Source organism: Zingiber officinale, chromosome 1B (assembly GCF_018446385.1).
Source record: "Zingiber officinale cultivar Zhangliang chromosome 1B, Zo_v1.1, whole genome shotgun sequence".
Taxonomy (NCBI): domain Eukaryota; kingdom Viridiplantae; phylum Streptophyta; class Magnoliopsida; order Zingiberales; family Zingiberaceae; genus Zingiber; species Zingiber officinale.
The window spans coordinates 155,564,026-155,636,114 of NC_055986.1; the positions used below are offsets into that span (position 1 = coordinate 155,564,026).

Here is a 72,089-nt window from a genome sequence, read left to right on the forward strand (position 1 = left end):
ATAAATTTTGAATCATACTTAAGAAGCTAAAAACCATTGAAATTGAATTTTTTACATTTTTAGAATCTTCTTATGTTACGTGAACAATCATGTCAAAGTCAGGTTATCATAATTACAATGGAGGATTTTTATGCTATTAAAGGAGCAAAAGATTTTGGTATAAAAAAAAATACAGCAAAGTTTGTTGATGAAAATCAACTTTTGCTACGTATTAATTTTTGCATTTTTTTTGTCAAATAAAAAAATAGTTTCCTTTTTACTATCATGAGTCTCATGTTGTAATCATATACGGGAAGAACAAATATATTTCTCTTAATTCTACTTTTCACAGTATATCGTCAAAAGTAGTGCTCCATATATATCAATTTTTATCAAATAAAAAATAATAATTTTTTTTGATATAATAATAATTCATATATAATAATTTTATTCTATATTATAGTAGGTAACTTTGTAGTGATTACAATAGCATTGAAATAATAATATTTTCAGAATAAGAAATATATTAAAACACCTAAGTTAAGAAACAAAACGATGCTCCGAAAATGAAGCATTTGTAAATTTGTAACTAGGGTTTGCTAGTTAATTCATCTAATGGAATGTTGATGATCATCAAGCAATCATATAGTTTGTTTTGTCTAAACATTCTATTTCGTCCTCACATCATTAGCATTGTCGATCCATCCAATGGAATAATGATATGATAAATATATCAACATGACCACATTACTTTTTCCTCAAATAAGGGTCTAGAGTCATTTTACAGGTTTTGAGATCCGGAGAGGAATTTTTGAAAACTGAGAATAAATTCTGAACAATGGAAAAGAAATTTTCCAAGGGATCTCATGACATTTCACAAATTCTGAATTTTGGAGAAAGTGCAATTCAGATACAACAGTTTCTACTCTAAACAGGTATTTTCACAGAGAAGGAAAGTGAATTCCAGTATCATATATCCTTATTTTGTTGTAAAAAAATTGATCAGCTAGCAAACTGCGAGACTGAGTCAAAGATCAAAAAACTTAATGCAGACATTTTGTTCAAGTTTGGTTTGGTTTGGTGGATAGAAACACAGACAGTACACTCAGCAAATGAAGGCTCCAACAAGAAAGTTTCACATCGTTAGTTTATTGTGTAAGCAAAAGAGGGAAACTGGCATAGATCGGAACACTCTGCTTGAATGAAAAAAAAAAAAAAAACAGAGAACTCAAACACAACCATGGCATAGATCCGAACACTATGAGTAACTGCTGATTCACTAGACAGATGGCAGCTGGAAGCCTAGAGCATCCTCACATTGATTAAGCAGCAGCAGAAGTCACACCCCCTATAGTTTTCAAGTCAAAAATTTCAATCCAGTAGCCATCAGGATCTTTAATGAAGGCAATGCCTTTCATTTTTCCTGCACTCGGAGGACAGAAAAGAACAAGTTCATGCATAAACAATATAAATATGCACAAATAAATAAAACTATTTATCAAACTATAATTTTTATGTGAAAATTGAGTTTCCAACTTACCATCATCAGGTCTTTTCACAAACTCTACCCCTAGACGTTCAAATCGCTCGCATGCTTTGTATGTGTCATCAACAGTGATTCCAATATGGCCTGCAAGTTTCGAGCAAACATTTAAGTTCAACGGATCAAGCATCTGCTGTAGACATATTTGTGGTCTGCAAAAAAGAAGCTTATTCATCTTGCATAGTAATATTGCAGACAGCCAAAGGCATATATCATTTACAAAACCTTGATCAAACAATAATAGTACGCACCAAAGCCACGTGGTTCTGAATTTCCATTATGGTAGCCTTTAAATTCCGGATCGCTTTCTGTTCCCCAGTTGCTATTGGTAGTGAGCAAGGGAAACTTAGAAACATAATAAGCGTGCAATAAAGAGTATGCAAGTCAAACCATAGTTCTAAGGTATAATCATAGCAGAGAACTATTGGAAGGTATTAAGAGCATGCAAGTCAAACCATAGTTGTAAGGTATAATCATTGCAAAGAACCATTGAAAGGTATTTTCTTACTGTGTAAGCTCAAGTGTAGCTTTCTGACCAAAAGTCCACACGGTTCTTTCAGTTGGATCAGATGGTGCTGATGCAGTATTCTGTGCAATGAAGATGAGCATATAGTATTGTTGCAGTGATGGAAGAAAACATGTGTGTTTCTGAAACTACAAGAAAAATACTCTACCTCATAACCAAGGAAGTACAAACTGAACTTCATGTCAGGAAAATCCAACCTCTTCAGCAAGCTGATTAGATCTCACAAATCATCAAGGAAAGTAAGAGTGGATGTGGTAAATAGAGCAAGGATGATCAATTACAAGAACAGAATAGAACGTATTAATTTTATGAAGGAGACAAGATGTTTCTCTCTATTAATACTGTTGTTTTCAATAGTCTTCCATTTCAAATGAGATACTAAATTAGCGTGTTAAAGCCCTCGACTGAAGGCTTATCATATCTGTCAAGACTTTTACACCAACTCATTGCCAAGATAAGTTCACAGTCGAAAGCAACTAAGAATGGATTGGCTTAAGAAGCTCAAGGTCAATTTTAATACAAGCACAACCTTGACTTGATAACCCATTTAATTATAACCTTCTAAGCATGTAAAAGCATCATTTGCCCCTTCCTACTAACCTAAGCTTCTGAATTAAGTGCAAGCTAATCAAAATTTGCATGCTATTAGAGGCCGAAACCTAGCCTTATGATTAGAGATTACCAAGTCGAGATGTGGACATGAATTCAAAATTCCTAGGCCAATGTCAATGATGATTGAAGACTTAACTAGCCTTAAATTTGAATTGTGAAGCCAAGTAGTCGCTCATTTCCAATGTTTTTTTTTATGAAAAGGTAAATATATATCATCAAAAAGCGTGAAGCAAGTAGTCACTCATTTCCAATGTGATACTAAGACAAGATGTCATATGTCGACACGGATGTTTGTACTACAAATAACCATATTAAAGAAGGCAATGCCCACAACATCATCTTGGTTCTTCCAAAAACAACTCTATCTATAATCTTACAAAATTCCTAATATTTCTTATTTTATTCTTGACGATACATGTTGGTAAAAAATGAAATTGAAAATCAATTCAAGAACCAAGAAAATAATCTAAGTTGCATAAGATCAATTGGTTGGGGCATGAATTTAATATACACTCCATTACCTAGAAATAGGTTAGCCAGTCATGTATACCAGTTATCCCAAAGAACCATGCCGTTATTGTCGAAAAGGAAATATGCTAATGTTAATTTAGCCATTAGAAAGACAATTCTTGTAGTTTTTTATTTTCAAGTTTGTAAGCATGCAGGAATTATGCACAAGGTTTCATATTGGTTTGGTCTTGATACTTTTAAAGGAACTATTAATGATAACATCATCATTAATTTTATTTAGTACAAGTTATAGTTTTTAATTAACTACTTGATTGTAATTGATTACTTAATAATTATTTTGATTGCTAAATGTATGTCTATTCTTGTGTTTATAAATGTCTCAGTTCATAAAGTTAAAAATGTTTACAACTAATTAAGTTTTTTTTTTATCTTTAGACACTTGTAAATTGTATCATTTGAATGATTTCCATCTAAAATTTAATATAGAACTTTTTCTTAAATAAATCTTTAATATGATCTAGTCAATGCACACCTATCGCAATTATTATATATCTTTTGATATTCCAACAAAATATAGTTAAAATAGTGAATGGAAAAAAATGATGAATTATTTTCTCAACTTAATTAAATAAATTTTTATTTAGTCAAAATATCATGTCAAACCTTAGCAGCTCCTCGATTCTCAAATCAAAGTCAAGAGAAGATGCAAAGGAGAAGTCTAACAATGATCTCACTAGTTTTCCATCACTAACTCACATTATCTCATTAGGTCTCCCCCAATGTCATTGAAGTTAGAATACAAAAAAATAACCTTATCCTACTTAATTTTTGCATTTTAATTTTTTTTTTATTTTAGATGATTAATCAAGTTAAATTGATATTTGGATTTTGGGTGCTGAGTGAAAATCATTTTAACATTGGGTGGAGCCCATTAAGTAGATATGATGATTAGATCCAATTGAGTTAAAAGTAGATTAGCTTTGGACTTATTTTGATCAATTTAACACTAAACCAGTTAAATCTTATTTAATTAGGTTAGTGTAATTTATAGGAGATTAGGAATTAAATTAATTTCCATGTCTCTCTTTCTCAATTCCTCCCCCTCCTCCTTTCTTGGGTTACCATTCTGCCAGTCGTAGCTCGCCACCACCAAACCCTGACTTTCTTCTTCCCTCTCCTCCATAGCCCTTCTCTCCCCTAGTATCTCTCTTCCTCTTGTCTCTATTTCCACAGCACACGAATTATCTCATATGTCGATCATCAATCTGCAGACAGAAGGGTAAATTCTGCCAATTTTGACCTGCATGGTTCAGCACTTCAATCCTTGGTTATGCATGTAGGATGATGATTCATTCTATAATGTCAACAATTATCTATTAAGGTCAATTTCACAGCTTAATCTAAATAAACAGAGGTGACTACAGACTCAAAATAGTGAATACGAGATCAGCAAAATAAGCTAAAATTTTGGAAATTAGTGCGAACTTACGACATTCCCAACACGCGAGAGTAAAAGTCAAGACTAACTTTGGGATCTTTAACTCTGAACATCTGCGATCAAAATCTCAATTTTTCACGCGTGCATAAAGAGGAACTTAAAAATGATTGAGAAAAATTGACTGAACATCCAGAGTTAGACGAAGGGAAACTAAGCAGAACGACGAGGTGGACGGCGAACTTACAGTCTGCTGCAAGAAGTATCCCTTGGTGGCATCGTCGAGCTCCGTGTGGAGGCCGGGGTTGTTGGAGGGGGATTCCTTGGGATCGGACGAGGACGCAGCCATCGATGATGAACAAAATGGGCGGAATCGATGAAATTGCTGTCAACACGGTAAAAAAAAAAAAAAACGCATCAGACGACGAAATCGGCTACAAGTTACCAAAAGGGTTGGCGAGGTAGACCTGAATCGCGATAGAAAAGGATTTGGGAGTTGATGGCGATCTCCAGGAAGAACGGAGCAAGGAGGAGAAGCGGTGGGAGATGAGGGGAACGGCGGCCATAGTTATAGGGGGATGAGGCGAGATGACCCAGTGATGTAATATTGTAAATTTTCTTCTTTTTTTTCTAGAAAATAACATGAAAAATAATGAGGGTGCCCGAGACATGTCCAGGCACTCGGATAAGGTTATAAAAAGAGGGTTCAACACCTCGTGCACATCTTCCGTACTTGTGCATTGCTCCGAAAAGTTCTCCATGATGTTGAAACGTTTTTCTGACACGGTGCTGAATGTTCTACTCTAAAGTTGTTGGTATATTTATTTGTATTACTTGCATTTTAAAATTTTGAATTCTCTTGTAATATTTGAGCTATTAATGGGTTGTCGATCGAAAGTACTTAACAAGTACGGACCTTAGAGTAGGAGTCATTACAAACTTCGAACCAAGTAAAAAAACGTATTAACGATTATTTTTTTCTTTACTTTATTTTCCGTTGCATATTCTTTATTTTCTAAAATAATAAAAAATTGACTCGCGCTATTCATCTCACCCCTTTACGTATTTTTACAATCCTACATTGATAACCGAAAGGGTATATCAAAAATATAAAAAAATAACATCTACATTGTCATACTAAACTCCATCAGTTTGAACCGTCGACTCATTATCGAGTTGATTGATTAGACCTATCTGTTGGATCAACATCAAAGATCTCCAACAGCGTAGCATGTTGAAGCTTAGACATTTGGAAAATCAACAAAGATTGATTTTATTTCCCAACAGAAACAAATGTAGAGCCAACTTTCTCTTGAAAACTAATTAGCTGCCTTAGTTATTTGCAATGTGCACCAAGGCCATTAGAAGGTTTGGTGTCTGAATTTTGATTTTTTTTTTTATTTTTTTATTTTTGTAGTTAGCACTGAGTATTCTCGATTAATTCTGAGAGTGTCTAGTTTGAACCTACAGAAACTTTTGTCACCAAGATAAATTAGAAAACTCTAGCTCAATCCATCATTCTCAAGTCAACCACTCATTAAAAAAATTTATCTATTAAATTATCAAAAATGAAACTCAAGCTTTAGATATCTGAGAAATTAAAAAGAATTACCATTAATCTGGGAGATGAATTTTGAATCATACTTAAGAAGCTAAAAACCATTGAAATTGAATTTTTTACATTTTTAGAATCTTCTTATGTTACGTGAACAATGATGTCAAAGTCAGGTTATCATTGTACGAGGATTTTTATGCTATTAAAGGAGCAAAAGATTTTGGTATAAAAAAAAATACATGATGAAAATCAACTTTTGCTACGTATTGATTTTTGCATTTTTTTTTTTTGTCAAATAAAAAAATAGTTTCCTTTTTACTATCATGAGTCTCATGTTGTAATCATATACGGGAAGAACAAATATATTTCTCTTAATTCTACTTTTCACAGTATATCGTCAAAAGTAGTGCTCCGTATATATCAATTTTTATCAAATAAAAAATAATAATTGCTTTTGATATAATAATAATTCATATATAATAATTTTATTCTATATTATAGTAGGTAACTTTGTAGTGATTACAATAGCATTGAAATAATAATATTTTCAGAATAAGAAATATATTAAAACACCTTTATAAGTTAAGAAACAAAAGGATGCTCCGAAAATGAAGCATTTGTAAATTTGTAACTAGGGTTTGCTAGTTAATTCATCTAATGGAATGTTGATGATCATCAAGCAATCATATAGTTTGTTTTGTCTAAACATTCTACTTCATCCTCTTATCATTAGCATTGTCGATCCATCCAATGGAATAATGATATGATAAATATATCAACATGACCACATTCCTTTTTCCTCAAATAAGGGTCTAGAGTCATTTTACAGGTTTTGAGATCCGGAGAGGAATTTTTGAAAACTGAGAATAAATTCTGAACAATGGAAAAGAAATTTCCCAAGGGGTCTCATGACATTTCACAAATTCTGAATTTTGGAGAAAGTGCAATTCAGATACAACAGTTTTTACTCTAAACAGGTATTTTCACAGAGAAGGAAAGTGAATTGCAGTATCATATATCCTTATTGTGTTGTAAAAAAATTGATCAGCTAGCAAACTGCGAGACTGAGTGAAAGATCAAAAAACATAATGCAGACATTTTGTTCAAGTTTGATTGGTTTGGTGGATAGAAACACAGACAGTACACTCAGCCAATAAAGGCTCCAACAAGAAAGTTTCACATCGTTAGTTTATTGTGTAAGCAAAAGAGCGAAACTGGCATAGATCGGAACACTCTGCTGAATGAAAAAAAGAAAACAGAGAACTCAAACAGAAACATGGCATAGATCCGACCACTATGAGTAACTGCTGATTCACTAGACAGATGGCAGCTGGAAGCATGGAGCATCCTCACATTGATTAAGCAGCAGCAGAAGCCACACCCCCTATAGTTTTCAAGTCAAAAATTTCAATCCAGTAGCCATCAGGATCTTTAATGAAGGCAATGGCTGTCATTTTTCCTGCACTCGAACAGAAACATGGCATAGATCCGAACACTATGAGTAACTGCTGATTCACTAGACAGATGGCAGCTGGAAGCATGGAGCATCCTCACATTGATTAAGCAGCAGCAGAAGCCACACCCCCTATAGTTTTCAAGTCAAAAATTTCAATCCAGTAGCCATCAGGATCTTTAATGAAGGCAATGCCTGTCATTTTTCCTGCACTCGGAGGACAGAAAAGAACAAGTTCATGCATAAACAATATAAATATGCACAAATAAATCAAACTATTTATCAAACTATAATTTTTATGTGAAAATTGAGTTTCCAACTTACCATCATCAGGTCTTTGCACAAACTCTACCCCTAGACGTTCAAATCGCTCGCATGCTTTGTATGTGTCATCAACAGTGATTCCAATATGGCCTGCAAGTTTCGAGCAAACATTTAAGTTCAACAGATCAAGCATATGTCGTAGACATATTTGTGGTCTGCAAAAAAGAAGCTTATTCATCTTGCATAGTAATATTGCAGACAGCCAAAGGCATATATCATTTACAAAACCTTGATCAAACAATAATAGTACGCACCAAAGCCACGTGGTTCTGAATTTCCATTATGGTAGCCCTTAAATTCCGGATCACTTTCTGTTCCCCAGTTGCTATTGGTAGTGAACAAGGGAAACTTAGAAACATAATAAGCGTGCAATAAAGAGTATGCAAGTCAAACCATAGTTCTAAGGTATAATCATAGCAGAGAACTATTGGAAGGTATTAAGAATATGCAAGTCAAACCATAGTTGTAAGTAATCATTGCAAAGAACTATTGAAAGGTATTTTCTTACTGTGTAAGCTCAAGTGTAGCTTTCTGACCAAAAGTCCACACGGTTCTTTCAGTTGGATCAGATGGTGCTGATGCAGTATTCTGTGCAAAGAAGATGAGCATGTAGTATTGTTGCAGTGATGGAAGAAAACATGTGTGTTTCTGAAACTACAAGAAAAATACTCTACCTCATAACCAAGGAAGTACAAGCTGAACTTCATGTCAGGAAAATCCAATCTCTTCAGCAAGCTGATTAGATCTCACAAATGATCAAGGAAAGTAAGAGTGGATGTGGTAAATAGAGCAAGGATGATCAATTACAAGAACAGAATAGAACGTATTAATTTTATGAAGGACACAAGATGTTTCTCTCTATTAATACTGTTGTTTTCAATATTCTTCCATTTCAAATGATATACTAAATTAGGGTGTTAAAGCCCTCGACTGAAGGCTCATCATATCTGTCAAGACTTTTACACCAACTCATTGCCAAGATAAGCTCACAGTCGAAAGCAACTAAGAATGGATTGGCTTAAGAAGCTCAAGGTCAATTTTAATACAAGCACAACCTTGACTTGATAACCCATTTAATTATAACCTTCTAAGCATGTAAAAACATCATTTGCCCCTTCATACTAACCTAAGCTTCTGAATTAAGTGCAAGCTAATCAAAATTTGCATGCTATTAGAGGCCGAAACCTACCCTTATGATTAGAGATTACCAAGTCGAGATGTAGACACGAATTCAAAATTCCTAGGCCAATGTCAATGATGATTGAAGACTTAACTAGCCTTAAATTTGAATTGCGGAGCCAAGTAGTCACTCATTTCCAATGTTTTTTTTTATGAAAAGGTAAATATATATCATCAAAAAGCGTGAAGCAAGTAGTCACTCATTTCCAATGTGATACTAAGACAAGATGTCATATGTCGACACGGATGTTTGTACTACAAATAACCATATTAAAGAAGGCAATGCCCACAACATCATCTTGGTTCTTCCAAAAACAACTCTATCTATAATCTTACAAAATTCCTAATATTTCTTATTTTATTCTTGACGATACATGTTGGTAAAAAATGAAATTGAAAATCAATTCAAGAACCAAGAAAATAATCTAAGTTGCATAAGATCAATTGGTTGGGGCATGAATTTAATATACACTCCATTACCTAGAAATAGGTTAGCCAGTCATGTATACCAGTTATCCCAAAGAACCATGCCGTTATTGTCGAAAAGGAAATATGCTAATGTTAATTTAGCCATTAGAAAGACAATTCTTGTAGTTTTTTATTTTCAAGTTTGTAAGCATGCAGGAATTATGCACAAGGTTTCATATTGGTTTGGTCTTGATACTTTTAAAGGAACTATTAATGATAACATCATCATTAATTTTATTTAGTACAAGTTATAGTTTTTAATTAACTACTTGATTGTAATTGATTACTTAATAATTATTTTGATTGCTAAATGTATGTCTATTCTTGTGTTTATAAATGTCTCAGTTCATAAAGTTAAAAATGTTTACAACTAATTAAGTTTTTTTTTTATCTTTAGACACTTGTAAATTGTATCATTTGAATGATTTCCATCTAAAATTTAATATAGAACTTTTTCTTAAATAAATCTTTAATATGATCTAGTCAATGCACACCTATCGCAATTATTATATATCTTTTGATATTCCAACAAAATATAGTTAAAATAGTGAATGGAAAAAAATGATGAATTATTTTCTCAACTTAATTAAATAAATTTTTATTTAGTCAAAATATCATGTCAAACCTTAGCAGCTCCTCGATTCTCAAATCAAAGTCAAGAGAAGATGCAAAGGAGAAGTCTAACAATGATCTCACTAGTTTTCCATCACTAACTCACATTATCTCATTAGGTCTCCCCCAATGTCATTGAAGTTAGAATACAAAAAAATAACCTTATCCTACTTAATTTTTGCATTTTAATTTTTTTTTTTATTTTAGATGATTAATCAAGTTAAATTGATATTTGGATTTTGGGTGCTGAGTGAAAATCATTTTAACATTGGGTGGAGCCCATTAAGTAGATATGATGATTAGATCCAATTGAGTTAAAAGTAGATTAGCTTTGGACTTATTTTGATCAATTTAACACTAAACCAGTTAAATCTTATTTAATTAGGTTAGTGTAATTTATAGGAGATTAGGAATTAAATTAATTTCCATGTCTCTCTTTCTCAATTCCTCCCCCTCCTCCTTTCTTGGGTTACCATTCTGCCAGTCGTAGCTCGCCACCACCAAACCCTGACTTTCTTCTTCCCTCTCCTCCATAGCCCTTCTCTCCCCTAGTATCTCTCTTCCTCTTGTCTCTATGTCCACAGCACACGAATTATCTCATATGTCGATCATCAATCTGCAGACAGAAGGGTAAATTCTGCCAATTTTGACCTGCATGGTTCAGCACTTCAATCCTTGGTTATGCATGTAGGATGATGATTCATTCTATAATGTCAACAATTATCTATTAAGGTCAATTTCACAGCTTAATCTAAATAAACAGAGGTGACTACAGACTCAAAATAGTGAATACGAGATCAGCAAAATAAGCTAAAATTTTGGAAATTAGTGCGAACTTACGACATTCCCAACACGCGAGAGTAAAAGTCAAGACTAACTTTGGGATCTTTAACTCTGAACATCTGCGATCAAAATCTCAATTTTTCACGCGTGCATAAAGAGGAACTTAAAAATGATTGAGAAAAATTGACTGAACATCCAGAGTTAGACGAAGGGAAACTAAGCAGAACGACGAGGTGGACGGCGAACTTACAGTCTGCTGCAAGAAGTATCCCTTGGTGGCATCGTCGAGCTCCGTGTGGAGGCCGGGGTTGTTGGAGGGGGATTCCTTGGGATCGGACGAGGACGCAGCCATCGATGATGAACAAAATGGGCGGAATCGATGAAATTGCTGTCAACACGGTAAAAAAAAAAAAAAAAAAAAATCGCATCAGACGACGAAATCGGCTACAAGTTACCAAAAGGGTTGGCGAGGTAGACCTGAATCGCGAGAGAAAAGGATTTGGGAGTTGATGGCGATCTCCAGGAAGAACGGAGCAAGGAGGAGAAGCGGTGGGAGTGAGGGGAACGGCGGCCATAGTTATAGGGGGATGAGGCGAGATGACCCAGTGATGTAATATTGTAAATTTTCTGTTTTTTTTTCTAGAAAATAACATGAAAAATAATTGCCAGAAAAAATAATGAAAACGCTGCCGCTATGCTGTTGCTGTCGATAGATTTATAACTCTAATCTGTTCTCCTAATTTAGGTTTAAGTCAATGGTTGCAATGGAAGCGACAAGCAAAAATTCACTCAAAGCAATGAGACCTATCAGCTAGCCAACTGCACGATGATAAAAAAACAAGGCCGGCCTTGACTTTTGGGGTCTTTGCCAAAAGCAAAAAGTGACTTCTTAATAAAAAAATATTATTAAAGTACAATTTGAATATATTTTAATAGAAAATTTTAAAAATCAATATATTTCAAATTATTAATATACAATTTGAATATAGTTTAATAAAAAAAATTTAAAAATCAATATATTTCATTTAAAATATGATAAACTTCATATAAAATTTATTTCTCAAAATTTTTCAAAAAAATATAACACTATACAAAATATGTTTCCTAAGTTTCTCCAAAAAAGTGTAATACCTACAAATAAAAAAACATAAGTATAAAATAATCATTGAAAAAATCTATATCTTCTAATATTTTGAAAAGTAAAATCATCAATAAGGTTTTCAAAATCAAATTTTTCTAACACCTTATTTTCAATACATAAAATTATCAAGTCATTTACATTCCAATCATTATCATCATTTTCTCTCAATTCTTCATGTTCATTCGTTACATGATTATGATCATCATTTTTTCTCAATTCTTCCTGCTCATTGATTGCATGATTACTGCTCATTTATTACATAATCATTTAATTCTTCTTGACTTTCTTCTTTCAATTCATTAACTGAATTTTCATTAAAGAACTAGTTTTAAAAAACTTACGAAGAACACCTTTGTGAGTTTTAATAATCTGTTCCACTCTTTTTCTTTTATTTCTTTTCTAACTCCAAGATTGATATGTTTTAGAAACATGTTTGTATTACAAATATCAAATGTAAAAATAAAACACACAAAACCAGCAACAAAGCTAACAATGAAACAAACACAAGCAGTGAAAATAATAGTCAAAGAACAATAAAACCTTATTTGTACTTGAAGCAATCAATATAACTTATTCTATGATGATTAAAATTGGGATTATTTATTTAAACTCTTTTAAATCTGTAAGAAAAATCATAAAATATTGACTCCCAATACAATGTTAAAAATCAATATTGAATATTGATAATAAAAAAAATATAGATAAGTAGGTAACTTACGTTGTAAGTTTATATATTGATGAATGATAATGTTGATGAAATTAAAATTAATAAACTTTTCTAATTTAATTAGAAGAGATTCAAAGGAGAAGAAAGGAGGAAATTAGTGTTCAAGATTCATACTTTACTCTTTAGAGTCTTATGACTTCTGTAAATAAATTAATGAAGAAAGAATTGTACAAGAAATAAAATCTTGGAAAGAGAAAAAAGAATCATTTATCATCCTTCTTTTTTTCTTTCTTTTCTTTTTTAGATTTTTTCTTAAATTTTAATAGAAAATATTTTTTTACCTTTATTAAAACAATTCAACAATATATATATTTTTGGACCTTTATTAAAATAATCCAATCAAATATATTTTTTATATTTTTATTAAAACAATCTAAGTATATATAATATATATTATATATGTATGTCAAATTTGGGGGCCCCTAAAAATCGGGGGCCCTTGGCCATCGTCCTCGGTGACATGCCTCAGGGCCGACCCTGATAAAAAAAAGGATAAACTCCCATACAACGAGAATCTCTAGTAGGATATATCATAGGTATACATTCACGATGTTCAAGCTATTTATGATGATCATCCGTTAAAACTTCACTTGTCTTTTTTAGATTTATCTTAGTGATCTATAGAAAATTTTTATGGAGTTAGATCAATCGTCTCTAAAATTAATAGATTCAAAATTTTAAATATCTAAATTAATAAAAAACTAATAACAAAAAATTAGAGAGAACGAGGTTGAGAGAGATAAAATATGTATCACGTGTTTTATAGATATGTAGAGAGGAGAGAACCTTGAAAAAGTTATGTTTATTGTGGCAATCTTTACCCTGAGACCCCTTCAAGACCATCCTAAATATGTTGAAAGAGAGTAAATCATATAGGTCATTCAGCCAGCCAAACGGGCTCCCAAGTGAGGGGGCCTAGCACGGGATAAATCCTGCGATTCGAACCCAAGATCTATTTTGGTAACTCTTCATCCGAATACCAACTCGACTATCCTGTGGGGGTAGAAAAAAATAAAAGAAAATGTTCTGTCCATGTTGTGGAGAATAGAGATCATTTAGTCATATGTTTGTCTATGGCACATAACTATGTATGTATTACTATGTATTAGTGGTCTTGTAGCCTACTTAAAGAGAACAAAGTTCCAAATGACAACTAGTTGATCACCCTTAATTGACTTAGTCAATTAGAACTTGATTATCATCATCCTAATGATTGAATCTCATCTAAGTTAAAGACAACTCGTCTTTCAACTATCACAACTCAAGTTTATCTTTCTCCATGTATCATGCTTCATATTTCGTCTATACAGTGCACCTCCATCAATTGTTAGCAGCACTGCCCTCAATGCTCCTCGTTTTATAGCATCTTAGATATTTCATTCTATTTTTCTTTGATTTCTACGGACCTCAAGCCACTCAGCTGCCAATTTGGTTTGCCAAATCATGCCTCATGAGTACTTTGACATCACCTCAATGTTTCTCATCCTATAATTTGATCGCTTCATAGAACTTTCTTTGATTTCCACAAACCTCCAACTCATTGAGTGTGTGGCCTTGCCATCAACACTTTAACCTTGTCGAGTCATAAGATGCCCAAGCTCCGTGTATATCTTGTCAAGTTTTGTACAACTTAAACACACATATCAAATATAGCATACAAAGCTTAAATCTTTTGCACACCATCAAAAATAAATGAGACTTGACTATTTAAGGCATGATTATGTCAACAACAATTTAAGCTAAAAGTATCTCACGGCTATCAGTTGAATCTAGTTAATTAGAATCACTTTTAGTCAACTAATACAGTCAACACTTTTAGTCAAAAGTATTTGATGACTCTATTAGACTCAAAACTTGAAAAAGTGAACATGCGTAAATTAGAGGATTTCTAGAAGTGCAACAATATACAATTAGCATGAATTTGAAGCCTTGAAGGTTGTCGAACAATTTTAGTCAAAAGTATTTAACAATTGATTGGAGTCTAACAACTTTTAACTAAAAGTATTTGATGCTTGTAGAGACCTCGGATTCATATCAAATTGGCACCTTTGAAACCCAGAGTTCTTTGAATTGGCACCTTAAACTCAAAAGAAACCTTCGAATGTAAATTTATATGATTGAAAAATATTTTAACAACCAATCAACTAAAATTACATCCAATGCACCAGAGTCTCTCGACCGCGCTCAAGTAAGTTGAATGGAGGGTTTTTCAAAAACAGATGTGTCTTTTACGTGGTCGTGAGACCATCATCATTCTATTCTATTAATAGTACTAATGGTTAGACGACAAAATGATTACAACAATAATTAAATCTTATCCCACAAGATAAGATTGGTTATATGAATCATTTCTCTATCTCCTAATATATCATCATATATACTTAAATAAATATTATTTTATTTTATTTTATTATTACTAATCAAGTCTTTTTTAATCTTTCTCTTCCTCATTTAATGTGCATGTTTGTCATAATTTACTGGCCCTGAGACAGATTGGCGGGGACGCTAAGGACAAGCATATTCACCTTTTACCATAATGTTTGTCATAATTTACGTCCGTGATTTACCTCCTCCGTGATGGTCTTGGAACGGGTTGGCGGGGGCGCTGGGATGAGCGTATTCGCCTTTTGTCACAATATTTGTCATAATTTAATGTCTGGGGTTCGAATCTTGACAAAACTGAGGTAAATACCTCCCTTATGTGCTAGTCACTATTCCAAAGGCTAATAGCCGCCCGTAATATACCTTCTCCGTGTTGGCCCTAGGACGGGTTGGCGGGGCGCTGGGGGCGAGCGTATTCGCCTTTTGCCATCATGTTTGTCATAATTTAAGTCCTCTCAAGACAATGTGGTAATTAAAGCATAAAGTGTTGTCACATGAAATCTTAAGGTCGAAACTCGACGTATTTGAACATGTTCGTCCTCCCTCATGCCTTAGCCACTTGCACTAATAACTAATAGTCACCCATGATTTACCTCATCTGTGTTGGCCTAGGAATGAATTGACAAGGACACTGAAAGCGAGCGAATTATCTTTTGTCATATATTTGTCATAATTTAACATTACCTAACTAAAATATTTATTTATCATTTTCCTAAAATACTCTATACCATCTTAAACGAATCTCTCAAAAATTTTCCTTAATAAATATAACTCTAATTTTCTCTCTAATGCTTTCATTTTTATTCTGTCCATCCTCATTTTTTATTCTATCCATTCTCATATGTCTATATATTCACCTTAATATTCTCATCTCTACAACTCTCATCTTCTTTTTTACAACTCTCATTTTCTGTTCATGTGCTTAAGTAATAACCTAACAATCTTAAAATTCTATTGGATATTTTAACAATCTTAAAATTCTGAAACTTTGAAGAGTAAATAACCTAAGGATAAAGTAAAATTTTCCCTTGATTAAATTGTAAAAAAAATAACCATTAAGGCTTATGTACATGCACTTACACTTGTGCGTGTATTCGCGGATACACAGATATTTAGATTGCAACACCAATTTTTCTTTTTCATCAGCAAAGCGAAAAAAAAAAGAGTTGCCACGGCAAATTTGCCAAATAGTCCAACAAACAAGATCCATCAATGGCATCTCCTCAAGTATCATCAGGATATGTACGTCACATATCAGAGTTATCCGACAGCAGCTCTAGCGTCGTCAGTCGCTTGCAAAATTGTCGAATCAATACATTTCCCACTAGGAATAATAGTTATAGCTCCAGATCGAATAGCCTGCATCGGAGAAGAATTGCAAGTGTGATATTATACTGAATGGACCGAACACAACTAGTAACAAGAGAGAATGCCATGTTTTCTCCGATTTAATCACGACGGGCACATACATCAGTGGCCAATAGAAGGCTTTAAATAAATAAAATTGAATAGAAATAGCTACTTAAAATCTCCTTTTGGTGCCTCACATGGTTCAAGGCATGATATCACTTCTTCAGAGAGGGAAATGTCGTTCTCATGAAGGATGATGTCAAAATATTCTTGGTATTAAGTGGATAAGATGACAAGGCAACATAAAATCAATAATGTGTATATTATTCAATAACTGATCAAATGAACCTGTATGGTCATAGAGAAGTTCCTGTGGGATATAAAGCTAGCTTCGAAAGCAAAGGATACAATAATTTTGTATTTAAAAATTTTTCAGCATCATGACTAATGACAGAAAACAGCATATCAACTTACGTAGAAGCTATCTTTTCTTCACCAATCATTTGCAGAACATTACAACAGGTCGGTCAAATCCAACAGCCGCACCAGATAAGCTATCGGTAATTATATCTGCTGACTTGAATCCAATCTACAAAAGGAAATCACATCGGTCTTAAAAATTAAACAAAAAAATCTTTGAACAAAGGACATACAAAATATGGACTGACTTCACTACAGCATCAGAGACATACCTTGTCCAAAAGTATTTCCCGAAATCCTTCAGGCCTTAAACATATACTATTGAAGTTTGACTTTGCAGTCTGCAAATATGTTCAAACTGCCAAATAAGAATCAAACTGCCAGAAATAATCAATGAAATATGTTCATGCAAGAGGCAAGTACAAGACATAATCAACACTGACCAACCTAAAGAACATGTTAACTTATGACAATTACCTCCCTATGCAAAGGATCGCTGCACTAGGGCAAAACACCCCCCAGAATATTTCTGATGAGGTTGCTTAATTTGTTATCAAATTCTGGATAGTTGTCACCAATTGTAGCTTAGTTTTAAGAAACTTCATAAATAATCTGTGTGGAGATTTGAGAAACACAAATTTTGGGTTGGATGGAGCAGGTCAAGTGGAATTTATACCATTCTGATAATATACTTATTACGTGGACTGGATTTCAGCAACACACACTGATCAAAACTCAATCAAACCTACCCATTGATCAGGACTAAGTAAAGGGCGAACTACAGTTTCAGCTGAAAGAGAGTTGAATCTCAAGTTATCACCAGCATTTCAGTTTTTATCACCTTGACCACTTGATATATACTACCAAGGCACCACCATACTCACGTGTTTATGACATATCATTCATCAGATGATTCAGATTATCCAAATACCCAGAAAGCATCCTGATAATGTCATATTAAGGCATGAAACCCATCACCAGATGCCTCTTCCCTTTCTTCCACTTTTCCTCCGGCCCACCTGATCCTTTCTTCCTCTTTCCCACCACTTAATATCTGTCTTCTTCCTTTTCCTCATATCCATCATTGATCCCTTGTTCCCACTCTTCCTCCTCACCATCTGATCCTACCTTCCTCACCAATTAATTCCTCTCTTTCATTTGAGCCCTCATCATGAGCGACTACGATAAATGCCAAACCCCCAGTGTATGTGATATGGACTGTGAACTTCCAGCAGAAGAAGTCCACCATCTAGAGGCCTACCACACAGGTACCAATAAGAGCGGCCGTCGCTTGTATGGTTGACTTAAAAGTCATCGACCACAATGGTGACACAAAATGGTAGCCTGAACCAAGGTTTAAAATTTCGACCTGTGCCAAGGTTTCGGTCCTAGACCGGAACGATACGATTTCGGTACTGTATCGTACCGTGCCGATATAATTTCGGTATTTTTTAAATATAAAATATATTAATTAAAAACTAAAATATTTAACATAAATATTTTAAAAATAAACAAGATAAAAAATAATCTTTTAAAAAATGAAAATATATGAAAATAGATAAATAAATAAATAAAAAATTTATTATAATTTTTAAATTAAAATAAATGAAATATAAAATTAATTAGATAATTTTATTAGGGTTTAATAGAATCTCTTTAGATTATCTCCACCATAATTAGGAGTTGATCAAAAAAATTAACCTAAGTTTAATTAAAAAAAATCTGAAATCGGACACCACTCGCAAGCTCGCACGACTTCGGTGCTGCCATAGGGTTGCACGACTAGCCATGACCGCGGGAATTGCATGACTCCTTCGGCGCGACCACGTTGGTCGTGCAACCCATCTATAGTGCGGTCGCATGATGCCTCCACGGCGGCAGTGGAAGGGTTATGCAACCTCTCCGCTACTGTTACAGGGTAGAGTGACCCCTCTGCTGTGACCACGGGGTCGCGCAACACGTCGCACCTCTCGTGGGTCTGGTGTCGGGGTTGTGCCGGTGCCGGTCGCCGAGCGGAACGAGACATTTCGCCCGTTTCGACCGTTTCAGCACGGCACTTTAAACCATGGCATGAACACTATGGCAAAAAAGGACAAAAAGTATGGCAGCAGATTGCAGGTGGCAAGTGTAAGGATCAGGAGAAGAAATGATATTTCACATTGATGATAAATGATGATATTCTTCACTCCTGCTATGTAACAGCAAGATTATGTTGGTGTTTTATTATTTAATGGTACAAACCTCAGGTGGCAATTAACCAATAAGATGAGCATTAGATCAAGTGGGCAAAAGGCTACTAGCAAAATGGAGCTCAAATCATTTGGGTAAATGATAATTAGCCCTTAATTAAATGGAACCAACTTGTAGGCTAACAGGCAATATTCATGGATCAATATCAATGTTTCATTACCAAGGAAAAAAGAAACAATAAATAGCTGAGATTTGAGCAAGAACCTACACCTTACAAATGAAGAATAAAGGAAATACCTAACCAGATGATGACCTTTTCACTCAAGCCTGATCATGAATAGTAAAGATGAAGGTCTCAATTGATCAGTTTGCCTAGGAGATTCAAGCCAAAATCGACACCTCTACTTGAGAGAGCATGGGAACTATTCATCTACCAGAAGTGAAAAAAAGATAGCTTTCTGGCATACCAGCAACATCTCAACTTTATGCTTTAGTTGACTTGCATTTCTTATTTAATTAGTAATATATATTCCTTGAATTGTTTTAAGATAGCTCTGTTTGAGACAAGAGCAAGCTAACTCCCATATAATGCCTAAAATTTAATACTACATTGGTTCACAGAATTGAAATGACAAGTAATGAAGATTCAATTTTAGAGAATGGAATAGAGTTCGAAGACAATAGGATTATATATTGTATAATTTTGTTCATTGAATAATAATTCTAACTTCGAAGAATGAGTATTTATGGGATTAACGAAAGGAATAGCTAAGAAGGATTAAGAGTCAGAATTCAAACTCTAAGTTCATTTTGAAACCTGCTGCAAGAAATAGTGTATTTATCCAGTTTCTATATGGCAATACATCATCATTTCTGCATCGCGCCAGATTCAAATAGATAGGATCAATGCAAACCACCATAAATTAGTAGCCATGGCAATCGGACAAAGTGAGAACTGATGGTTTCAACATAATTCTAAAAATGGAAAGCTTTCCACAGTCAAAATTAAAATAATATATTAAAATTAAAAAATAATAATAAAAAAAAGTAAGGATAGAATAGATAAACTCCTCACCTGTGATACACCTCGATTTCTTTTATAGGAAGACCAAGGTTGAGCTTCCAATATTAACATACCACCCTACGAAACAAGACATGATTTAGGGAGCGAGAAATGTTTCCTGACGAAGAACCAAGCCCTAAAAGCATGTTTAGAAGAAAGTAAATCTAGATATACCTGACGAAGAAGTCGCCAGATTTTAGCAAACAAAGTGATCAATCCATCATCACCCCAGTTCAGATGAACCCATTTTGTTACACTCAAACTGCATAAAGTAGAAAAATGTTCAGCGTGCACCCCCACAAAGCCAAGCAAGCTATGCAAATGGCAAAGCTAAATAGCACAATGCACATGACATTGGTATAAAGATGCACTACAGAGGGATATCCTTATTCATGAAGCTAATATCATCAAATAGAAGAAAGAGAAGTCATAAAATCAAACCAGCAAGACAAAGATGTATCACACTAGGCATAGTTTGTTACAGAAACTTACCAAAGAATTGTATCATACTTCTCTGTGCATCCTTGCAAACTCTCAACAAAATTTTCCCGACGAAAAGAAACTCTCTTGAAAAGTTCTTCAACAGGAAGATGGGACCCAAAATCAGATGATTTCACATTTGAAGGATCATCACTAATCAAATGGTCTACATATATTGAATCTTGTGTTCTAGAAGCATCCTTGGATTTATTATGACCATTTGTCGTTCGAGCTAGCCTCCTTAAGTTCCAATATGCAGTTTCAACTAAACCTGATAGGTAAAATGATAAAATTTGTGAGCAAACTAGACAAACGTAAAATAATACAATGCTCTCACTTAATTTGGGAAATGTCCATTGAATTTTAAAAACATTAAATTGCCCCATACTTTAGAGCTCCTTTCAATTTTGTTTCAATCAATTTCTGTTTAATCAATTATTGATCAGCCTCAATTTGCATCTACATGGCTACCATTCCACTTGCCAAGACGGTTGAACAAATAATGACCATACAATTAAATAATTACAAATCAGAAAAACATGTTATGGGAGATGCATTTTTAAAATAAAATTTATCATTATTTATCCAACATGCCTGACATGTGTCAGTCACCACACCGTGTTGATACTTAGTTGATGGCTGACAGAAACTAGCCTGAGGGGGTCTTAAAGCGTGCTGCAAAACACATCTCCTGAAGTTTGGGAGGCCATTTTCAAATATAAGCAAGCAAAGGGGAACAATAAAATTTCCCCTATACTTATAGTGAAATAAATTAGAACTTGTAGCATCAATGTAAATGAAAACGTGATAGATGATGAAAGAAGATTGTTTAATTTGATTACCAGTAATATTCACAAAAAATGCCTTTATCCTCAAATGTTTTTTTAGTTGGCATTGATTTGATCAAATTAATTTTACTTGGAATTGAACGTCAATTAACTAGAAGTATTTCATGAGTCATAATATGCAACACACCAATTCATCATCATGTAACCCAACTATTTGAGGTACACTGCATAATCTTATATTCCATCTAACCCTATACAAGGGTACATCACTACTAATATTCAAATTAATCAAAATAATTTTCATAAATTGACTAATTTTTAATTCATCCTCTAAATTGCTATGGATTGAAGTTTATTTAAGCATAAACAGGTAAGTCCACGGGTTCAACATATTAAAAGAACAACAAAGTAATGAAATGAATGAATAGCAGGTAAATATTCATTGGAGATCGCTAGATACAGTGTTTCTAAGAGTGACACAGAAAGCAGAGAGTTGAAAGGGGGGTGGCCAAAGAAATGGTGATAGGGAAATAGTTCAAATCAAGTTTTGTGCACCCACTTCAGAAAATGCAATGCAAGGGGAGTAACTAATTTGATTATCTTTTCATTAAGCATCAATTGAAACGTGTGGATAAGTACTTAATAACATTTCAAGGATTAATTTGTGATAATGATTACCAGCAAGTGGGGTGATGCATGTACAGTGAAGGTGGTCAAAAATCAAAGTTAAAGGGCCAACAGGATGCAACTGCAGGGAGGGCTACGCATCCTTGTCCCAATAGCCAAATGCTCCTGTTGAGGCCTAAAACGGGTGGGCCAAATAGTTCATTTTTTGTGGACAGCCAGCTACTTTATCAACCTCATGAAAGACTTCTTAGGTGATTCTTAAGGTCATAGTTATTTAAGGCATAAGGCGCCCAAAAACACATAGGTGCTATGGGGCTTGAGGCGCAAGGTGAGGCGCATGTCTTACTAAGTATGACACACTGGGTATAAGTTTTTACAATTCAAACATATATAGGGAATTTCTACTAAAATATTTCACTACTAAAAATATAATTCATAAAATATTAAACAATAATATAATATAAAATTCACTAGTAAATAAATGCATTATGCACATAATTCAAACTAAAAAAAACTTCAAATAACTAAATCATCAAAATTTTCATCATCTTCCTCAATCATATTATTATTATTATTATTATTATTATTATTAAATGTTTCAAATTTGTGTAGCTGAATCTTCATCCTTTTCAACAAGGTGCATGCCCAAGGCACAGAGGTGCAAGAGGCTCGCCTAGCTGCGCCTTGGACCTAGGCGCAGCAAGGCGAGCGCCTTTAATAACTATGATTAAGGCAACAAGTAATCAGCCTCTAGCCATGTCCAAATGCTCTCAACGCCATATTTTCTCCACTACAATTCACATTTGGTGAACGGACACTGGAACCAATCCAAACTGTTCATTTCTTTTCCTAGAACTTTTTTTCTTTACAAGAAGTTATCCACCTCTTCCCTTTACTAGCAATTATCATTCTCTTGCCATCACTAGAAACTGTCTCTGTATCAGGAATTATCCACCAATTACCTTTATCAGGAGTTATATGGCTCTTCCTTCAACCAAGATTTATCCACTTTTCATGCTACCAGAAGTCATCCGCCTCTTTCCTTTTAGGAGGAATTCCTTGTCCCATTTGCTCTCACTTCATCTAGACTGCTACTGCTTTATCCAATAAAAGACTCTCAGTTCATGAAGTGAACTGACAAATTAGTCAAACTAAAAGCATTTAATTCAATCTTTACCCTCCACATCAAACTTTCCTTCAATAATATAGTACCATGTCAAAGCCTACACTCGAGCTAAATCGAGTGTCTAATCAACTAAGAGAGCCTGATCTGGATAGTGACTTCAATATGATATATCTGTTAGTCTAAATATGTTAAATATCAATTTCATAAAAGAAAAAAAAATGGAATAAAAAAATATTGAATGCAAATTTTTCTAAAATTTTGAATCGACAAAACTAAAACGAAACAAATCGTTAAATATGAAAGTTGGGCGTCAAGTTAAAGTCGGATAGGGTTTGAATCAAATCCATCGAGTAGGCATGGAGATAAAAATCACATGGATTCAAACAAGGATCAATTTGTATTTGATTTGGCCAAGTTATGGCAAACCAAGTTTTAAATGGGTTAAACTGGTTCAATCAATTTAAAATGAATTAAGGAATTTTTAAGAAAACCTACTTCTTTCTTCCACCACCCAAACCCTCTTCCTCATGCCACGCACACCTACAGCTTCAACACACCGGCCTCTCCACCCACCCGATACCACACTTCTCTTCTTCTTCCCCCTTTTCTTCTTCTTTCCCCTTTTCTTCTTCTCTTCTCCCAACAAATTTCTGCAACTCCAGCACTAATCTAGCTTGCAGCAAGGGTCCTCTTCTCCGGCAGCTAACAACAGTAAGCAATTTCTTTTTCTTTCTTCTCTTCTTCGTCCTTTTTATTTCATTTTGTTTTTGCTAGAAAAAAGGAAAAAAAAAATCCAACAGCAGCTCTTCCCTCCTCCAACAACCCAACAGCAGCTTCTTCTCTTTATTTTCTCCCTTCTCCATCAATTTTGAGCCAGAAGACCAGCAACAACAACCCTAGTTGCTGCCCTTTTCCAGCCGGCCACCACATTCCTCTCTTCCGACATTAGAAATCTGATTTCTGCAGTCATCTCCTTCTCCTCTTCCTAATTTCCAGCACCAACAGCAATTCTTACTCTCTTTTTTCAGTTCCTTCTGCTTAAAATTTGGAAAAAAATTAATCGAACCTTATGGTTGAGAGACCCCACAAATTTCGATGTGAAGTGGTGGTGATGTTGGGAAATACATCGAAATTTATTTTAGTGGCCTTAGAATGCTGGTAGATCCTTTTGTATCCTAAACGACTTATATTAATGTTGTGATATAGGTTTCAATGAAACATTTATAATGTTTGTTGAATGGATGAAAAGACAGATTTTATTGTTAGGTTTCTCGGGTTGAGGTATAGAATTAAATAACTAACTTTGTCATATGATCGTAATAGATGTTGAATAGGAATTTAGAATGTATCGAGATAGTGGGATCAACATTGATATGTCGACTTCGAATTTTAGTTCATTTTTCATATTTTACATTATTAATATTATTCGATAATATTTCAAGTTTCTAAGTTATTTCCATATTGGATTTATAGATATGTTTGAGTGGGGCTCGATCAACCTGCTGACACTTGAAACTTTTGTTGTATGTAGAGGTGGGATCATCTATCCTTTAGCTTCTATATATTTGTTCTTGAGCATGAATAAAGATAAAAATGGATTATAATGCTTCTATAACTGCTTTCGAAAATGGGTTTAAAATCATCTTTAAAGATAGTGAAATGTGTTATAAAATAATTAAATCATTGAAGGATAAATAATCGATGTTACTTCATGTTCACGGATTTTATATGGGAACTAAGATAGGAAGGATTGTTTTGAAAATTTAAAATGAATATTCTAAATTACTCTTGAGTTGTCTGTCTTTAGATTGCTTAACCTTTCATATTGATGATAATTGTAACTTCATAATATAACTTTTACTTACAGATCCTATGATGATATTTACATGAATTAACATGTTTCCTATTAAAAATGGACTTGGATTGGTTGTTCAGATTAATCGATAAGATGTGAACTCGAAATTGAACCATTGTGGTAAAAAATATTACATACAATAAGGATATTAAATGGAGAAAATAAAATACTAAAAAATGAAAACTCCAAACCTAGTCTTATACTAGAAAACCTGACCGTCCACATATTATTGTAGTAGCATGCTGTCACCGGCGATAAGTATTTATTTACGCGTTGGTGCTATATTATTGTATCCCACCAGTGTTGTAAATGACGATAGACAGTGACAGGGCAACCGCCGCCTAAACAGTTGAATTTTTTAAAATATTTTTTACATAATATTAATAAAAATTAATAGCCATATTAATAATTAAATATAAAATATATTAACCAAAAATAAAAAAGTTAATATAAATATTTTTAAAACAAAAATTTTAAAAAATAATTATATATATATATATAATTAATAGGATAATTTCATTAGACTTTAAGCTTATTTAAATTATCTCAACCTACGAGTTATTAAAATTATTAATCTCAAATATTCGATTAAACACTAAGTAAAAAAAAAGACTTAGGTTTCTAAGTTTCAGCTTCCTGCTTCAGTGGCCTCGCACGACAGACGCCTCATCGTGCAACACGAGGACTCAGGCAACGTATCCAAGCCGTCGCAGAGCTCGGGCGACGTATGCTCGTCGCCGAGCTTGTGCGACATATCCGGACTCGTCACCGGGCTCAGGTGACGCATCTGGGCCCCCGCTAGGCTCAGGTGACGCGTACGGGCCCATCACCATGCTCAGGCGACGCATCGCGACATACCGACAGCTTGCATATGCCACATGTCTGGGCAAAACAAGATGAGATTTCAATATATATAAAAGCTTAACCTAATAGCAACCAGTAGCAAAACGATGATCGATGACGGCAACGGCGGCGGGCAACAGTTGTGGCAGTTCGAGGTGAGTTTTTTTAAATCAAAGCACCCAAGGATTTTTTTTTTAAACCTACCATTGCTTTGACCGCTTTAAAAAGTCACCTTCTACAAAAGCAAGGCAGGTGATGTCCGCCTCCCCCCTAAACGCGCCTCAAGCGTCATTTAGAACATAGTCCACTAGTAAGGAAGCTTTTAGCTCATATGTCAGATGACATTATTACAATGAGGATATTGACTCTTTACTTCTTAGTTGATTTATCAGACACATATCATTGATTTTTTTTAGCTAGCACTAGGTATCTAGTCCTTCGGACCGATTAATCTCGAGGATGATCGGCCCAACCCAACGGAATTTCCCACCTACTATAGGATAAATCTGGAAGTGCTCGCAACGGATAACCTAACATCCCAGGTTTGTCCGCCCACTAGAGAAAAATGCCCTGCAGTGTGTCATAGCTGAGAATCAAATCATGGATGCTTAGGAGACAGCATGGGCATCCTACCGCTACACCATAGCCCAAGGGGCTAGACACAGATCATTGATGATATTTATACATGCTAATACTTATATCATTAGTGACATTTATACATGTTGATATTTATAAAATTGATGTTATTTACACATGTTGATAAATATTAATAATAATAATAATAATTAAAAATTATCTTAATTGATAATAGAAAATAATTTAGGATGAAAACAATAACTTTAAATATTGATAAAAACCAAAATAAACATAGAAGATCATAAATACTTAGATATATTCATATATGTATAAGTTAAAGAACTTAAAAAGTAATTAATGTTGTGATATGAAATTGTGACCTACTCTACTTCCTTGTCCTCCTAAACAAGATTAAATTCTTGCATATCTTTTCTAATTACTCACTTAACTGTCTATTTTCCTTCACCTCCAGTTTTGCAAGCACAAATACTCTTTGATATTATAGTTGGTTTCAACTTGTGCATAGAGTTGCTCATAGATCTCGACCTGTTTATTCCTAGTTTAATTTTCGTTTCATTATTTTGTTTGTCTATCGAATGTCTTCTCTATACAGTTTTCTTGTACTCATAGAAATAAAATATTTATATGAATATGGAAAAGCTGTTAAAGTTTTGGTTGTCCTGTTCATGTAGCTTTTAGTTACATTATCACGGAGTGTGGTACCTCCTAGTGAGCGCCTCCCGGGTGTGATAAAATAATAATGTTCTCTATTAGTTTTTATTAATAATTGTGGTTTCTCTTTGTTATTTATATCACTTCCAACATTCAATCGAATTCTTCTTATCTTCACTTTTTAGAGTAAATCATGAATATTCAATATAGCTTCTAGAAGAGCAATACAATTAATAGTGCAAATAGTGTTAGCACAACTAAGAAAGCTTTCCTTCAACCAATAGACAAAGATTTCAGTACCCCTAACATAACTACAGTTATGATCTTACATAGATCTTAGAGTTTGGAAGAGACCATGAATCATGTCATTGTTGCTCCGAATATCAAACTTGAACAACAATGGCATATATCAAAATAGAAAAATGACCTTGACAGCATCTGAAATTAATGATTGCTTCTGTTAATAACACCAGTACAACACCATTCATAAATGAGAGAGAATTCGAGTACCACAATATTATGAAATAACAAGCACTGAATGGGTTTCAACCTGAAATTAACAGAAATTTTGGTGAACTGCATCACATGTTAATTTGGATTATCCCATTGAAAATTGGTACTGTCGTTTTCAAAAAAAGGCAATTGTTCATAATCTTGGAATTTTCCAAGAAACAGTGACCCTAATAAAAGCACAGATCACTTGGAATCTTACAAATCTAAATAGAATTAAACAAACTTGAAAATCTCAGTTATGAATTAGAATATGAACTAAAATATTCAAGCAAACAGAAATAAATAAATAAAAAACAGGACACTGTTACCTGCATCAATATCAACTCCAAGAATGCTTTGACAAAAAAACTTCTTTGCTGCCAAAGAATAAAAAAACAGCATAAGGGAATACAAAACTGGAAAAAAAATTTAAAACTTCATCAATGTCAGCTACTCCAAGCTGGCAAAGATGTCTCAATTTCAGGCTGGTGACATTTACAAATTAAATTCACATGAGTAAACCATCAACTCTCTAGGGAACTGAAATAAGACTGAATAACCAAAGATAAACTCAAATGATGATGTAATCAAAAAGGTATATTGGAACACAAGCAAGTTGAATTTATGTGAGAGATTACCTATGCTAATAGTTATCAAACCCTCATTGCAGCCAATATCAAGGCAATCCTTGCCTTCAAACCACTCTCTCTTAAACAAAATCAATCTAGGATCTTCCTTTGCATTGTGGTCAATCTACATAAAGAAGAATATTTCAAGATATCAATAATAAAGTCAATCTAGTAATCACCTATCACATAGGACAAAAGAAACCGAATGTAATACATCATCCATAATTCAAATACATGGTGCTAAGCATTGTTTAAAATCTCAAGGGTTCAATTTCATACCAGAATGACACAGTTCGGTACAGTAGTATATCGTACCGATATAGTTTCGATATTTTTTAAATATAAATATATAACCTAAAAATAATAAAATCAATCTATATATATATATATATATATAAATCTAGGAATTAATTAAATTCTCAACCTAAGTTATTTATTAAAGCATAAGTTATCAATCATAGCTTGGAATTATTAGGCTTTAATTAAACCTATTTAAATTATAAAAACCAACATCATGAGGGGGCATTAAGTATGCAAAATTCAAAACAAGGTTCCAGATTCTTAGAGCTTATAGAAAACTAAACAGGCAATTTTTTAATGAAAAAGATGATGAAACCCCTTAAATTTTCATGAGTATTTGAAGGAATACACCATTGGATGATTCAATAACAGGAAAGTTTCAAAGTGTAATTGATGTCTTTACAATAAAGAAAATATTGATATAGCTACCATATATGAGAATTGTCAATTATAATGAAAATCAGGTTGACTTTGAACCAAGAAGTCAATGTTCGACAAGTAAATATAAAGTGCACCAACTAGGTGGATATTATCTTCTTTCTTTCACATATTACTTATTTTGTATGTACATCTAAGTGATTAATTAACACATTGTTTTTTGCTAATGAATATGCAGTTTTAGACACCCAACCCCAGATCTAGTAGGCTGTTGCTTACCAACTTGTAGCAAGAGTCATCATGCCATGGTCCATGGCATATTTCATTCCAAGCATAGACCCATACATAACAATCCCAAACAGAAAATCTAAACCATGCTCTGCATTCACATGCAAAAGAATTGTTAGCTCTAAGAGTGGCTTTGGAAAAATTAAAAGAAAATGTAGGCATTTATGGAGTGCAGAACTGCAGATTGTGGAGAAACTGAATGACAGGAGAAAACAAGGTACAATGTCTCATTCTATTTAACAGAACAGTACCATTCCCTTTATAACTACGCGATTGTTCTCCTATGCACCAGTGCACCACCATCCTCCCACACAAAACCTAGTTTGCTTCTCTTCTAATCTCTCCCCGCTTTAGGCTATGTGGGTATGTCAAAACAAATAGCACCCATAAACACTGCAAGCTGTGTTAGCAAAGATTGTTTACATTTACATAGTTATACAAACAGCTCCTAGATGAATCCCCGGTACATAATCTCTACAGTCAGTTATTCTGGCAGTAATATATGCACAATAGGAACTATCTAAGTCCATCTGCGCCGACATATCTATAAATATTTACCAAGCTGAGATTTGTGAAAGGGAAAAAGGTAGTATGAATCACTCAAACAACAGTAAACCGCACATATGCACTTCCTACTGAATTCCATGCGACGGAGCACCTAAGATTTTACAAAGAATAGAATCGACGTGAGGGAGAAGGCATCGAGAATCCTCCAAAACCAGTACACCACGGCAAAAACAAACAACTTGAAGAAACAGTGCCTGGCCAGGAATAGAACCTAGTTTCTAGTTTCGGCCGTTCCTAGCAATCTATCTTAGAAGAAGAGAGCCCACTGTCATCTCAGGCCTAGTCTAGCCCAATAAACTGGCAGATAGCAACAAGAGAGAGCGAGAGAGAGGAAAGGGAGAAGATTTACGCGATAACCGTAGTAGCTCTTGTAGTTCCCATAGATGAAAACCTTCTTCGGCTTCTTCCTTCTTTCCCCTTCCTCTTTTGATTCTTCTCGTTCGTGCACTTTCCCTGCTGCTGGTTCTTGATTTCTCATATTCACCACCCCTTCACGCTGGATTCCTCCGTCTATCCTCCTCCTTCCGGCGTCTCTCCTGCTCCTTCACAGCGGCTGATCGACAAATAGCAACGGGTTTCTAGGGCAGAAACGAGGTGGTAGGAGTACTTATTCGAATTAGCAGTGGCAATTGGATCCGGATTTCAAATCAATGCTTCTCGCCCGCTTTGTTTTGGTATAACTATTGGAGCATTATCGCTCATCCCCTGGCGATCATGTGATACAGATTAATTATAACGGTATTTTATTCTAACACAGTCATCATTTACGTGGGTTCGGAGTCTATGTCCCAACTATCCTGTGTCTTGTCTCTTTATTATTGATCGGACGGTTCTAATATTTTTGAAATATGTATTATATCCTTATTATATGTATTATATTTTTAAGATGTGATTTAATCTATTTGATCGACAAGAGTACATAAGGATATGAAATATTTAGGACAAGGATCCAAACTCTTTTTACATAAAAAATATTAGACATTTAATGAGATATTTTATACCCATTAGAAATTAACATCAATATCTATTAGAATAACTACTCATACCAACTATGAGCTATGGTCCATGAACTATAAAATATGAAGGAGTTTTTTGTCATGCTTGAGCTAGAACCGTTAATTTGGATTGGGTATGTCGATTGATCCATCCTGTCAAATAATTTAAGTGGATTTGATTGAAATTTTATTAATTTATTTAAAGATAGGTATAGATGGACCGACCCATTTAGGCTCACGACCTGCATGAGTCAGACCATGGTTAGGGATGATAACGGATCCGGATTGAGATAGGTTTGGCCAAACCCGGAATATGTCCCGCCTCCCTTTAGACCCGCCCAGCCCCGTCCCGTGAACCCGACGAGGCGGGTCCGAGTTACACCCGCTAGACTCGCCATATTTAAAATATATTTATTTCAATATTAAAATATTATAAAATACAATTTTAATTAAAATATTAATTATTAAATATAAGAAAATTTATAATTATACTAATAAACTATATATTTATTTATATATGGGTCCGGGACGGATCTGATTAAATTCAAGACCTACTTTGGACCAGTCTTAGACTCATTTAGGCGAATCTAAACCCATCCTACTAGGATAAATTTTTTATGGGACCGAATTTGTGTAGGTGCAGCGGAGGCCGGCAAGATTGGTGAATTGTCTGAAAAATAAGAGTTATACCCCCCTCATGCTTTCAACTCAAAAATGCAATAGCAATAATAAAATAACTGAAATAAAGAAACATAAATAAAACAGAGACTCAGCAATTAACCTGGTTACAACCAAGAAGGTTGTTAATCCAGGGCGATGAAAAGCGCACTAGAAAAAGTCTCCTTTATTGAAGGCAGAGAAGCCTTTTACACTCTAACAGCTCAGAACTATTGCTAGAAATGACTATAGAGTTGATTGAACAATTGATATCTAATTCCTAGGTCCAGGGGTCCTTTTATAGGCCTTGGAAACTCTATCTCGTAGGTCTAAGGCGCCTCTAACAGAGGTCAAAGGCGCCTCCAATGAGTTGTTTGGATAGAACTCTATCCGAACCTCAACGGTCATTTTGACCTGGCTCAAGGCGCCTTCAACAAGCAATGAAGGCGCCTTCAATGCATGTTTAAGGCGCCTTCAAGGTTCCTGCTATAAATACCTTCCTGTTTGCATGGTATAAATAGTTTTCAGCCTCTTTTGACTCCTTTTCTTCTTCGCTTTGACTTCCGAAGCTCTGTTTGCTTGGGTGATTTTGGCCAACCAAAATAGAGCTCACCCGAACCCAATTTCTGGCCTTCTTCTCGAGCAGCCTTCCTCCCCGGCTTAATGTCCCTCGAACGTCATGCACATTCTTCTCGTCCACTGGTGTACTTTTCCACAGCTCTCTTGTCCTTCAGACGCATCGAGTCCGTCGGCTTCCTTCCCGTGCCGTCCTTCTTGCTAACTGCATCTTCCGCTCGACTTCCTGCGCTCCTAAGCTCCTGCACACTCAGACACAAGGATCAAACACAAAGTAGGACCTAACCAACTTGGTTGATCACATCAAAACAACCATGGGGTCTAACAATCTCCCCCTTTTTGATGTGCATCAACCCAAGTTCAAGTTAGGGTAAAAATAGACAAACAGTAATTTTAAAGAAAATTACTAAACTAACATGTTAAGCATAAATTTGTAATAAATAAAATTGCAACTATTTAATTAAGAGTTAAACAAAATTTTTTTAAAAAAAAAATAAAACTTAGAGTTATTAAAAAAAAAATTCTCTCCCCCTACACTTGTACCTATCTCTCCCCCCTTTGATCACAGTAAAAACGGGGTAATAATAAGAGAATATAAATTTTTTAAAAAAAATCCAAGTAAAATGAGTTTTTAGAATTTTCCAGAAAAAAATTTCTAAGTAAACTGAATTTTTAGAATTTTAAAAAATCTAAGTAAAATGAATTTTTTAGAATTTTCCAAAAAAAAAAAATTCTAAGTAAATTGAATTTTTAGAATTTTCCAGAAAAGAAATTTCTAAGTAAATTGAATTTTTAGAATTTTCAAGAAAATGTTTGAAAAACTTTCAAAGTATTATTTAATTCTAGTTTTAATGTTTTTTCATAAAGTTAATTAAATATTTTATTTCAATATTTCAGCTTCCAGGTCGTGGCGAGCCACTAGGCCTTCTTGGTTATTAGAGCAACAACCACTTCCTTAGATAAAGTCTCATAAAGAAATTTTAACGTTTAATTTTTTTGCTGGAAGCTTTAATAATAAAAGAAATTTATTCTAATAAGTCTTTTGGAACCCAATAGAGGTTCCTTCCTACTGGGTTAATTAGAAACTTAGGGGGTATATAATTCTTGGGAATTTTCCTAAGTTGACTTTGATGATGTTTAACATACCAGTTTAATTTTCCATAAATCTTAAGTTTTGACTTTTGAAAAACATTTGTTTTAAAACATGTATCAGTCTTCAATTTTTCAATTTCATCTTTCAATTTTGCATTCTCTAATTTCAAATATTCATTTTCCTTTTCTAATTTATCTAACTCTTTAGAAAGGACTTTAATAAAGCGAAAAGACTGAGTAGGGTAAGATTACACACCTGACTTACCTGACTTGGTGATACTCCCCCTTCACTGCAGCTTTCCTCTTCTGATGTTCCTCCCCCTTCATCTATGCTCATTTATGAGCTTGACTCTTCTTTCAGCTGATGGTTAGCCATTAGCGCTAACCCCGAGAATTCTTCGACGTCTGATTCGGAGGATGAGTATGACCATGTGGCCTTCAGGTTCTTCTGTTTGGAGGAAGATTGTCGCTTTTCCTTTACCTTTTCCTTTTTCTTCAATTTTGGGCAGTCATCTTTGATGTGTCATTCTTCGTTACAGTTGTAGCAACGAACCGTCCTTTTATTTCGCTGAAACCTCTTTGTCTGCGATCTAAATTTATTAGTATTAAAAAATTTATTGAAACGTCTTACCAATAGAGCCGCTTCGGATTCGTCGATTGAGGCTTCGGAGTTGGAACTGTTTATTCTTGCCTTTAAGGCAATGTTCTGACTAGTCTTCTCTACTTCATTGGGCTCTACAACTCGAGATTCATGAATTTCAAAAGTCGAAAACAAATTTTCTAAAGTACTTACCTCGAAGTCCTTAGAGATGTAGTATGCATCTACTAAGGACGCCCATTCTGGAGTTCTGGGGAAGGCATTGAGCGCGTACCGGATCGAGTCTCGATTCGTTACTTCTTCTCCAAGGTTGCTTAGTTGCGTGATCAGCTCTTTGATCCTCGCTTGGAGTTGCGATACCTTCTCGCCTTGGTTCATCCAAAGATTCGTAAGTTGAGTCCGGAGGATATCGCGTCTTGCAAACTTCGCTTCGGATGTACCTTCATGAAGCTCCAGGAATTTTTCCCAGAGGTCTTTCACGGAGTCGTAGCTTCCGATCCGACTTACCTCTTGTGGTGGCAGCATGTTAAGCAGATGGAACTCTGCTTTTCCGTTGGCGATGAAATCGGCTTGCTCCTTTTTCGTCCAGGTGTATTCTTCCTTATCCTTTGGAACTGCATATTCATATTTCATGATTAAACAAATATCAAATTTTGTCTTGAAAAATATCTCCATCCGACGTTTCCACGTCGCGAAGTCTCCGTCGAACTTTTGGGGATGAATGCTTGTTCCGACCATCGTCTTGATCTTCGTGCTTCAGTCGGCGGTTAGTCCTTCTAAGGCGATCTGGCTCTGATACCAATTGTAGGTGCAATGAAGGCCGGTAAGAGGGGGTGAATTACCTGAAAAATAAGAGTTATACTCTCCTCGTGCTTTCAACTCAAAAATGCAATAGCAATAATAAAATAACTGAAATAAAGAAACAGAAATAAAGCAGAGACTCAGTAGTTAACCTGGTTACAACCAAGAAAGTTGTTAATTCAGGACGATGAAAAGCGCACTAGAAAAAGTCTCCTTTACTGAAGGCGGAGAAGCCTTTTACACTCTAACAGCTCAGAACTATTGCTAGGAATGACTACAGAGTTGATTGAACAATTGATATCTAATTCTTAGGTCCAGGGGTCCTTTTATAGGCCCTGGAAACTCTATCTCGTAGGTCTAAGGCGTCTCCAACAGAGGTCCAAGGCGCCTCCAATGAGTTGTTCGGATAGAACTATATCCGAACCTTAACGATCATTTTAACCTGGCTCAAGGCGCCTTCAACAAGCAATGAAGGCGCCTTCAATGTTGAAGGCGCCTTCAATGCATGTTTAAGGCCCCTTCAAGGTTCCTGCTATAAATACCTTCCTGCTTGCATGGTATAAATAGTTTTTAACCTCTTTTGACTCCTTTTCTTCTTCGCTTTGGCTTCCGAAGCTCTATTTGCTTAGGTGATTTCAGCCAACCAAAATAGGGCTCACCCGAACCCAATTTCCGGCCTTCTCCTCGAGTAGCTTTCCTCCCCGGCTTAACGTCCCTCGAACGCCGCGCACGTTCTTCTCGCCCACTGGTATACTCTTCCGCAGCTCTCTTGTCATTCGGACGCACCGAGCCCGTCGGCTCCTTTCCCGTGTTGTCCTTCTCGGTAGCTGCGTCTTCCACTCGACTTCCTGCACTCCTAAACTCCTGCACACTTAGACATAGGGATCAAACATAAAGCAGGACCTAACCAACTTGATTGATCACGTCAAAACAACTACGGCGTCTAATAATTTGAACCTATTATATTATCATCCCTAATCATGATATGCTTGGATTCACTTGCGACTTAAAAAAAAATTTCTTTAAAACTTAAAATTAACAATTAACGTGGAAAATTTAATTTGCTCGTAGATTTGACAGGTAGTGGGTTTGAAAGTAACTTCATCGTCTTATATCTTATGGTATAGATATAATTCAGTTGAAAAAACAACCATCAACTTTTTTATTTAAGAGCAAATCCATTAAAACAAATATATTGTAATATTAAACAAGTTGAAAATTTAATAGCATGTTTATGCAAGTCTGTCACAAACATATGTGGGTCTGCGTATGCCATAACAAAAGGGTGAATTATCTTAAAAAGAAGCTAATCAAAGTCTTTTACTATTTGAATCAGAATAAGGATTAATTTAAACAAAATACTAACATGAATAACAACTTTTAAAATAATGAATAAGAAGATAGAGTTTTACTTAGTTATAATATAGATAGTTGTTAATATAAAGTAATTGAAAGTATATTAAAAAAAAATCATTAAAAATGAAAAAAATCTCTTACACTCTTTCATACTCAAAATAGAAACAGAACCACATAAGAGTTGTCTTGGATTATACCTTGACCCTTACAGGCTCTATATGCATTAGAAATTATTAAGAATTTAATGTAATAATAATGATTAAATTATATAGTATTGAATTCTAATCAAATATCCTTAGTTAAAATTAATTTTTAAATTTTTTCTTAATTATATTATTCTTAATTATTAATCGTACTGTATAAGTAGATAAATAAATAATTAATTAATTAATTGAATCATCCAATACGAAATGAAGATGCTGATTTAAAATTAAATTTGGCCATGTAGTTATAGTGCAAGATGCCTAGTTGTCGTCTAGATATTTATAATTCGATTTCGAGTTATGAATTTGTAGAAATTTTTCTCTAAATGGGACGTGCAACTATGAGATATTGGGCTTTTGGGTTGTCTTGAACGCTTCCTGTTTACTTGATGGCTAGTAGAAAACTTATGTGGGATCGGGGTAGTTATCCCAGATTCGACGTTACATGATATGATTAATCATTTTTTTATTTAAAATCAAATTTGAGTCCAACAAAATACATTGAGCAGGTGCAAAGATAAGAAATATGTTGGTCCAAATTAGAGTTCATTTTGGTAAAGTTATGACTGAACCAAATTTAATTTGATTAAATCAGTTCGATTGATTGATTTAAAATGAATTAGGAAATTTTTAAGTAAACATATTTTCCTTTCTTTTCATTTTATTCTTGTCAACCTACGCAACCTCACTCCTACTATCTCACACGCAAGTTTCTACATACTAACTTCTAATTATAATCCTCCCTCCTTCATAGGGATGGATGTATGGGCTATTAAGAGCGATAGCCCAACTTTTTTTATTATTATCTATATAAATTATATTAGGTACAAACCTAACACGAAGTGAAGGTGCTAAATAAAATTGGATTGACATCGAATAAAATCCATTGGGTAGGTGCGGATATAAGAAGTACATGTAAATACTCTATGATAGTTTTGATGTGATCAGCCAAATCAAGTTAGGTTCTATTATATTTTTAATCTCTGTGTCTAAGTGTGTAGGAACTTAGGAGCACAGGAGGTCAAGTGAAAGACGCAGCTAGCGAGAAAGACGGCATGGAAGAGAGTCGATAGGCTTGGTGCGTTCGAGAGACAAGGCACTGTAGAAGAGTGTTGGCGAACGAGAAGGAGGCGCACGACATTTTCGAAGGACGAGAAGTCGGAGTAGAAGAATGCTCGAGAAGGCCGGAAGATGGGTCCGGTGAGCTCTATTTCGGATGGCCGAAATCACCTAAGCGAGCGGAGCCAGAGTAAAAGATCGAGAGGAAAAGTCAACCTATGGTTGATCGTGCTTCGGGCTCCTGGATTGGGTTTGGGCACCAGGATCACCTGGGCACCCCTAGGGTGCCTCGCCCCTAGGGAGTTAAAAATGCATAGTCTAGGAGCTCGAAACCCTTCCGGGTGCTTAGAATTGAAAAGTTATCCAAACACAACATGGCGCAAGCTGACACAACAGGAATCAAATTTCATCCCCTCCAGACACCTAGAACCATTTCAGGCACCCCAATCAGGACTATAAATACAGTCGGATCCAAGAAGCTAAGCACAACACTTATAATCAATTCTAATTCAGTTTAACTTTATAGTTGTGAGATTTGATTGTTGTAAGAGGCTTCTCCACCCAAAGAAGATTTTAATGAGCTTTCAACTTCCTTGGATTAGCAATCCCCTAATTGCAAACCAAGTAACTCTTACTATGTCTCTTCTTTCTTTAATTAGCTTATTAATTCTTTTATGTAAATGTTAGTTTAATCAAACAGTAAAGATCGAGAAAGGTTCGTTTATTATTGTGCAAGTTATTCATTCCCCTCTAATCAATCTCTAAGGGTCCAATAATTGGTATCAGAGCCAAGTTCACTTCAAGAGAACTAATCGTCGATCGAAGCACAAGAGATGGTTGGACCGAGCATCTATCCACCTAAGTTCAAGGGGGAATTCACGATTTGGAAAAGAAAAATGGAGGTATTTTTCAAAACAGACTTTGATTGATTACTAATCCTAAAGTATAGTTTTGTAGTTCCAAAGGACAAAGAAGAAGCAAGCAAACTTCATAGCAATGGATGAGCCGCATTCCATCTACTGAGTGTGCTACCTCCGCAAGAAGTCAACAGAATCAGTACATATAAATTAGCAAAGGAGCTTTGAGAGAAATTCCTTGAGCTATACGAAGGTACGTCCGAAGCCAAACTCATGAAACGGGACCTGCTCTGGAACCAGATCAGTAACCTTCGATTAGAAGAAGGTGAAACTGTTGCATACCTTTACTCAAAGATCAAGGAGCTCATCACCAAACTCGCGAATCTCGGAGAAAAGGTAATCAACTGAGATTCATTAAGGTATGCGCTTAACACCTTTCCTAGGACTTCTGAATGAGTATTCTTAGTAGATGCTTATTATATCTCTAAGGATCTAGAGGTAAGCACTTCAGAAGAATTATTTTTGACATTTAAAGTACATGAAACAAGATGTGCAGATCTAAAGAAGAAGCTCAAGCACAATATTGCCTTAAAGGTAAAAATGGATGAACCGTAATTCAAAACTTCTCTCGATGATGATGAAACATCATTCATGGTAAGGAAATTTAAAAAATTATTTAAAACTAATAAATTTAATCAAGTGTGGGATAAAAAAAGAAGAAGAAATGTAAGATGCTACCACTATAATGAAGAAAGGCACGTAAAAGATAACTGTCATAAATTGAAGAGCAAGGACAAAAACAAGGACAAGAGTAAGGACAAAAGACCAGTCCAGAGAAAGCATCAAAATCTAAAGGCAATGTGAGATGAAACATCATCCGAATCAGAGATCGAAGCCCTCGCCGGACTTGCGCTAGTGGCAAGTCACCAAGAAGATGAAGACAAAGCAAACTCATCCAAAAGGAGCATCAAGAGCATCAATGAAGGGGGAGCGACATCAAAAGGAAGCAGCACTTCAGGGGGAGGTTCAAATTATGAGATTAACAAGGTAAGTTAGGTACAACCTCTACCTCCTGATAAATTATTTCAGTTTATAAAAATACTAACGAAAATTCCTATAAATTAAAAAAAAATGATGAATTAAAAGGAATTCTAGCAACATCTTGTCAATTAAAAGATTTCGACAACATAAAAATGAAAAATTGAAAGTAGAAATAGAAGATTTGAAAAATCATGCATGCTCACATATTAGAAAATATAATGGACTAAATTGGCAGTTTAGATACCATAAGAGCCAAATTAGAAGAATATCATAGAAGTATAATCCTAGAAAGTTTTTTATTAATCCAGTAGGAAGGAGTCTGTTTTGGGTTCCAAAGTCATGATTAAATTAAAATTATCTGGTTATGCATGCCTTTTTTTAAATTTTTTTAAAAAGAGTTAGACCTAGGGTGTTCAGAAAGAAAAATTAAATATTTAATTTCTTTAAGAGGCTTTGTCTAGAAATAGTTGTTGTTCCAATAACCAAGAAGGTCTAGTGTCTCGTCATAGTCTGAAAGCTAATTACTGAAATGAATGTTTAATTGACTAACTGTTAAAGATTTAATTGTTATAAAATTATCTAATGCTTTCAAATAAATTTTTCTGCATAATTTCTATTAGAAATTAATTAAAATTAATTGCTTTTAGAAATAAAATTTTATTAGTCATCTATAGAAATTTTTTTCCCTCGTTGTATAATTTTTAAACTTTTTTTTAAGAAAATTCATATTCGTCAAATTCAAAAATATCTTCCAATGTTATTTTCTACAAAATTTATTTTTCTGTGGAACTTTATCATTTTCTCTATTAAAAGAATTTTTTTCAATACTTAAAATTTTTGTTTTTCCAAAAAATGGTTTCTAAATTGAAAAATCTAGATTTTCAAAATTTAAAACTTCTTGATTTTATCACTTAGACTTTGCATAAATTACTCCATTGTAATGTGATCAAAGGGGGAGAATTAGAGATTAAATATAGGGGGAGGATATCATTCATTAATTTTTTGCATATTTTGTACTTACAAAATTATTTATCTTACTGTTATTTATGTTTGGTTTACCCTAATTTAACTTGGGTTGCTCACATCAAAAAGGAGGAGAATGTAAGTACCCCGTGATAATTTTGATGTAATCAACCAAGTCAAGTTAGGTCCTGTTGTATTTTTAATCTCTATATCTAAGTATACAGGAACTTAGGAGCACAGGAGGTCAAACAAAAGATGTAGCTATCGAGAAGGACGACACGGGAGAGAGTCGACGGGCTCGATGTATCTGAGGGACGAGGCATTGCAGAAGAGTACGCTAGTGGACGAGAAGGAGGCGCATGACGTTTCCGAAGGATGAAAAGCTGGAGCGGATGATTGCTCGAGAAGGCCGGATGATGGGTTCGGGTGAGCTCTATTCCAGATGGTCGAAATCACCCAAGTGAGTAGAGTCGGAGTGGAAGACCCAGAGGAAAAGTAAACCTATAGTTGACTATGCTCCGGGCGCTCGAAGTCTAGGCGCCCATATCACCTGGGCGTTCGGACTAGGTCCTAGCACTCGGATCACCTGGGTGTCCCCGGGGTGCCTCGCCCCGGGGGAGCTGGAAACGCACAGTCCGAGCGCTCGGAACCCTTCCGACCACTCGAAATTGAAAAGTTAGCCAAACGCGATGTGGTGCAAGCCGTCGTGACTGAGATAAAATTTTATCCACCTTTAGGGACCTGGAACCCTTCCAGGCATCCCGATCAGGGCTATAAATACAGCTCTGATCCAAGAAGCTAAACACAACACTTGTTATCGATTCTAATTTAGTTTAGCTTTGTAGTTGTGAGATGTGACTGCTATAAGAGACTTCTTCGCCCAGAGGAGATTTTAGTGAGCTTTCAACTTCCTTTGATTAGCAATCCCCTGATTGTAAACCAAGTAACTCTTACTGTCTCTCTTCTTTCATTAATTAGCTTATTAATTTTTTTAATGCAAGTGTTAGTTTAATCAAGGCGAAAAGATCAAGAAAGGTTTGTTTATTATTGTGCAGACTATTCACCTCCTTCTAGCCGACCGCTAAGGGTCCAATCGTATGTTGTTCCAGATTTGGATTTGATTTGGTAAAGTTATGGTCGAACCAATTTTAATTTAGTTAAACTAATTTAACCAATTTAAAATGGGTTAGGGAATTTCTAAGAAAATCTATTCTCTCCCTTTTTTTTATTATCTTCCTCGTATGTAGCCTCGCTCCCACTGTTTGACGCGTAAGCCTCCCCTCCCTGCCACGATAACTCCCTCCGTGGCTAGGCCCTCTCCCCTGGAGGCATACTCGACCAGTGCCACGACAGTGTGGCACACACTGCCCCAGCTGCTCTGCCCTCGGCTAAGGTCACACGACCATGTGGCCTTCACACGGCCATGTAACTCTCTACCTCTGGCTAGCTCATACGGTCGTGTGGATCACACAGGCATGCCAATCTTTGCCTCTGGAAATCTCACACGGCCATGTGGCACACACGGCCTGAGCTTGCCTCTTCTCTAGAAATGTTGCACGATCATGTGGAGAAGTTGCTTGGGTCGTGTAGATATATACGGCCAGGTTCTGGTTGTGCTTGTTGGGATGACATGGTTGTACCAATCCACATGGCCGTGTCATTCTCCTCCTCTGGTGAAGCTACATGGTCTGTTTGCTCCACACGACCAAGGTCATTTTCCTTCCTGCTCCTTTGACACGGTCGTGTGGCTTACATGGACAATGTTATCTTCCTTTGCTTGTTGCCTAGATTAGCCACGAACACCATTTCTTCTCCAAATTCGACGCCTGAAGATATAAAATACACAAGAGCAGATCTTTGAACAAAGAAAAGTATTTATGCTGAAAGTAAATCAAAGAGTATAAAAGTGTATAGACAAAACATGCGTAAAATATGTAAATGTGTGTTAAAACATGCTAAACAAGTATATATAATCTACGCACATCAGTAGGAGATCAGAAAATATATTCACGTGCTTTCCTAATGTTGTTGAGCCTTTTACAAGCCATTTTCTCATTTGTCTATAGAGATGATACATCAACATTATTTTAATGCTCCTAGGGCTCCAGTTAAGCTCATCTTTGAGGTCACACATATGTCAGCTCTCAGTAATATCCTCTATAAGGTTGTTATTGTATGCATCTTACCAATTACCACTAGAGGACAAGCCAAGATAAGACTGCCCCATCTAGTCATGATATATGCATTAGAGCAAAGGGTAGACATTGACATAGCTCTACAGGTCTTTGAGTCCATCGTGCATTTTTTTGGCCCTGTATAGGCGAAGTTGTATGCCCTATTTTGTCATGTCCTGACCTCATTTTTTTGCATCTAGAGGTATATATGTCACTAGGGAACAACAACATCAATTGTCCAAGGATTTTGATCAAATTGGGGCTCGACAACTATCTCTAGCAAGGATTGAGAGACGTTAGGGTATGATGGTCTGGAGTTGCAAGCATGAACATGTTGCGATAGACTATGACTAAGAGGCGAAGGATGTTCCTGCTCCAGAGCTGACACATATGACATTAGGAGATCAGTTGACTCATCTAAAGGAGACGGTTCACCAGGAGATTCAGGGGATCCGTCAGGACATGGATGTTTGTGCGGTTAGTACTAACGGTCTAACTCAAGTTTTGATGAATGACAAAATAGGTTAAATTAGTTTTGTTGTTATCTAACACTCTGACCGAGTGCGCAGGAGAAGCCCAGATAGGTCGACAGGCTGACCTGATGTCTGACACGAAACCCAGCTAGGTCGACGGGCCGACCGGATAGCTGGCACAAAGTCCAAATGGGTCGATGGGTTGACCGGACGTTTAGCACGAAGTCCAGCTAGGTTGACGGGCTGACCATATAGTTGGCACAAATCCCAGACGAGTTGAAGGGCTGACCGGACGTCTGGCAAGTAAGTGAAGGTAAGTCACTAGAGGGGAGTGACTGTGAGGACGCGTTCCCGGGAAGGAAACATTAGGCGTCGGTCCGACTTAGACTCATTTCAGATATCTAAGTCGAGATCGTGACTAGATTTCGGTCTCCAGAAGACAGAATATAGCTAATACTCTACTTGTTAATTTTAAACTGTGCTAACACTTTGTTTTGCAGCATATATGTATCGTATGTTTGTCTCCGGACTAACATTTTCTTGCAGAAAGGAAGTTGTCGAAAAACCAGGGTCCGGGCGCCCGGGATGGATCCTGGCGCTCGGAGGTAAATTTTATCCCCTAATTAGCTTTGCCACGTGAAGCATCCTGGTTGGATCGGCTACGTTATATTCAGGGCGCCCGAAGGGATCCGGGCGCCCCGAACCTCCTATATAAGGAGGGTAAAGACTGAAACTCAATACAACAACGAAACAACAAACAATCTGCTCTGCTGTGCTCCTGCAACGCTGCGAAGACTCTCCGACAAGTTTTGGTTTTCTTATTATTCTCTTATTGTCGGTTTTATTTTCCTTTACTAAAATTCCTGTACTGCATTTGTAAGTACACTTCGAATTATTAGTAATTGCCCATCGAAAGCACATTTGCGTGCGGACTTTAGAGTAGGAGTCGCCAAAGGCTCCGAACCAAGTAAATATTTGTGTTTGCTTTGGCTTGTTTATTTTTCACTACGTATCTCATTTTTTAATCGCTATTCACCCCCCCCCCCCTCTAGCAAATTCACGATCCAACAATGGGCGCCTCATAGCAGTGTTAATTAGAGATGTATGAGATGATGCGATGTTGGAATTTGGCATACCAGGGCCCTCCCCCTCCTCCTCCTCCACCTAGTCATGATGCTTAGGCGTATTGCCTGATTATAGTTGGTGTTGAGTGTGATTTTTTACTTAGACATGTTATTTATCTATATATCCATCTCAAACACCATAAAACACTCCTATCATAACTTTGAATTTTTAGTATGCAATATGTGTTAGTGTGTGACTTTTCATATTTATGACTATCTACTAGTATGTGAATCTTCTTGTTTATATCTATTTGTTAGAATGAGCAGTTTCATGTTTATATCTATGTGTGTCTCTTTCATGAACTCAATTGTGTACGTATTTATAAAGTTTGACTCAGAATGCTGCTCGAAAAGGAAATAGGTACCAGTCAACTAGGGTACTAAGCAGTCGACTGCTCCATTGCTTTTAGCACAGCAATAAGATTTCTCTTGAATCTTTTCTTTTTCAAACTCTCTTATTTGAGTATACACTATTATGATTGATTAATTTATCAAATTCAATCTTCAAGAGTGTGTTGGATTGAGGGGGAGCTTAAGCTATTACGTCTCTCTCTACATTTTACAAGGTTAAGCTAACTTGTGACAACTAGGCTTGCCTTGATGGGGAGTTTAGGTTATGCCCTAAGCTTGACATGTTTCACAATTATGGATGTTGCCTTGGTTCCAAGTAAACTTCATTTCTCTTTTCGATATATATCAAAGGGGGAGAAATAGATAGCTTAAGTTAGAAACTTCACTTTAAAAATTGAGCTTTATAGTCATGGTTTTCATAGATATTCATATGGCTATGCTTATACTTTACGATTATTGCATATTTAAAGACCTAACTTAAATAATTTGTCAAACATCAAAAAGAGAGAAATTGTTGGTGCAATCTTACTGCAAGTATCATTTACTTTTGATGTTTGGTTAAATAAGTTTAAGTTAGGCAATGTTGATGATCTAACATGAATGTTGAGTGACAGGTATAAAGGAAAGTCTAAGTATAAAGACTTGGCAAGGAAAGTCTAAGCTTATAGTTTTAGTGGATGAAGTCTCGAAGTGTGGCTCATGACGGTAAAGTCCAAGAGGCGCAATCTCTTTGCAAAGGAAGATTTGGCATAATGAAGCTAAAGGAAGCATTTGAAAGCAAGTGCAAAGATGAGAAATTATGGGCTCGGAAGTATCCTAAGGGTGCGAGGCTGATAGAAGTTGCTTCAAGGTATAAGTCTAGGCTAAGGATAAGCTTCAAGTATGAAAGGATCATACTTGAATTGCTTAAATCTCAATGTTGAGGTGTACCAGTCGACTGATGCTTGTATCAATCGACTGATGCTTGATTCAAAAACTCACAAAGAATTATTGTAGCTTACCAGTCGACTCATAGTAATCGTTAAGCTTCTTACAGTAGTAAATTCACAAATCCCTAAGTGTCGTTGAAGCTTAGTCAACAGATATGAACACCAGTTGATTGATGACTATGGAAAAATATAAAAGTTTTGGAGCTTAGAGAAAAATACGTGTTCATGCTAAAACATCCTTAAGCTCTCCAAGTGATCTCAAAGCTTTCATACTCTCAATCTCTTCCTCCCAAATTTATTCTTTCATCTTGTAAGAGGAAGAAAATTCATCTTGTAAAGATTTTCCACCTTCGTGTTTGATTTGAGGAGAAGATTATAGTTAAAACTTGATTGTGTGTGCGGACCCATGGATTAATCATCTTAAGGAGATAGAGACCAAGTAAATCAAGCAATCATTATTACATTCTTGTTACTTCATTCTAGTACTCCCATTGTTTTTACTTCCGATAACAAATTATAAGTAAAAAGTTATTCATCACCGTCTAACCATGCACAAAAGTCCTAATAATATGAAAAATGAATTTAGACATTTTTAATTAAAGATAACTAAGGAATATATTAAAAATAAAATTAAAAAAATATTTATTTTAAAAAATATTACACCTATCCTATTCATTATTTTATTGATTTAATTTTATTATTATGTTCCTTGTCCAACCAATGGACGTTGACTCAATTGTTTAACAAACAGAGTTAGAGGCAAACTGAAGGCTTTGAAAGTTAGTGGAATTGTAGTGTGGGAAAAGAACATCTGTGGCAAATAAAATAGATTTTCCACAAAGTTTTTAATTGTCACATGGCTTCTAGGTCTTCACAGCCAAATCATCAATCACCCACGTCTCGTCAATTTTGTCTCTCTTTCTGACTTCTGAGCTGGTCACCTTCTTCAGCCTCCGCTTCCTCTCATCGTCTCCATTGCCATGAAGGAGTTCATCAATATTCTCTCTCTCTCTCTCCTAATTAAACTCCTCCAACCCTCCATGCTTCTCCAATGGATGCCCCTCCTTTGCTTCCCGGTTCAATCCAACCCCCGTCGCTGCCGAGGCCACCGCAATCCCCGTCGACCTCCTTCTCCAGCTTCCCCATACTCGTCATCACCATTCTCGGCATGCTCACCACCTCCGTCATCCTCGTCAGCTACTACCTCTTCGTCGTCAGGTGCCGCCTCAGCTGGCTCCGCCACTCCAGTCTCTTAGCCTCCCGCCGCCATCGCAACCTCCTGCACATCCCCCCCGTCATCCACGCCCTCTCCACCGAGTCCCGCGGCCTCGACACATCCGCCATTCGCTCCATCCCCGTCGTCACCTTCTCCGCCGGGGAAAAAATGGCGTCTTTCCGCGAGTGCGCCATCTGTTTGAGCGAATTCCACAACGAGGAGAGGCTCAAGCTGCTCCCCGGCTGCTCCCACCCCTTCCACATCGACTGCATAGACACCTGGCTCCAGTTCAACGCCAACTGCCCACTTTGCAGGTCCGGCGTGGTGAGTTCCATCGCCGGCTCTTCGACCGAGCACATCGTTGTCCTCGAGCCCCTCCGGGAGCAGCAAGGCGGAAGCTCTAACGCCCCAACCGAACCGAGCAGCGAAGTAGGGGAGACGTCGTCGACGAATCCTTCGCCGAGAAGGATAAAGAAATGGAGGAAGGGGCAGAAGGTAGGGAGCATGGGGGACGAGTTCGTCGGCGACAGCAGCCGTTGCGAGCAGCCGATGCGGAGGTCATTCTCCATGGACTCGTGCAACGACAGGCAGCTTTATCTTTCCATCCAAGAGATCTTGAGGCAGAGCCGGCGTGGCACTGGAGAAACCAGCAGTAGCGCGGACGGTGGCGGGAGTGGGAGGGTCCGGCGGTCGCTCTTCTCGTTCGGCCGGAGCTCTAGGAGGTCGGTGATTCCGATGGAAGAGATTGACGTGTGACACAATGAGGATGATAGATCTGGGACACAAAATCAAGGTATGAATGTGCGACCGTAGATGCATGGGCTTTGAAATTCGCAATATATTTTCATTGATATATTGATGTGATCGTTTCCCTGAAGCATTATTGGAGTGATGATGACTGACTGGCAGGATCATCGTGTCTCTTCCCGTAAGAGTCAACTTATTGAAATTCGTTACACACTTAACACTGGATGAGACTGGGAGAGCCATGTGAAGCTTCTTGCAATAATAATGTGGCTGACCAATTAATTCGAGTAGTAACGTATAATGTGAATTGGATTTCTGGGTATCGATTTGATTTAGGTTCGGAATCATTGACCAAGAGAAGAGAGACACTGGTTCTTTTATTTATTTATTTATTAGTGTGCAGCGCCAGAAAAGGTAGAGAACGTCTAACGTTTACATGTCTTGTTCCATCTTCCACGGCTACAGCTCACGTGCTCATGTGCATGTCGCACCAGGGAAACTCTACGCGAAGTCACGTGCGCCTGTCTATCTATTATACGTTTACATGACACACTGCCGGAGGTTCCAAGGCGGCGGAATAATTTTTTTTGTTTAATTCAGAAAAAACTTGGTAATTGCAGTTTGAGTTGGACCCGATCAGAACCTTAACAAGGTCAATGGGCTAATTAGATATTGACCTAGTTCGGCAGGTAAAAATTACAATCGGGCTAGTTAAAATTCCGGCTTTAAAAAAACCCATCAATTATCAGTTCAAACCACGATTCAAATTGCAATTCACCCTTTTAAAAAAAAATCTAATCGTTCATTTAATAGCTAAGAGAAATAAACTGAGGAAGATATTTATTAAAGCTTAATTCTTTCCTTTGACATAATTATTTAGTGATATTTATGGAAGTGATAAAAAAGGGTCGTACTAATACTTTTTTTTTAAACAATTCAGGTCCAACTAATCTGGGAGGTATCTGATATGGCTTCACATAAATTTTTATATAATAATCAAGAAGCATGGATAGATCCAGGCAAATAGCTCATAATTTGAATTTCTCAAATATAATATATCATATGATTTAAATTCTTATTATTTAGAGAGTCCGTCTCAACATTAAGGATGAATCTTCTAATCCATAATTTATCAATGAGAGGATGATTTATTTTTTTATTGATTAATTTTGATGGACCCTGGTTATTTCCTGCCAGTTCAATATTTATCATGACGATATAACCCCTAAGAGACCAGACTAATACTATATGAGAATAATTAAAAAATTCTTTTTGATTTAACATTCTTTGTTTCATTTATAATATCTTTATCCGATGTAACCCCAACAAACATACAAGGAAAGTATATCGATTATTGTAAAGAAATAGAGGAGATTAGAAACAAAGACAATAAATATTGGACACTTATTATAATAAAAAATAAAGAAAAAATTGATAAGTTGATAGTAAAAAATAATATCTTAAAATGATGCTTAGCATATTCCAACTCTCAAAATAATATTTAGATATGTTTAGTTTAAGTTATCATACAAAATTATGGGAAATAAAATATAATATTAATATTGTTTGATTCAACTTAAAATATGAAACAACTTAGTTTTATATTTACTAATTTACCCTTGTCATTGACCTTTCGCTGTAAAGAAGCAGGCGGAGAAGTTGAGGTTTGTCGGTGCCGGGCTGGCTTTCTCCGAGGGCCTCATGACTTGCACACATAGAGATTAAAATCACCCTCCAGCTAATTGGGACAGACTAAGGTTTGATCTTTCCAAGCCCTCAAGTTCAATGACACTCAAATTTTGAGCTGCCTATTTTTGGCCTATAGACCAAGACTCATTCCCATTCCCCACTAGACTGCAGCAAGAGTTCATCTCTATTTCTCCTTGTCGATTATTCTATAGCGAAGAGGCAAAGTTGGACACAACCACGAAGAGGAAGCTGGGAGGCTGCTTTTGCTGTATTAGAAAGCCAAAGACAGAGGTCAAGGACTCGTTAAGGCCCCCCTCGTTCAGAGTTCTTGAGGTATTGCTTCTGTGCTTTGAATACTTGCCTAGGTTTTATCTGTCGAGTTTGATCTTGTTAATTGTGTGACTGGTTTTTGAAATTGGATTAGTTTTTGAGAGCAATCATTTTCTGTCTTTGATGGATTCCCGTGTATAGATAGACTCGTGTCAAGTTACTCGAGAAAGAGCAGTGTTGATTGATCGCTTATGTTGGAATCGATTGCCCGATGCTCTCCCCCAAAACCCTCCCTTTCTTTAGTACGACAAAGTGGCAGATGTAGCCTTTCAATATGATTTTGCTTGACATTGGTTTTCCGTTTTCCATTTTGTTTCTTGAAGAAATAGTCTAGGTTTCTTTGCCTAAACCATTAATCTTCTGCTAGATCTTGCAAAACCTTTGGGCACTAAGGAAGCACATTGACACGGTGGGATAAGAGCTGATGCTATTTGTCGAGAGCACATCACTTACGGGAGTGTTGTGCCCAAAGGATATTGACATATCTCCATAATGACATAATATTATCTACTTTGGGTCTAAATCCTCCTGACTTTGCTCTTGGGTACTATCCAAATGGTCTCATGCCAATAAAGATATCATACATCCTTTTAAACATGATCTTTTTCATATCTTTCCAATGTAGGATTTTGATTGAATCCCCAACAATCCTCCCCTAAAACGAAGGACTATCATTACTCTTATGGTGTGGTCCTCCCCTCAAGTATCCGGTCACTCTTGACTCACTCCAGGCTTCCCTGCAAGCATTCAACCACCCTGACGTACTCCGGACCTCCCTGCAAGAATCTACATCCAGTCACTCTTGACATGCTCCGGGCCTCTCCGCGAGCATCCGGTTACCCTGACCTGCTCCAGGGATTTCAGCGAGCATTCGGTCACTCTTGTTGGGGTTGCAAGGTTGCAAACATAGTCCCATATTGGAAACACATGGGAAAGAACATGGGTTTATAAGAGAAAAGATATTTCCATTGGCATGAGACCTTTTGGGGAGATCCCAAGAGCAAAATCATGAGGGCTTAGGCCCAAAGTGGACAATATCATGTAATTGTGGAGATATCTAAATTCTTTTCGATCCTATAATTGGTATCAGAGCCCGGACTGCCAGAAGGTTTAACCGCCGACTGTGCACAAGAGCTATGATTTGATTGAGCCATGTGAGTACAATATTGACTTCGAAAAAAGAAAGTGGGGGCTCCTATGTTCGGATCAAGAGGACCAGACACCAGGCAGGAAGTCCTAGTAGGTCGGGTGGACCGAGGGGCAAGAAGACCTAGTGGGTCGAGGATCGGACGTGGGAAGCCTATGGTCCTTTGTTTGAGGGGGGATTGTTGGGGTTGCAATGTTACAAACATAGTCCCATATTGGAAACACATGGGAAAGATCATGGGTTTATAAGAGAAAAGATATTTCCATTGGCATGAGGCCTTTTGGGGAGAGCCCAAGAGTAAAACCATGAGGGCTTAGACCCAAAGTGGACAATATCATGCAATTGTGGAGATATCTAAATTCTTTTCGATCCTACAACTCTGACCCGCTTCAGGCCTCTCCATAAGTATCCCATCACTCTAACCTGCTTCAAGCCTCTCCGTGAGCATCCGGTCATCTTGACCTGTCCTGACCTTCCCCACGAGCATTTGATCACCTTGACTTGCTCTAGGCCTTTCCCGCGAACATCTAGTCACTCTGACCTACTCAGGACCTCCCACAACTTTGTTTAAGGCCACTCCATATGGCATTTGGTCTGGACTATTGCTATGATGCCATTTGTTATGGCCAAAGGAAGTTCACATATCTTCATAATGATATAATATTATCCACTATAGGTCTAAGTCCTCATGACTTTGCTCTTGGACTCTACCCAAAAGATCTCATATAAATGAAGATATCTTGCATCCTTTTAAACCTATGATTTTTTTTCATATCTTTTCAATATAGGACTTTGATTGAATCTCCAACAATCCTTCCCTCAAATAAAGGACCACAATTACTCTCATGATCCAGGCTTCTCCGAGCGCATCTTGTCACCTTGACCTACTCGGGGTTCCTTGTAAGCATCTAGTCACCTTTGTTGAGATCGTTCGTACTCGGCTAGAGGGGGGGGTGTGAATAGCCGACCCCAAATCTTCCGTTTCTTTCTACAATTAGGGTTAGCGCAGCGGAAATAACTAAATAGAAACGAAACGAAGATGATCAAACCTTAGACGCAGCGATGTAACGAGGTTCGGAGATGATACTCCTACTCCTCGGCGTGTCCGTAAGGTGGACGAAGCCTATCAATCCGTCGGTGGATGAGTCCCCGGAGAACCGGCTAATAAAAGCTCCTTATGGGTGGAGAAACCTCGCCACAACACACTCTTGCAACAGCAAGTAAGGAGAGTACAGAAATACAAGGAAAGACAGCAAGAGATACCACAGTAAGAAAACTCTTGCTTGCCTTCTCTTCAACTGGAAGAAGCAGCAGCTCCAAGCGCCTACAACAGCAGGTGACCCAGCCAAAGAGAAGCTCACGCGAAGCTTCAACGCTTCAAGAACTCAGCAGAGCTCAGCAGCAGAAAGAAGAAGAAGGTTCGGAGAAGAGTTGTCATCTGTAGAGTCGCTCGAACCCTTATATAACCTGCGAACCTGCAAGCCAAAAGCCGTAAACACAGAGGCCAAAAATAGCCTAGTCGTTGTCTCTCAGCGGCTGGGGCGACCGATCGGCGATGCATCGATGCAAACTATCTGATCGGTCCGAGACCGATCAGGCCCGATCGGGATCCCACCAGAGAGGTGGCTGCGTCTCTGATCGGTCGTGGAGACCGATCAGGCTCCATGCTGATCGGTCTCCAGACCGATCCACCTGTTCTACAGAAAAGCGCCCAACTTTCTGTACGTACCTAAATCGGTCCCGGGGACCGATCAGGATTCATGCTGATCGGTCCCTAGACCGATCAGTAAGCTCACAGAGGCACACTGATCGCTTTCTGATCGGTCTCCAGACCGATCAGATGACCTGGATCGATCCACTGATCGATCCAGCTCTTGGTTTTTGTCCAAACCAATTCCCACACCTTCCACACCAATATCCGGTCAACCTTGACCTATTGATATCTCATGCTTAGCATATGGTCACTCCCTTGACCTGCTAAGACTCCCTACCAAGTGTCCGGTCAATCCCTTTGACCCACTTGGTCTTTCCAACACCAGATGTCCGATCATCCTTGATCCATCTGGATTTTCCCTTGCCTGGCTTCACTCACCCGGACTTTCACCTGACTTCACTCACCAGGATTTCCATACTGCCTAACATCCCAGTTAGGACTTTCTCACTGCCTGGCTTCACTCACCAGGACTTTCCAACTGCCTAACATCCCAGTTAGGACTTTCCCACTGCCTGGCTTCACTCACCAGGACTTTCCACACTGCCTAACATCCCAGTTAGGACTTTCCCACTGCCTGGTTTCACTCGCCAGGACTTTCCACCTGCCTAACATCCCAGTTAGGACTTTCCCTCGTGCCAAGCTCCCTGCTTGGACTTCTCCGTGCCAAGTCTCCATACTTGGACTTTTCTCGTGCCAAGTCTCCACACTTGGACTTTTCGCGTGCCAAGCTCCCTGCTTGGACTTCTCCGTGCCAAGTCTCCATACTTGGACTTTTTCCCGAATCAGGTCAACCAGGTCAACCTTGACCTACGATTGCACCTACAATCTCCCAAACACCTATTCTTGTCAAACATCAAGAATAGAACTCTCTCACGAGTGTCAAACATCAACATGCAACTCAACTAGGTCAACCTAGACCTAAGGCTGCACCGACAATTTTCCCAAGTCAAACATCAAAATACAACTCGAGTCAAGTCACCCAGGTCAACCAGGTCAACCTTGACCTAAGGTTGCACCAACAATCTCCCCCTTTTTGATGTTTGACAAAACCCATAATCAAGTTAGGTTAACCCGATAACCTAACTTAGGTTTTCCAACCATCTTCCAATGTCCAATGTTCTTTCCTTGAACATTCTCTGGACATTCTCCCCTTAGGTTAACCCGATAACCTAACTTGGGTTCTCCAATAATTCTCCCCCTTTTTGACACACATCAAAAAGAATTCCAATGTTCTTCCTCGAACATTCCTTGACATTCTTCCCCTAGCTTAGGTTAACCCGATAACCTAACTTGGGTTCTCCAATAATTCTCCAATGAACACTCTCCCCTTTTTGACACACATCAAAAAGAGAGAATCAAGGTCAAGAGTTTCCTCCTAATGAAAGTCTCATACCTTTCATTGAAACTCTTAATTTCCCCCTTGATACTAAACTCAACAATCAACTTAGTGACAATCCTATGTCACTAATCCTCAAAAGTCTTTAAGGAGTAAAAAAAACTCCTTCTCAAAGTCAACTCCCCCTTGACAATTAGTTAAAAACTCCCCCTAAAGGTCAACTCCCCCTTGACCATTGCACCAACAATGTCTTGGAGAGTTTCAAACCTTTAGAAACCCGAAACTCAACTCCCACAGCTGAAATTTCAGACCACAGTCGAAATTCAGCAAATTCAGCACGCCTGATCGGTCACCGGACCGATCAGAACCCCTCTGGATCGGTCCAGTGACCGATCCAGCCTTGGACAGACTCGAGTTCTGATTTCCTTCCCCCGAAATTCAGAAACTCACAACAAATTCCAGAAAATTCAAAAAATTATGAAATTTTGAGGATACATTCCTCATAGCATATACTATCATGGAAAAATAGTTTTCTATGAAAATAGTTTCCATTTTTCAATCTTGATACAAAATTCAAAAACTTTGAAATAGTTCAAGTTTAACTCAACTTTGTATCACAATGTTCAATGATGAATGCTATCACTAGGAAAGCTTCATCAAGGTTTTTCAAATCAATTTTAAAATGCTTTTAAAACCATTTGAATTTAGGACCATAATCTTAGGGCTAGATGTACATGACTTGTACACAAGCTTTCCCTATGATTCTTAATTTCTTGAATTAGGGTCATCTAGGTACAAGGACTATGCACCTTGATCCTAACTCATGATCCTAATATCTCACACACATCTAAGGTGTATCAAACCACATTCAAGTCAATTTGATGTGAGATATGGATTAAGGTCAACTTAGGCTAGGTTCTCATGCATTTTCTAAACACCAATTCGATCTCAATATCAAAATGTGTTTTTCATCCTTAAATCAATTCAATTGATTATTAATGCAAGAGATGATGACATGGCATAAAATGGTATCATAAATGAAAACATGTGCCAATGTCATGATGTCATGGCATAAAGTTTGAAACTTAAATAAACATGACATAAAAACTAGCCTAAGCATTATCATGACATTTCAAATGATAATAAAACTAAACATGATGTCATGACATGTGAGGGCAAACAATCATGGCAAGATTTAGCATAAATAAATATACCTAGATTACCTATCTAAGTATCCTTAACCACTTTGCTAACCTAAAATTTAACCCTTGATTGCCCTAAAATGTCAAAATCTTAATTTTGACACTTCTTGAACTCTAGATTAGTTCATACCACTTAAAGATCAAATTTATCCTCAAAACTTGGCATGTTTCATTTTTCCTCGAGAGTTCTCTAGATTTTCCCAAATTGTGCCAATTGAGATTAAAAATGAAATTTCCAATCTTTTAGGCACATTTAACTCTTCAAAGGAGTAAATGATAATTCCATTTCATTTTCAAAAGTTCTCAAAACCTTGAAAATGCTCCTTGAGTGTCAATTTCCTCAAAGTTGGGTTAACTACCCTTCTAATCGGAGTTGACACTCTCTAACCCATCTATGGGGTAGAGAAGATGCTCCTAGGAACCCAATACCTATTAGAGCTCATTGGGTTCACTAAATATTCACTAGGGATAACTTCCCTAGCAACCCTCCTAATGACCCTCTTAGGCTTTAAAGCCTTGGTCATTTGGGTCTCATCAAGGTCAACTATAGGGGTGACTTCCCTTGTGACCTTGGTAATGGTCTTCCTAGCCCTAGGTTTTGTTCCATAATCAAATGGAACATTGTGATAATTGGGCTTGATCGTTTGGGACTTAGGTTTGTAACCCAAACCTTTCTTGTCCTTGGACTTGGATTTTTGACCCTTAAACCCTAGAGATGACTTCTCCAAGTTCTTAAGAGCCTTTTCCAAAGTATCAAGTCTTAACCTCAAGACTTGATTCTCCTTTTCTAATACTTCAAGTTTTAATTTGTCATTGTTCCTTGAGGTACTCCTAGGCATATGTCGAGTAGTTTTGGGATTTCTACCTAGATTTTCCTTAGCCTTAGATGAGTTGATCCTAGGGTTGGCTTTCCTAGTGTTATCATTATCTAGGCTAACATGTTTAGCACCTAAGTACATATATTGGTTCCTAAAGTTAACATGCTTATCATTCTTGACAATTGCAATAAGACTACTAGCATGTATCTTATTAGAAGTGCAAGAATGAACCTTAGAGGATACCTTAGGGTTTGCCTTCGCTCCCCCTTTACACGTGCTTGGTCTTTTGTCCTTGTGAGATTGCCTCCCCCTTGGACATTGACTCCTATAGTGTCCCCGTTGCTTGCATTGGAAGCACACCACGTGCTCCTTGCCCTTGCGTTTTGGGACTCCGACTTCCTTGATCTTTGGCGCCGGTGGAGTCTTCTTAATCTTCTTTGGACATTTACTCTTGTAATGTCCAAATTCCCTACACTCAAAACACATTATATGCAATTTACTTGAACTTAAAGTGTTTGAGTTACCTAGGGTTGAGGATGGATGGATGCTCTCTTCTTCATCCCTCCCGGAGGTAGAAGCTTCTTCTTCGTGTTCTGATCTTGAAGAAGAACTCACCTCCTCTTCTTCTTTAGATGTTGAGTAGCCCTCAACTTCTAATTCCTCACCTCCACGATGTGAGCTACTTGGCTCACTAGGCTCCTTTTCATGGAATTTTGCCAAATTGTTCCACAATTCCTTGGCGTTGTTGTACCTATCTATCTTGCACAAAACATTATTAGGTAAAGCAAATTCAATAATTTTTGTTACCTCGTCATTGATTTCGGATTGTCGGATTTGCTCTTTCGTCCACTCCTTCTTCTTGATAGATTTTCCTTCCTCATCCATCGGAGGGGAAAACCCTTCTTGTACACAAAACCAATTTAACATATTAGTCCTAAGAAAATACGTCATCCTTACCTTCCAATATGTGAAGTTGTCGTGAGACTCGTAGAAGGGTTGAATCGTGACATCTTCTCCATAGAGATCCATCTCTAGCCCGTGCTCCCCCGGGTGTTGATCCGTCGAAGAGCGGCCTCGCTCTGATACCACTTGTTGGGATCGTTCGTACTCGGCTAGAGGGGGGGTGTGAATAGCCGACCCCAAATCTTCCGTTTCTTTCTACAATTAGGGTTAGCGCAGCGGAAATAACTAAATAGAAACGAAACGAAGATGATCAAACCTTAGACGCAGCGATGTAACGAGGTTCGGAGATGATACTCCTACTCCTCGGCGTGTCCGTAAGGTGGACGAAGCCTATCAATCCGTCGGTGGATGAGTCCCCGGAGAACCGGCTAATACAAGCTCCTTGTGGGTGGAGAAACCTCGCCACAACACACTCTTGCAACAGCAAGTAAGGAGAGTACAGAAATACAAGGAAAGACAGCAAGAAATACAACAGTAAGAAAACTCTTGCTTGCCTTCTCTTCGACTGGAAGAAGCAGCAGCTCCAAGCGCCTACAACAGCAGGTGACCCAGCCAAAGAGAAGCTCACGCGAAGCTTCAACGCTTCAAGAACTCAGCAGAGCTCAGCAGCAGAAAGAAGAAGAAGGTTCGGAGAAGAGTTGTCATCTGTAGAGTCGCTCGAACCCTTATATAACCTGCGAACCTGCAAGCCAAAAAGCCAGAAACACAGGAGCCAAAAATAGCCTAGTCGTTGTCTCTCAACGGCTAGGGCCAGACCGATCAGGCATCGCCCTGATCGGTCTGGAGCTATCCTGATCGGTCCGAGAGACCGATCAGGCCCCAGTCTGATCGGTCCCCGGACCGATCCCACCTCTCTTACAGAGAGGTGGCTGCGTCTCTGATCGGTCGTGGAGACCGATCAGGCTCCATGCTGATCGGTCTCCAGACCGATCCAGCTGTTCTACAGAAAAGCGCCCAACTTTCTGTGCGTACCCTGATCGGTCCCGGGGACCGATCAGGCTTCATGCTGATCGGTCCCCAGACCGATCAGTAAGCTCACAGAGGCACACTGATCGCTTTCTGATCGGTCTCCAGACCGATCAGATGACCTGGATCGATCCACTGATCGATCCAGCTCTTGGTTTTTGTCCAAACCAATTCCCACGCCTTCCACACCAATATCCGGTCAACCTTGACCTATTGGTATCTCATGCTTAGCATCTGGTCACTCCCTTGACCTGCTAAGACTCCCTACCAAGTGTCCGGTCAATCCCTTTGACCCACTTGGTCTTTCCAACACCAGATGTCCGATCATCCTTGATCCATCTGGATTTTCCCTTGCCTGGCTTCACTCACCCGGACTTTCACCTGGCTTCACTCACCAGGATTTCCATACTGCCTAACATCCCAGTTAGGACTTTCTCACTGCCTGGCTTCACTCACCAGGACTTTCCAACTGCCTAACATCCCAGTTAGGACTTTCCCACTGCCTGGCTTCACTCACCAGGACTTTCCACACTGCCTAACATCCCAGTTAGGACTTTCTGATTTCACTCACCAGGACTTTCCACCTGCCTAACATCCCAGTTAGGACTTTCCCTCGTGCCAAGCTCCCTGCTTGGACTTCTCCGTGCCAAGTCTCCATACTTGGACTTTTCCCGTGCCAAGTCTCCACACTTGGACTTTTCGCGTGCCAAGCTCCCTGCTTGGACTTCTCCGTGCCAAGTCTCCATACTTGGACTTTTTCCCGAATCAGGTCAACCAGGTCAACCTTGACCTACGGTTGCACCAATAATCTCCCAAACATCTATTCTTGTCTCACATCAAGAATAGAACTCTCTCACGAGTGTCAAACATCAACATGCAACTCAACTAGGTCAACCTTGACCTAAGGTTGCACCGACAATCTTCCCAAGTCAAACATCAAAATACAACTCGAGTCACGTCACCTCGAGTCGGGTCAACCAGGTCAACCTTGACCTAAGGTTGCACCAACAACCTTTACCTGCTCCGGGTCTCTTCGTAAGTATTTGATCACCTTGACTTATTCCGGACCTCCTCGTAAGTATCTGATCACCCTAACTTGCTCCGGGCCTTCCCCACGAGCATCCAGTTATTATAACCTATTTTGGGCTTCCCTGTAAGAATCTGATCACTCTGACCTATTCCAGGTCTCCCCACAAGCATCTGGTCTCCCTGATACCTATTTGTTATGCCCAAAAGATATTCACATATCTCCACAATGATATAATATTATCCGCTTTGGGCCTAATCCCTCATGACTTTGCTCTTGGACTCTACTTAAAAGGTATCATGTTAATAGAGATATCATATATCATTTTAAACTTATGATCTTTTTCATATCTTTTCAATATGGGACTTTAATTGAATCCCCAAAAGGGAGTGACAACGATAAGGCATCGATAGAGATCAAGGCGGTGGTGAGGGGGCTCATTCGACGATGAAGGCAGAGGGGCTCCGGCATGGGACAGTCACGGGGGCTCATCCAACGATGGAGGCAGAGGGAGTGTGGGAGGGAGGCGGGGAGGTGGCTACAGGAGAGATGTTAGGGTTGTAGAGGGTAATTTTGGAAAAAATATTTAATAACTCTAGAATCATGAAAAACCTTAGGCTTTCAAGGTTTTCTGATTCCAGGTTATATTCCCAAATTATTGACGTGGCTATAGCGGAGATGTTAGGGTTGTAGAGGGTAATTTTGGGAAAAATATTTGATAACCCTAGAATCATGAAAAACCTTAGGCTTCTAAGGTTTTATGATTTCAGGTTGTATTCCCAAATTACTGACGTGGCGAGAATCATTCATTACTAAGAATCACTCATTATCTAAACCAAACTAGATTTTTGTTGATAAACTATCCAGGTTATCAACGATAACCCCCACCCAAATACTCCCTTAACATCTTTAAACATAGGGCTGTAAATGAGCCGAGCCGAGCCAAGCTTTGGAGTGTTCAAGCTTGTTTGATAAGATAACCGAGCCGAGCCGAGCCGAGCTTAAAATGAACCAAGCTTTTGAAATGAGTGTTCAAGCTTGGCTTGGTTTATTTTTTATGAGCTTGAGCTTGTTTGAAGCTTGACTTGAGCTTGGTTCGTTTAGATGTTATCAAGCTCTCAATTCAAGCTTGGCTTGAGCTTGGTTTGAGCTTGGTTCGTTTAGATGTTATCAAGCTCTCAATTCAAGCTTGTTTGATTGTTTGAAACTTTTAATTGTTTGATTGATTATTAAGATTGATAATTTAAATTTATTTATTTATTTTATTTTATTATTTATTTAGTATATTGAAAAGAGTATTATTAATAAATATGATTCGTGAATATTATTCACGAACGTTGTTCACGAACATTGTTCACGAACGTTAACAAGCTGAACACATATGCGTTCAAGCTTGTTTGTTTAGCTTAACGAGCTGTTCAAGCTTGTTTGTTTAATTAATCTTATGTATATTGAACGAACATAAACAATCTCTTACCAAGTCGAACACCAAGCTTGTTCACGAACGCTTGGTTCATTTACAACCCTATTTAAACACTCCCCTCAAGTTACAGTATAAATATTTGAAATGCCCAATTTGTGCTAATAAGATTGAAAGAGCGACTTTCCAAGTGGTTTAGTAGATACCCACAATTTGAGTATGCGACGACATAAAAGTAGTAGCAATTTGACTCGATCAAATTCTTTTTCTAACCACATGATAGCCCATTTCAATATATTTTGTCCACTCATGAAAAATAAGATTTGTTGTAATGTGTAATGTTGCTTTGTTATCACAGTGATAATCACTATATGAATAGTGCTCTTTAAGGCACATATAAATGTCCTTATATTATATTTTTGATGACACTTAAGTTTTAGTGACATCACCAAAAAAAAACCTCTCCATAAAGTGATATCGTCTTAGACCTTCCTCACATTCTTGACATTTTATGATGTCATTATTCAATATCAATGCTAATTTCAAAAATATCACAATATAGGGATATAATGACATTATAAAAATATCAAAAAGATATTTTAAGGACATTTATCTATGCCTTGTTATGATCATAATAAGGACAAATTTAAATGCCACTTAAACTCAATTATTTTGACATTTATAAGTGTCTTATAAATTTTTTTATAAGGATAGTAAAAGTTGTCAATAATGATAATTTATAAGGTCATTTTAATATGTCACCTTAAATAATCTATAATGACATTAATAAATATTATTTATAATAATTTATAAAGATATTAAAAATTGTCACTAATTTTATTTAGAATATATAACCTAAATTCAAAATTTATACATTATCATTGGCGTAGCCAGTGTTGGGTTGCATTTGGCTAGAGCCCAGTGTAGCCCAACAATTTTTAGGTTAGTCTAGTAATTTTTAGATTAATACCCAATGTAGCCTAGCAATGTTTAGGTTAATACCTAGTGTGGCCCAATAATTTTAGGGTTTAGGGTTAATATATTGAGCCTAGTGCAGCTCTTCAAATGTTGGTGACTGCCAATCGCCACTACCACTGTCGACATTGTTCTTCGGCACAAGTGACTGACTTCTTATATTCTCTAACAATAATACAATCAGTGGTGAGTCAAACCGTCTCTTGTAATTTAGTCAGGGCAGTTGAAGATTCTTGCTAAGCCATTGTACATTGTCACACTACATCCACCATTTAGAATAGAAAAAATTTACAACATATAATTTAAAATGCTAATAGAAAATTTTTATTTATGTAACAATCATTTGAGTCAAATTTATTAATGCAATACTAATGATAAATCATTTATATACAAAACTAACTACACACTACACTCAAAATATTAGGGGGCGTTTGGTTTGCGTTTTTCACGCTGTTTTCTGTTTTCATTTTTTGAGAAAATGGAATACGCGTTTGATTTGCGTTTTCCACGTTCTTTTTTAAGAAAATGTGAGAGTATTTTCTAAGAAAATGAAAAACGCGGAAAAGTCATTTTCTGAAAAATGAAAAACGCACGTTTTTTAGAAAATGAAAATGAAAATGGGGCAAACCAAACACCCCCTTAAATTTTATAACTAATAAAGTTTTGTAAAATAAAAACTTAATTAGTTGGACCATCTTCAACCATCATATTATAAGCAAAATCCAGGTACCTATCACCAACAAATACAATGCATATATTTGTATAAGTAAAATAAAATAATAACAATAAAGAAAGTTAATAAAAATAATTCAAAAGATTAATGGATATCATACCAAATGAGAAAAATACAAAATATCAATTCACATATACCTAATAGTAGTCTTTGATTCCTATTAACTACAAATACATTTCATATTTGTTTAAAATTGTAATAACACAATAAATATACTAAATTAATAATATTTCAATAAAAGGTTAAAATCATACCAGATGATAAGCCAAGCTATCATTCCTCTAAGTGTATCATTGATAACCGACATTTGAACATTTTATTTTATTGTTATAACTCAGTGTTTCTCTCCGTTAAGTGTCCAATTATATATTTTTAGTGTGTTTCATGAGAGTGGATATTTGTTAGTCTTTATTTTAATTCCTGTATATTTTATGGATATTTTGGATATTATTTGATTACATTGTGTTTTGCAGGAATTAAGGGAGATGATGATTGAGGAGAAGAGCACCGGTTTAGTCCAATCCTAGTTTAGTTCAATTGAAAAGGTTTAGAGGAGAAGGAGTCCAATTTCAAAGCCCAATTGAGAGAGCCCTAAAGCTTCTCTTTGGTTCGGTTCAGCCAACAACAGACTGGACCGGTTCAAGAGAGAAATATGAGAGAGCAAGCAACACAGTGAGGAATCGGCTCAGGGTTTTCTCCTTCCTTACTGTTCATGTTTTCTTCTCTCGATGTCCCCTCGGGATGGTCTAGTGGCTAGCACATGAGATGCTACCACCATGAGGTCTGGGATTCGAATCTCGGCATAGCCGAGATAAATGCCTCCCTCATGTGTTAGTCACTATTCTAAAGGCTAATAGTCACCTGTGATTTACCTCTTTCTTGTTGGTCCTGGGAAGGGTTGACAGGGGAGCTGGGGGCGAGCATAGTCCCCTTTTGCCACGGTGTTTTCTTCTCCTGACGCCCGCATCCCCAACTCCGTCTCTCGCGATTTCTCCAAGCAGCGACGGACGATGACATCTCTAGCGGATCCTGTGAAGGCAACGACCTCACCTTAGTGTCTTCTGCCGGCGAGGGATTCTACATCCAGCGTGGCAAGTTTTTCTTCCGATTCTCTTCAATCCGGGGATGATGGGGTGGAGATTCAACCTAGGGTTCTCACTAGAGTGGTTCTGCTCCGGAGGTTCCTTCCCTTCACTTCCAAATCAGGGTATTTCTATGGACGATGTTTCGAATGAAAAGCATCTTAGAGGAGGAAGACGTCGTCAGTGTTTATCTTCTTCTCCGGCTGGTTCTCGATTATTCTCTTCAGTCCAGTGAGATCTGTTCTAAAATTCCATCATTGAGCGCTGTGAAATCTTCCCGCAGACGTGGTTGTGAAACTATGAGCATATCCTGCGTATTCAATGTGTTCACTATATTTCGACAAAAGCATCAGCTTTGTCCTATTGGGAGCTGCAATTCAGAGGTTATGTCATTTGTGTTGTTGTCCACCGGGGCTGACATTCCAAATCTGGGTCTCCGTGTGACAACGTGGTAGTCGACTTGGTGGTTGATCGCAGGAGAGTGGTTTGGTTAGCTTAGTTGATTTACTTGTTTGTTGATTGTGTTATCTCCTTCTTTATGTTTGATTGTTGTTATTGCACTTTGTTGGTTTTATTATGCATGATTGTTAATTCTGTATCATAGTATAACAATGTGATGTAGGTTATCGCTATTGATCATGCCCGAAGGCGTGAAGCTGGAAAGCCGAGGAGGTGACAGTTCCGCTGATTGGATGAAGATCTCGTGTTTATCTATAAAACAAAACCAAACTAGGGAAGGGATCCCTGACATTGACCATCCGACTCTCAAGTTAGAAGCATGAGAGGAAAAAACGTGAGAGTATTAAGGATAAAGATTTTTCTTGTCTTTCTTCCTACCTAGCATGCCCTTTTATACCTTTTCTAGTGACCCTTCATCTTCCCCTGTTTAATGATATTGATTACCGACAGAGAATATCTTTATCTTGTCTTCTTCTTATTTAATGATAGATGCAGTGTTCTATTTGGTTTTTATTTCCTTTATTAATTATCCGTCTTTTCCTCTTTTATCATTTTATCGATTCATTATGTGTATAATGCCAACGCTATTCTTCGAGCCAGATGGGTGGCCCGCTCGGCTCGAGCTCCCGGTTCGCTTAGCTTGTTCTCCTGCCGACCAGGTTAACTATACTTGTTTACTCAAATGGTCGATCGGATAAGGATCGCTCCGATCGACCGATGAACCGCTTCCCGCTTCCCGCTTGAGTGTAGTCGAGCCTTGTTTAAGCCCTGGTGTTGACTGCCTTGACTTTGACCTACACCGTGGCAATTGACTCGTGCCAGGTAGACTCTTTCTTATTGCCGCATCATAGGCCTCACCTTTAAGTCTAGTCGAAGGAGACTGCAAGTCTGACTGATTGGACAAGATGTGTCGTTGGCTACTCTAAAGCCTATTCGACCCAAATGCTATGGTGTTCGATCGGACTGTACTCGATCCGTAATCATTGGTTGGCCCACAAGCCAACGTCGCTCAGCTGCATTTTGCCATTGTCGGGTTCAGTCCTGTGGTTCGTTCCTTGCGCTGATCGGGAAGATGAGCAGCAACACTTGGTAAATTATCTTCTGTTATGTGTTTCCTAAGGCGAGTCCGGTTGCGACTAACGTTATCCAAATTTCTTGAAGACTGTGCAAATTCCTGCTAATTATGTCCGAGCACGCGACCATACCCTTTTAATTAAGTTCATTAAATACTATCCGGTAAACATAGGACGCGTGCCCCTTACTGTCGCCGCACGCTCAATGTGACAGGCGAACATCCACTTGTGACGAGACGTGCGCCTTATCAAAATCAACGGTTGGATATGCTTCTAGGTTTTTGTAACCTTGGATCAGACGACTGAGGTTGATCGACCATGAAGTTTATAAACCTCACGTGCTTTGCCGTCTTCCTCACTTTGCGTCTTCGTCTTCATCGGTGAGCATCTCAGCGACACTGCGTTCTTCACCTTTTCCGGCAATCTTAGCGATCTCCCTAGTAAGCCATCGTCTCCTCTCAATCGAATCTATTCATTGTTCTTAGCGTCCTCCTTTTTTGTTGAATTTCTTCATTGTTTCCTGTCGACTTTTATTTTCGACGGCAAGCTCCTGTCAACCTCTTGTCTCCGTCCCTAGCTCTGGTATACGCCCTTTGAGTCCAGGTTCGATGGAGGTGATGCAGAGAGTTTGAGAGATGCCTTTGAAATTCTCTCCGATTATCAAATCAGTCTTCCCTCAGCTTTTGATCGCTCGAACGAGCCGCCTCTAGGTTTTGTATACTTTTTTATGGACCAATTTACCATCGATCTGCGGTTCCCTATCCACCCCTTCTTCTATGTAGTTTGCAAATACTTTAGTATTTCTCTCCATCAGCTTGTGCCCAACTCTTTTCGGCTGCTATGCGACATTATAGTCCTTTTTCGTCTGCATGACATTCCTCTATTCGTCCGACTCTTCCACTACTTCTATTATCCAAAACTGTCTGAGCCGGGAACTTTCCTATTCCAAGTCCGAGCAGGCTTGGTCTTTTTCGATAAGATGTCGTCCTCCAATAAATATTGGAAGGAATACTATTTTTTTTTGTCAAATTCCCCGATCGACCCTATTTTCTGACCGGTTGGAAGCTAGAGGTTGCGAATCCACCGTCGCTCGGAAGGTACAAGGACCAATTAGACTACCTTTAGGCGACTTCTAGCTTGGCTGGTCAGAAATATGATATCCACAAACTACTGCTGGAGGGCGTTCTCTACGTATTTGGCTTAAGTTTGATTTGCACAAGGCTTTCGTTTAGCCTAGGTATGCTCCTTCTTAGTCTAACTTTTGAATCTAACTGATTTCTCTTTTCTTTTACAGATCAAGTCATGTTGCGTGCGCGCCTGGTCAGAAAATCCAAACTCACGGACGCAGAGATCAATGCTACGGTCGTGGCCGAGTTGGAGAGCAGGGGGTTGCTGCAGTCGACTCTCATGAGGATCCACTCGGAGAGAGCACAGGAGCCCTAACCCAAGGGAGCGACGGAGTAGCCAGCCATATAGTTGGTGGTGAAGCGAATGTCGCAGTGGATCCCCTGCCCGAGCATCTTCTAGTTATTCCAGTCGCCGAGGCCTCAAAATTGGCTTCTTCCAGGGAGCCATTGGTAAGACGAAAGAGGCACCGCACAGAGATTGCTGCCTGATCTACTACCTCCATGACACAAACTTCAACCAGGACCAGTCCACATCTCTCATCCGAGCGGGGTGAGACCTCCACACTTGCGCCCGAGCTAGTGACGGTCGTCCCACATACTTCACTTTCATCCGATCGGACGTCGTCTTTGTCCGGATAGCCGCAAGGGACAATCTGTGAGTCAATGGCCAGTTTCATACCATCTCCACCGCTGAAGATTCGAAAGTCCAACATCCGGCCAGCGTCAACATCTAGGTCAGCTGGCAAAGCAACATCAGTCCCGTCTACCTCGAGTGGTCAGGTCCACATAACGACGGTTATTCATCTGCCCATGGACAAGTGGCGCAACTCTGACAGCGCTAAATCCCGAGCCTCGAAGCATCAAGTAATCATCCAGGGACCGCTAGCACAGATATGGGCTGACGCCTGAGCTCGTGCGGCGGTCATGCCTCCAGGGGTGCTTGCCAACAGTTATACCCGGATGCCCACTAGGGTAAGTATTTTACAAGTTACTTTTTGTCGCCGCTCGGTCCTAAAAAATTTCTCATTTCCTCACAGTATTGGGTAGGGAGCCTGGTCATGACCAAAGGCTTGCATTTTTGGAGCAGAAAGTTAAGCAGATGTGAGCTTCGAGCGGCCTATCATCTGCTTCTCAGGAGCAGATGAGTGTTGAAATGGCTTAACTAAGAGCCTATCTGAATAAGAGCTCCGAGTAGTTGGAGGCATAGAAGAGCAAAGGCACCGAGCAGGCTGATCAATTGGCTCATCTTGTTAAACAGGTCAGCTCCTTCGAGTCCAAGCTCAATTTGGCCAACACCAAAAAGCTCCAGGCCATCGAGGACTCGGAGATCAAAAATAAGGAGTCCCGGGTGTTGGCCCAAAAACCTCATGGAGGTGGAGGCCACATTGAAGGCTGAGCGGGATGGACGATCGACCGACTAGGCTGCAGCGAACACCCAGCTCATTGAAAAAGATGAAGAGTTGGCTAAGTTGAAGGAAGAGCTGAAAGCTTCCCGAGCGACCTTAGAGACTTACCAGGGAGTCGATTCGAGCAGGTTCAACCTCATGAAGCAGGCTTACAACTGCTTGGATGCTTTTAATGACTAGATTGCCGATCGGGTTCTCCGTCTATTTGACCTTACTATCGGCGAGACTCTCAATCAATTGAAGGAATACGACTACCTCCCCACCGCTTTGACAAGCAAGATCATTAGCCGAGACAAACTGACTGAATCATTGCCTGATGATATTTTAGATTATCTTGAGTGAACCTACTCGTGTGAGTTGTGCTTCTATATTTTTTGAAGTATCAATGAATGATAGTTCGTCTGGCGAACCATTATTTTTCTTTGTCTCTTTCTAGTCGTTTGGCATTTTTGACTTGTATTTAGATCAGATGTCGTGCAAACCGAGTGTGGCCTCGTGTTCTTCTGATCTATTTTCTTAGTAGATCGATCATTTTCGGTTTTAAGGTCGACGCTTGACCATTTTCATGGTGCATACGTGGGTTTAAGGTCGTCATTCGATCATCATTGAAGACATGGATTCAAGGTCTACGCACGACCGTTGATGACGACATGAGTTTAAGGTCGCCACTCGACCATTGGTGAAGGCATGGGTTTAAGGTCGCCGCTCGACCATTGGTGAAGACATGAGTTTAAGGTCGCCGCTCGACCATTGGTGAAGACATGGGTTTAAGGTCACCGCTTGACCGTTGGTGAAGACATGAGTTTAAGGTCGTCGCTCGACCGTTGGTGAAGACATGAGTTTAAGGTCACCGCTCGACCATTGGTGAAGACAGGGGTTTATAGTCGTCGCTCGACTTGATTTGTTCGCCGGACTCATGAGTGTGGAATGCTTGTGATTTTATTCAATTTTGTCATGCATTAGGAAGATATGCACACACATATAGGTAAATATAATCATTGACACCTCTTACCTGACCCTATAGGATTGGAGGTGGTTCATACTCCATGGTCGCTCAAGCCGTCTTCTGTCTTTGTCTTCCAAATAATATGCTCCTGAGTAGGGGTGCCAAAAATGAACCCGACCCGATGACCCAACCCGAGTCGACCCGAAAAAAATCAAGTTCAGGTTGGACATTTTCGGGTTCGGGTCGGGTTCGGGTTGGAGGGTTGGAGAGTAAAAAAATTTCGGGTTGGGTCGGGTCGGGTTCGGGTTTACCCGGGTTGACCCGAGTTGACCCGGGTTGACTTAAATATAGGGTTTTATGGGTTTTTTGGGGTTAAATCAAATTTTATTTTAAAAATTTAGATGTTTTTATGTATATTAATATCATGTTTGTATGATAATGATGGAGTATTGAGATAAAAGTGAAGAATTATAGGGAAAATAACCGAAAAAATCATTTTTAATCGGATTTTCGGGTTATATAGCTCGGGTTCGGGTTGATCGGGTTGGTCGGGTTCGGGTTCGGGTTCGGGTTGAGGTGTTTTGGGTTGAACTCGGGTTCGGGTTGGGTTAAAAAAAAAAAAACTCAACCCGACCCAACCCGACCCGACCCACCCAAATTGACACCCCTACTCCTGAGCGGAGTTTCTACATGACCTTATAGGGTCCCACCCATGGAGCTTCGAGTTTGGTGATGTCGATGATCGTTTTATCTTCTTCCACACTAGATCGCCGACTTAGAAGGACCGCAGGATAACCCTCCGATTATAATTCTATTTCATCCGCTGCCAGTATGCAATCAGCCGAACGACAACCTTATCCTGTGCTTCATTGACCAAATCTAGCTCCATCAGTCTCTGCTCACCGTTCTCCTAGTCATAGTGCTGTAGCCGATTGGACTCCACTCTGACTTCCATCGGGACTAGTGCTTCACCATCGTACACCAGATGGAATGGCGTCGTGTCGGTCACCTCCTTTGGGGTCGTGTACAGGGCCCATAGGACGCTAGGATGTTCGTCGACCCAGCTACCTCTTACGTGGTCGAGCCGAGCTCGCAATCCTTTGAGGATCTCCCGATTGGTGACTTCCGCTTAGCCGTTACTTTGGGGGTAAGCCACCGAGGTGAAGGCCTGCTGGATACCATAGCCTTCGCACTATTCTTTGAGCTTCCGACTGACGAATTACCTCTCGTTGTATTGCTATTGATCCTGTCCGAAAGCGTGAAGCTAGAAAGCTGGGGAGGTGACAGTTCCTCTGACTGGATGAAGACCTCGCGTCTATCTGTAAAACAAAACCAAACCAAGGAAGGAATCCCTGGAGTTGGCCCTCCGATGCTCAAGTTAGAAGCAGGAGAGGAAAAACGTGAGAGTACTAAGGATAAATATTTTTCTTGCCTTTCTTCATATCTAGTATGCTCTTTTTATACCTTTTCTGGTGACCCTTTATCTTCCCCTGTTTAATGATATTGATTATCGACAGAGGATATCTTTGTCTTTTCTTCTTCTCATTTAATGATAGATGGAGTGTTCTATTAGGTTTTCTCTTCCCTTTATTAATTATCCGTCTTTTCCTCTTTTATCATTTTATCGATTCATTATGTGTATCGTACCAACATCATTCTTCGAGCTACACGGGTGGCCCGCTCAGCTCGGGCTCCCAGCCAGCTTAGCTTGTATCCTGCCGACCGGGTTAACTATACTTATTTACTCAAATGGTCGATCGAACAAGGATCCCTCTGATCGACCGATGAACCGCTTCCCACTCGGGTGCAGCTGAGCCTTGCTTAAGCCCTGGTGTTGACCGTCTTGACTTTGACCTACACTGTGGCAATTGACTCGCACCAGGTAGGCTTTTCCTTATCGTCGCATCAACTGTTAAGTTTGTTTAGTTTAATTGCACTTGTTTTACTACTATTTTTCCTTTATACTATTTGTTATGTTTTTATGTTATGTTTATTGATAGATGTTCTTGTGTCGTAGAGTAACAATGTGGTGCAAGAGTATAGTGTCCGAAACTACTTAATTAATTAATGAGATTTATTGGGTTAAATTATAATTTAATTAGAATTTGAATTTATCTAATTAAGGAGATTTATTGGGCTAATTGTAATTTAATTTGATTTTGAAGTTATTTAATTAAGGATATTTATTTGAGTAATTGAAATTTAATTAGAATTCATATTTTATTAAGAATTATAAATTTAAATAGATGAGTTAGTTAGGATTAATCAAGTTAACCTTTAATTATGGAATTTGGATTAATCAAATTAAGAAAATAATAGGATATATTAAATATAATATAGAATATATAATTAAACAAGAATAAAAAAAAGAAATACAAGACTAAAATTTTATGTAGCGTGTATTGTATATAGAAAGAAAGTATAAATAATATATATAACATAAACCCTATAATTTAAATAAGAATATATATATAGGTAACGTGTAACAAATATAGTGTAAATAATGATTACGAAATTTTAATCATATAATATATGAATTATATATCTATATTATATATATGGATATCCATATAAAATTATATTAAATTGACGACTTAGTTTTTATATAAAAATCTATATAACCATGGATATATATAGGAAATATAAAGTATATAGTATAAATAATGGAAATAGGAAAATTATAAAATATACATAGGAGATTTTAATTGAAGATATGGATATATCTTCAACGTGAAATTATATATATATATAGGAGATTTGATTCAATATCAAATTAATGACTAATATAAATAATATTATATATATATATATATAAATATAAAATATAAATTTAATGAAACATGTATATTTAGAAAACTATAATATTTAATTATTACATAATAATTAAATATTATAGTTTTCTAAATATACATGTTTCATTAAATTTATATTATATATATATATGTGTGTGGGATATATAATTTGATTCAATATCAAATTAATGATTATTAAGAAACTATATATGAATTAAATATATTACCATGTATATGTGATATATACATGGATATTTATATATATGAAATTAGTATATGGAAATATATAATTTGATTCAAAAATTAAATTAATGGCTTAATATTAAGAAACTATAATATGAAATAAATATATTACCATATATATATGGATATATGTAAATATGAAATTAGTATATGAATATAAATATGTATAAAATTAATGCAATTAATGACTTAGCATATAAGAAGGAAGACAAGGTCCTAAGCTCTCACTTCTATTTAAACCTTATCCTCAAAAGCCTCACCTTGAATGTTGGCACCGGCCCTAAGAAGGTTTCCTGCCCCCTTTTTGTTTCTCCACCGGTGCTAGAGCTTTAACGGAAGACAAGGATTTAGGAGCTAAATACTTAAAGACATGTTCCCTAACTTGTAATGCTTTAGTTAGTTTCTATGGTTGGTGAACTTCAGGTACCATAGGTTGAGGTATGATGCTCTAGTTTAAGTTCTCTTCTTAAGTTTTAAAGGTTTGCGTAGATGGAGTATTTCAGATCTCTTGAGGAGGGTAGTTCCTTCACTAAATTGTAATGGTTGCCTATTATATTCTCGCTTTAGGAAGGTTGTGCATGTTCCCTACTTTGTTAATGTTTTAGTTGGTTTCTATAGTTTGTGTATTTCGGGGAGCATGGTTGGTGTTCTTGGTTGTTTTGGGGAGCATGATACTCACGCTTTAGGTTCTCTTCTTGTGCTCCAAATTATTGCATGGACGATAAGTTTTGGATTTATATAGGGATGGTGTCCTTGCTCTACAATTCCATATAAGATGTGAAATTGATGTTTAGGCATAGGGATCAATCCACGTAATTGCATCTCACAATCCACCTGGTTTTAATATGATATAGGGATGAGTTGATTCCTGCATGTTTAATTAGGGGTTAGGATAAAATAGGGTGCTTTGATTTACTATGCTTTATCATGTTATTGGAAAAACCTAGGCATGTGTAGCTTCAAGTCCGTACCATTATTGTGATAATGATAAAATATATGTATGAGTAGTTTCGGATTCATTCCTTGATTATGCTGGTGGAAAAAAATATGTACGGATGACTCAAGTTATAGACTTTGATGGGTTAGTTATGCTCCTTGGGAATGTATGTAAGTGTGTTTGGATTTCAATATGATTATAATGCTCTACCGTAATACATGCATGGTCATAATTTAATGTGTAATATGCTCCATGGATTTTGTGCAAGTATGGGTGTTATGAACTCAAAAACAATCATGGTTCAGATCTTTATGGATTAGGATGCTATGAAATTAATCCCTAGTTTTATTAACTGTATAGTATAGGTTAGTTTCAGTTTTTATGGTTTAATATGTTACAAAACCTGCCACTACTTTGATAACTTAGCATGCTAATTTAATTTCATTTTGTGGTTTAAAATGCTATGAAGTCCGTCATGTTGTTGATAACTTAGTATGTTAGATTAGTTCGTTATTTAGGGGCATACATGTTATAGATTTATGATAATTAATGATTATGCATGTTATGAATTTTACGATAAATAATTGTGCATGTTATGAATTTTACGATAAATAATTGTGCATGTTATGAATTTTATTTTGGGTTGAGTTATGAACTA

At 37.5% G+C, this 72,089-nt stretch overlaps 4 protein-coding genes across 7 annotated transcripts; 1 reads left to right on the top strand and 3 right to left on the bottom strand.

Annotated features, from left to right (window-relative positions):
• Positions 1-1,009: 1,009 nt before the first annotated feature.
• LOC121985751 (lactoylglutathione lyase) lies at positions 1,010-5,195 on the bottom strand. Of its 2 annotated transcripts, none has more exons than XM_042539376.1 (8): positions 5,034-5,195; positions 4,814-4,951; positions 4,621-4,682; positions 2,197-2,257; positions 2,031-2,110; positions 1,774-1,844; positions 1,520-1,609; positions 1,010-1,402 (listed from the first exon to the last, which is right to left on the bottom strand). In XM_042539376.1, exons 1-8 carry the CDS (start codon positions 5,130-5,132, stop codon positions 1,302-1,304), a joined length of 702 nt encoding a protein of 233 aa, XP_042395310.1. In that variant the 5' UTR covers positions 5,133-5,195; the 3' UTR covers positions 1,010-1,301. The 2 variants fall into 2 exon arrangements, with proteins under 2 accessions (XP_042395310.1, XP_042395318.1); XM_042539384.1 differs by having other exon boundaries at positions 1,774-1,867.
• A 1,991-nt stretch (positions 5,196-7,186) lies between these two features.
• On the bottom strand, positions 7,187-11,576 carry LOC121985764 (lactoylglutathione lyase-like). Of its 2 annotated transcripts, XM_042539402.1 has the most exons (9): positions 11,418-11,576; positions 11,191-11,328; positions 10,998-11,059; positions 8,573-8,633; positions 8,407-8,486; positions 8,153-8,223; positions 7,899-7,988; positions 7,676-7,781; positions 7,187-7,580 (listed from the first exon to the last, which is right to left on the bottom strand). In XM_042539402.1, the coding sequence occupies exons 2-8, from the start codon at positions 11,290-11,292 to the stop codon at positions 7,681-7,683; spliced, it is 567 nt and encodes a 188-aa protein (XP_042395336.1). In that variant the 5' UTR covers positions 11,293-11,328; positions 11,418-11,576; the 3' UTR covers positions 7,187-7,580; positions 7,676-7,680. The 2 variants fall into 2 exon arrangements, with proteins under 2 accessions (XP_042395336.1, XP_042395330.1); XM_042539396.1 differs by having other exon boundaries at positions 7,474-7,781.
• Positions 11,577-16,201: 4,625 nt separating this feature from the next.
• On the bottom strand, positions 16,202-30,530 carry LOC121985777 (probable RNA methyltransferase At5g51130). Of its 2 annotated transcripts, XM_042539415.1 has the most exons (10): positions 30,184-30,530; positions 29,259-29,358; positions 28,311-28,425; positions 28,002-28,049; positions 20,706-20,964; positions 20,388-20,475; positions 20,226-20,291; positions 17,233-17,301; positions 17,015-17,129; positions 16,202-16,549 (listed from the first exon to the last, which is right to left on the bottom strand). In XM_042539415.1, exons 1-9 carry the CDS (start codon positions 30,213-30,215, stop codon positions 17,040-17,042), a joined length of 867 nt encoding a protein of 288 aa, XP_042395349.1. In that variant the 5' UTR covers positions 30,216-30,530; the 3' UTR covers positions 16,202-16,549; positions 17,015-17,039. The 2 variants fall into 2 exon arrangements, with proteins under 2 accessions (XP_042395349.1, XP_042395357.1); XM_042539423.1 differs by lacking the exon at positions 29,259-29,358 and having other exon boundaries at positions 30,184-30,516.
• A 15,454-nt stretch (positions 30,531-45,984) lies between these two features.
• Positions 45,985-47,113, top strand: LOC122011625 (RING-H2 finger protein ATL16-like). The gene has a single exon (XM_042568032.1). The coding sequence runs from the start codon at positions 46,135-46,137 to the stop codon at positions 47,053-47,055; it is 921 nt and encodes a 306-aa protein (XP_042423966.1). The 5' UTR covers positions 45,985-46,134; the 3' UTR covers positions 47,056-47,113.
• Positions 47,114-72,089: the final 24,976 nt, after the last annotated feature.

Excerpts from the sequence above, each read along its gene's own strand:
- LOC121985751 (XM_042539376.1), bottom strand. The coding sequence starts at position 5,132 with ATGGCCGCCGTTCCCCTCATCTCCCACCGCTTCTCCTCCTTGCTCCGT. Across the intron at positions 1,845-2,030 it reads GCTACACTTGAGCTTACACA|CAACTGGGGAACAGAAAGCG; the intron begins GTAAGAAAATAC and ends CACTACCAATAG. Across the intron at positions 1,610-1,773 it reads TTCAGAACCACGTGGCTTTG|GCCATATTGGAATCACTGTT; the intron begins GTGCGTACTATT and ends CGAAACTTGCAG.
- LOC121985764 (XM_042539402.1), bottom strand. The coding sequence starts at position 11,292 with ATGGCTGCGTCCTCGTCCGATCCCAAGGAATCCCCCTCCAACAACCCC. Across the intron at positions 8,634-10,997 it reads TCTCGCGTGTTGGGAATGTC|CTTGCTGAAGAGATTGGATT; the intron begins GTAAGTTCGCAC and ends AGATCTAATCAG. Across the intron at positions 8,487-8,572 it reads TGTACTTCCTTGGTTATGAG|AATACTGCATCAGCACCATC; the intron begins GTAGAGTATTTT and ends TTCTTTGCACAG.
- LOC121985777 (XM_042539415.1), bottom strand. The coding sequence starts at position 30,215 with ATGGGAACTACAAGAGCTACTACGGTTATCGC. Across the intron at positions 28,426-29,258 it reads ATGACTCTTGCTACAAGTTG|ATTGACCACAATGCAAAGGA; the intron begins GTAAGCAACAGC and ends TTCTTTATGTAG. Across the intron at positions 20,292-20,387 it reads TCTGGCGACTTCTTCGTCAG|GGTGGTATGTTAATATTGGA; the intron begins GTATATCTAGAT and ends CTTGTTTCGTAG.
- LOC122011625 (XM_042568032.1), top strand. The coding sequence starts at position 46,135 with ATGGATGCCCCTCCTTTGCTTCCCGGTTCAATCCAACCCCCGTCGCTG.